Source organism: Puma concolor, chromosome B2 (genome assembly GCF_028749965.1).
Source record: "Puma concolor isolate L17-30 chromosome B2, mPumCon1.1.hap2, whole genome shotgun sequence".
NCBI lineage: Eukaryota > Metazoa > Chordata > Mammalia > Carnivora > Felidae > Puma > Puma concolor.
The window spans coordinates 346,692-418,780 of record NC_141671.1 but is presented as its reverse complement, the minus strand read 5'-3'; the positions used below and the strand labels follow the sequence as shown (position 1 = coordinate 418,780).

General features: G+C 39.8%; 4 protein-coding genes across 4 annotated transcripts; 3 read left to right on the top strand and 1 right to left on the bottom strand.

The window, feature by feature from the left end:
* The first annotated feature begins 13,869 nt into the window (after positions 1-13,869).
* LOC147580535 (olfactory receptor 12D1-like) lies at positions 13,870-15,061 on the top strand. The gene has a single exon (XM_086705906.1). The coding sequence runs from the start codon at positions 13,870-13,872 to the stop codon at positions 14,818-14,820; it is 951 nt and encodes a 316-aa protein (XP_086562032.1). The 3' UTR covers positions 14,821-15,061.
* A 12,605-nt stretch (positions 15,062-27,666) lies between these two features.
* LOC147580534 (olfactory receptor 12D1-like) lies at positions 27,667-28,666 on the top strand. Its single transcript, XM_086705905.1, has one exon. It carries the CDS (start codon positions 27,688-27,690, stop codon positions 28,639-28,641), a length of 954 nt encoding a protein of 317 aa, XP_086562031.1. The 5' UTR covers positions 27,667-27,687; the 3' UTR covers positions 28,642-28,666.
* Positions 28,667-45,754: 17,088 nt separating this feature from the next.
* Positions 45,755-46,708, top strand: LOC147580533 (olfactory receptor 12D2-like). Its single transcript, XM_086705981.1, has one exon. It carries the CDS (start codon positions 45,755-45,757, stop codon positions 46,706-46,708), a length of 954 nt encoding a protein of 317 aa, XP_086562107.1.
* Positions 46,709-65,587: 18,879 nt separating this feature from the next.
* LOC147580532 (olfactory receptor 12D1-like) lies at positions 65,588-66,562 on the bottom strand. The gene has a single exon (XM_086705980.1). It carries the CDS (start codon positions 66,539-66,541, stop codon positions 65,588-65,590), a length of 954 nt encoding a protein of 317 aa, XP_086562106.1. The 5' UTR covers positions 66,542-66,562.
* Between the last annotated feature and the right edge of the window lie 5,527 nt (positions 66,563-72,089).

The following is a 72,089-nucleotide window of genomic DNA, read 5'->3' as shown; positions in this document are numbered from 1 at the left end:
CCTAAAGACACCTACAGATTGAAAATAAGGGGATTGAGAACCATCTATCATGCTAATGTTCAACAAAAGAAACCTGGAGTGGCCATACTTACATAAGACAATCTAGACTTCATTTTTTTAATTTTTTTTCATTTTTTAATGTTTTTTAATCTAGACATTAAAATAAAGACTGTATCAAGAGATGCAGAAGAGCATTATATCATAATCAAGGGGTCTATAGACCAAGAAGACCTAACAATTATAAACATTTATGTGCCAAATGTGAGAGCACAAAAATATATAAATCAACTACACACATAAAGAAACTCATCGATAGTAATACCATAATAGTAGGAGACTTCAACACCCCACTCACAACAAGGGACACATCATCTAATCAAAAAATCAACAAGGAAACAATGGCTTTGAATGACACACTGGACCAGATGGACTTCACAGATATATTCAGAACATTTCATCCTAAAGCAGCAGAATATACATTCTTCTCCAGTGCACATGGAACGTTCTCCAGAATAGACCATATACTGGGACACAAATCAGCCCTAAGTAAGTACAAAAAGATCGGGATCATACCATGCATATTTTCAGACCACAATGCTATGAAACTCGAAATGAACCACAAAAAAATTTGGAAAGGTAGGAAATACTTGGAGACTGAAGAACATCCTACTAAAGAATGAATGGGCTAACCAAGCAGTTAAAGAGGAAATGAAAAAGTACATGGAAGTCAATGAAATTGACACCACCACAACCCAAAACCTCTGGGACAGAGCAAAGGCCATCATAAGAGGGAAGTATATAGCAATCCAGGCCTTCCTAAAGAAGGAAGAAAGATCTCAGATACACAACCTAACCTTACGCCTTAAGGAGCTGGAAAAAGAACAGCAAATAAAACCCAAAACCAGCAGAAGACAGGAAATAATAAAGATTAGAGCAGAAATTAATGCTATTGAAACCAAAAAACAAACAAACAAACAAACAAACAAACAAACAAAAAACAGTAGAACAGATCAAAGAAACCAGAAGCTGGTTCTTTGAAAGAATTAACAAAATTGATAAACCACTAGCCAGTTTGATCAAGAAGAAAAAGGAAAGGACCCAAATAAGTAAAATCAAGAATGAAAGAGGAGAAATCACAAACAACACAACAGAAATAAAAACAATAATAAGAGAATATTATGAGCAATTATATGCCAAAAACATGGGCAATCTGGAAGAAATGGACAAATTCCTAGAAATGTATACACTACCAAAACTGAAACGGGAAGAAATAGAAAATTTGAACAGACCCATAACCAGTAAGGAAATCGAATTAGTGATCAAAAATCTCTCAAAAAACAAGAGTCCAGGGCCAGACAGCTTTCCGGGGGAATTCTACCAAACATTTAAGGAAGAGTTAACACCTATTCTCTTGAAGGTGTTCCGAAAAATAGAAATGGAAGAAAAACATCCAAACTCTTTCTATGAAACCAGCATTACCTTGATTCCAAAACCAGACAGAGACCCCACTAAAAAGGAGAACTATAGACCAATTTCCCTGATGAACATGGATGCAAAAATCCTCAACAAGATATTAGCCAACCGGATCCAACAATACATTAAAAAAATTATTCACCATGACCAAGTGGGATTTATACCTGGGATGCAGGGCTGCTTCAATATCCACAAAACAATTAACAGGATTCATCACATCAATAAAAGAAAGGACAAGAACCCTATGATCCTCTCAATAGATGCAGAGGAAGCATTTGACAAAATACAACATCCTTTCTTGATAAAAGCCCTCAAGAAAGTAGGGATAAAAGGATCATACCTCGAGATCGTAAAAGCCATATATGAATGACCCAACACTAATATCATCCTCAATGGGGAAAAACTGAGAGCTTTCCCCCTAAGGTCAGGGACAAGACAGGGATGTCCACTCTCGCCACTGTTACTCAACATAGTATTGGAAGTCTTAGCCTCTGCAATCAGACAACACAAAGAAATGAAAGGCATCCAAACTAGCCAGGAGGAGGTAAAATTTTCATAGTAGCTATCAAGACAGTATGGTACTGGCACAAGAACAGACACTCAGATCAATGGAATAGAATAGAGAACCCAGAAATGGACTCACAAACGTATAGCCAACTAATCTTTGACAAAGCAGGAAAGAATATCCAATGGAATAAAGACAATCTCTTCAGCAAGTGGTGCTGGGAAAACTGGACAGTGACATGCAGAAGAATGAACCTGGACCACTTTCTTACACCATACACAAAAATAAACTCAAAATGGATGAAAGACCTAAATGTAAGACAGGAAGCCATCAAAATCCTCAAGGAAAAAGCAGGCAAAAACCTCTTTGATCATGGCCTCAGCAATTTCTTACTCAACACGTCTCCGGAGGCAAGGGAAACAAAAGCAAAAATGAACTACTGGGACCTCATCAAAATAAAAAGCTTCTGCACAGTGAAGGAAACAATCAGCAAAACTAAAAGGCAACCAACAGAATGGGAGAAGATATTTGCAAATGACATATCAGATAAAGGGTTAGTATCCAAAGTCTGTAAAGAACTTACCAAACTCAACACCAAAAAAACAAATAATCCAGTGAAGAAATGGGCAAAAGACATGAATAGACACTTCTCCAAGGAATACATCCAGATGGCCAACTGACACAGGAAAAAATGCTCTACGTCACTCATCATCAGGGAAATACAAATCAAAACCACAATGAGATACCACCACACACCTGTCAGAATGGCTAACATTAACAACTCAGGCAACAACAGATGTTGGTGAGGATGCGGAGAAACAGGATCTCTTTTGCATTGTTGTTGGCAACGCAAGCTGGTGCGGCCACTCTGGAAAACAGTATGGAGGTTCCTCAAAAAACTAAAAATAGAACTACCCTACGGCCCAGCAATTGCACTACTAGGCATTTATCCACGGGAAACAGGTGTGCTGTTTCAAAGGGACACATGCACCCCCATGTTCATAGCAGCACTATCAACAATAGCCAAAGTATGGAAAGAGCCCAAATGTCCATAGATGGATGAATGAATAAAGAAGATGTGGTATATATGTATACACAATGAAGTATTAGCAGTCAAAAAGAATGAAATCCTGCCATTTGCAACTGTGTGGATAGAACTGGAGGGTATTATGCTAAGTGAAATTAGTCAGTCAGAGAAAGACAGATATCATATGACTTCGCTCATATGAGGACTTTAAGAGACAAAACATATGAACATAAGGGAAGGGAAATGAAAATAATATAAAAACAGGGAGGGGGACAAAACATAAGAGACTCATACATATGGAGTACAAACTGAGGATTAATGGACGGGTTATGGGAGGGGGGTTGGCTAAATGGGTAAGGGGCATTAAGGAATCTACTCCTGAAATCATTGTTGTACTATATGGTAATTAATTTGGATGTAATTTTAAAAAATAATAATAATAACATAAAAGCAAAAAAAAGAATTAATTTAATTCTATTTCATGTCAGGAGAAGGGAGGAGGCAGAAAGGAAAATGAAAGACAATTTTTTCCTTGATTTCTCTAATGTATATGGGTAGTATATGTGAAATACAGAAAGAAACATACACAAGTAAATTCCGGAATAAAATACATAAATGAATTCTGGAATGGCTTTGGAAAAAATAAAAATTAAAAAATTAATTAATCTTTGAAAAGCAGGAAAGAACATCCAATGGGGAAAACACAGTAACTTCGAAAAATGCTTTTTAGAAAATTGGACGGCTATACACAAGAGAAGGAAAGTAGGCCACATTCTTACACCATACACAAAAATAAATTCAAAAGGCACTAAAGACATAAATATGAGGCCTGAAACCATAAAGGTCCTAGAACAGAGGACAAGCAGTAATTATTCTGACATCAGCTGTAGCAGTTTCTTACTAGATATGTCTTCTGAGGCAAGGGAAATAAGAGAAAATATAAACTATTGGGACACCATCAAAATAAAAAGCTTCTGCACAGTAAAGAAAAAAATCAACAAAACTAAAAGGCAACCTATGTAATGGAAGAAGAGATTTGAAAATGACATATCTGATAAAGGAATTGTGTCCAAAATATATAAAGAACTTATAAAACTCAACACCTAGGGGTGCCTGTATAGCTCAGTTAGTTAAGTGCCAACTTCGACTCAGGTCATGATCTCGTGGTTCATGAGTTCAAGCCCCATGTCAGGCTTTGTGTTGACAGTTCAGAGCCTGGAGCCTGCTCGGATCCTGTGTCTCCTCTCCCTTCCCCTCCCCTGCTCTTGCTCTGTCTCTCTCTCTCAAAAATAAAAATAAACATTAAAAAATTTATAAAACTCAACACCCAAAACACATATAAAACAACCTAAAAATGGGCAGCAAATATGAACATACATTTCTCTAAAGACATCCAGATGGCCAATAAACACATGAAAAGATGGTCAACACTACTCAAAATCAAGGAATACAAATCAAAACTACGATGAGATATGACTTCACACCTGTCAGAATGGCTAAAATTAATGACACAGGAAACAACAGATGTTGGCCAGGTTGCAGACAAAGAGAACCCTTTTGCACTGTTGGTGGAGATGCAAACTGGTGCAGCCACTCTGGAAAACAGTATGGAGGTTCCTCAAATAGTTAAAAATACAACTACCCTATTTTCCAGTAATCACACTATTTTTATCCAGAGGTTTTTTTTTTTTCTTTTTTTTTTTTTTTTTTTAACGTTTATTTATTTTTTTGGGACAGAGAGAGACAGAGCATGAACGGGGGAGGGGCAGAGAGAGAGGGAGACACAGAATCGGAAACAGGCTCCAGGCTCTGAGCCATCAGCCCAGAGCCCGACGCGGGGCTCGAACTCACGGACCGTGAGATCGTGACCTGGCTGAAGTCGGACGCTTAACCGACTGCGCCACCCAGGCGCCCCTATCCAGAGGTTTTTAAAAGCACTAATTCAAAGAAATACAGGCACACCTATACTTATAGCCAACATTATTTACAATAGCCAAATTATGGAAACAGCATCTTTCTGTAGTGGGTAGGCTTTTGTCTATTACACACCCTTTCACTACAATTTCACCTTTCAAGATTCCTGGCTTTACCCGAGTATCTCCATTTTAACTCATTACATGTGATGACCTTAGCTTTGTCTTCTATAAACAAAGTTGCCTAGAACATTGAAATCACTTGGGAAGTGATCAAAGGTCCTCATTTTTATATTTTATTTTTTAAATATAATTTATTGTCAAATTGGCTTACATACAACACCCAGTTCTCATCCCAACAAGTGCCCTCCTCAATGCCCATCACCCACTTTTCCTTCTCTCCCACACCCCATCAACCCTCAGTTTGTTCTCTGTATTTAAGAATCTCTTATGGTTTGCCTCCCTCCTTTTCTGTTTGTAACTATTTTTCCCCCTTCCCATCCCCCATAGTCTTCTGTTAACTTTCTTAAGATCCACATATGAGTGAAAACATATGATATCTTTCTCTGACTGATTTATTTCACTTAGCATAATACCCTCCAGTTCCATCTACATTGCTGCAAATGGCATGATTTTATTCTTTCTCATTGCCAAGTAGATTCCATTGTATATATAAACCACATCTTCTTTTTTTTTCAATATATGAAATTTATTGTCAAATTGGTTTCCATACAACACCCAGTGCTCATCCCAAAAGGTGCCCTCCTCAATACCCATCACCCACCCTCCCCTCCCTCCCACCCCCATCAACCCTCAGTTTGTTCTCAGTTTTTAAGAGTCTCTTATGCTTTGGCTCTCTCCCACTCTAACCTCTTTTTTTTTTCCTTCCCCTCCTCCATGGGTTTCTGTTAAGTTTCTCAGGATCCACATAAGAGTGAAAACATATGGTATCTGTCTTTCTCTGTATGGCTTATTTTACTTAGCATCACACTCTCCAGTTCCATCCACGTTGCTACAAAGGGCCATATTTCGTTCTCATTGCCATGTAGTACTCCATTGTGTATATAAACCACAATTTCTTTATCCATTCATCAGTTGATGGACATTTATGCTCTTTCCATAATTTGGCTATTGTTGAGAGTGCTGCTATAAACATTGGGGTACAAGTGCCCCTATGCATCAGTACTCCTGTATCCCGTGGGTAAATTCCTAGCAGTGCTATTGCTGGGTCATAGGGTAGGTCTATTTTTAATTTTCTGAGGAACCTCCACACTGCTTTCCAGAGTGGCTGCACCAATTTGCATTCCCACCAACAGTGCAAGAGGGTTCCCATTTCTCCACATCCTCACCAGCATCTATAGTCTCCTGATTTGTTCATTTTGGCCACTCTGACTGGCGTGAGGTGATATCTGAGTGTGGACAAACCACATCTTCTTTATCCATTCATCAGTTGATGGACATTTAGACTCTTTCCATAATTTGGCTATTGTTGAAAGCACTGCTATAAACATTGGGGTACATGTGTTCCTATGAATCAGCACCCCTGTATCACTTGGGTAAATTCCTAGCAGTGCTATTGCTGGGTTATAGGGTAGTTCTATTTTTAATTTTTTGAGGAATCTCCACACTGTTTTCCAGACTCAAGACATTTTTTAAAAGAACATTCTATAAGATAAGAAGACCTAAAATAAAACAATATTAATTAATATATAGTTTGTTCAACGGGGGGAAAGTGGAAGAATAGGTCATGTATAGGAGGGAACTATGAATTTTTGGAGCTGGTATCACATTTGTGAAGAAAGGATCACTAGTGTGTCTGCAGAGACACAAAGTAGAGCCAGGTCTGGCTGATACTCTCACAGCATGTAAACAGTCTATAGTTCCATGTTGAATAACAGTGGTGAGAGTGGACATCCCTGCTGTGTATCCAACCTTAGGGGTACAGCTCACAGTTTTTCCACATTGAGGATGATATTAGCTGTGGGTCTTTTGTATATGGCCTTTATGATCTTGAGTTAAGTTCTTCTATCCCTACTTACTGGAGGTTTTTATCAAGAAAGAATGCTGTATTTTCTCAAATGTTTTTCTTGCATCTATTGAGAACCATATGGTTCTTATTCTCTCTTTTCTCATTGTGGTGCACCACAGTGATTGATTTGCTAATATTGTACAAGCCCTGCATCCCAGGAATAAATCCCACTTGATTGTGGTGAATAATTCTTTTAATGTACTCTTGAATTCAATTAGCTGTATAGAGTTCAGAACTTTTGTGTCGATGTTCAAAAGGGATATTGCTCTGTGGTTCTCCTTTTTAGTGGGGTCTTTGTCTGCTTTTGGAATCAAGGTATTTCTGGCCTCATAGAATTAGTTTGGAAGTTTTCCTTCCATTTCTATTTTTTGGAACAGTTTCAAAACTATAGGTATTAATTCTTCTTTAAATGTCTGGTAGAATTCCCCAGGGAGGCCATTTGGCCCTGGACTCTTGTTTGTTTGGAGATTTTTGATTACTAATTCAATTTCTTTACCAACTATGAATCTGTTCAAATTTTCTATTTTTTCCTGTTTAAGTTTCAGTAGTTTATATGTTTCTATGAATTTATCCATCTCTTCCAGATTTCCCAAATTGTTGACATTAATTGCTCATAATATTCTCTTACAATTTTTTTGTATTTCTGTGGTGTTGGGTGTGATCTATCCTCTTTCATTCATGATTTCATCTATTTGGGTTCTTTCTATTTTCTTTTGAGAAGACTGGCTAGGGGGTTATCAGTTTTGTTAATTCTTTCAAAAAATTCCTAGTTTTGTTTATCTCTTCTACTATTATTTTGATTTCCATGTCATTTATTTCAGCTTTAATGTTTATTATTTCCCTCCTTCTGCTGGTTTTTGCCCTTTATTTGTTGTTCTTTTTCCAGTTTCTTTAGATGTAAGGTTAGGTTGTACATTTCAGACTTTTGTTCCTTCTTGAGGAAGATCTGAATTGCTATATACTTCCTTCTTATAACTGCTTTTGCTGCAGCCCAGAGGTTGAGGACTATGGCATTTTCATTTTCATTGGTTTCCATGTATTTTTTTTTATTTCTTCTTCAAATTCCTGGTTAACCCATACATCATTTAATAGGATGTTCTTTAACCTCAATGTATTGGTTATATTTCCAAGTGTTTTTTTTCATGCGGTTGACTTTGAGTTTCATAAGGTCTAAATATGCATGGGATGATCTCAGTCCTTTTGCACTCATTGAGGCCTGATTTGTGACCCAGTATGTGATCTGTTCTATAGAAAGTTCCATGGGCACTTCAAAAGAATGTGTACCTTACTGCTTTAGGATGAAATGTTCTGATATATCTGTTAAGTCCATCTGGTCCAATGTGTCATTCAAAGTCATTGCTTCTTTGTTGATTTTATGCTTAGATGATCTGTCCATTGCTACAAGTAGGGTGTTAAAATTCCTTACTATTATTGTATTATCATCAATGAGTTTCTGTAAATTTGGTCTTAACTGATTTATGTAATTAGATTCCTTCAAGTTGGGGACATAAATATTTACCACTGTTAGATCTTCTTGTTGGATAGTCCTAGCCTCAGCAATCAGAAACAAAAAAATAAATAAATAAAAGGCATCCAAATTGGCAAGGAAGAAGTCAAGCTTTTGCTCTTTGCAGACAACATGATCTCTATGTGGAAAACTCAAAAGATTGCACCAAAAAATTCCTAGAACTGATACATGAATTCAGCAAAGTTGCAGGATATAAAATCAACATACAGAAACTGTTGCATTTCTATACACCAATAATGAACCAGCAGAAAGAGAAATCAAGGAATCAATTCCATTCACAATTACACCAAAAACTATGAGATACCTAGGAATAAACCTAACTAAAAAGGTAAAAGAGTTGTACTCTGAAAACTACAGAATACATATGAAAGAAATTGAAGAAGACACAATGAAATAGAAAAACATTCTATGTGGGGCGCCTGGGTGGCTCAGTCGCTAAAGCATCCAACTTCGGCTCAGGTCATGATCTCATGGTTTTCAAGTTCAAACCCCGTGTCGGGCTCTGTGCTGACAACTCAGAGCCTGGAGCCCACCATGGATTCTGTGTCTCCCTTTCTCTCTGATCCTCCCCTGCTCATGTTCTGTCTCTCTCTCCATTTCAAAAATAAATATTCAAAAATTTTTTTAAAAAAAGAAAAACATTCCATGCTCATAGATTTGAAGAACAATTGTTAAAATGTTGATACTACCCAAAGCAATCTACACATGAAATCCAATCCCTATCAAAGTAACACCAGAATTCTTGACAGAGCTAGAACAAACAATCCTAAAATTTGTATGGAACCACAAAAGACCCTGAAGAGCCAAAGCAATCTTGAAAAAGAAAACCAAAGCTGGAAACATCACTATCCCAGACTTCAAGATGTATTATAAAGCTGTAATCATCAAAACAGTATGTTACTGGCACAAAAACGGACACTCAGATAGATGAAACAGAATAGAAAACCCAGAAATGGACCTACAAACGTATGGCAAACCAATCTTTGACAAAGAAGGAAAGAATATCCAATGGAATAAAGACCATCTCCTCAGCAAATGGTGCTGGGAAAACTGGACAGTGACATACAGAATAAACCTGGACCACTTTCTTACATTTTGTTAACTCAAAATGGGTGAAATACCTAAATGTGAGACAGAAAGCATCAAAATCATAGAGAAGGAAACAGGCGGGAACCTCTCTGACCTCAGTTGTAGCAACTTCTTACTAGATACATCCACAGAGTTAAGGAAAACAAAAGCAAAAATGAACTACTGGGTCTCATCAAGATAAAAAGCAAAGAAAACAACAAAACTAAAAGGCAGCTGATGGAATGGGAGAAGATATTTGCAAATGACATATCAGATAAAGGGCTGGTATCCAAAATCTATAAAGATCTTATCAAACTCAACACCCAAAGAACACATAATCCAGTTAAACTGTGCAGAAGACATAAACACACACTTCTCCAAAGAAGACATCCATATGGCTAACACATGAAAATATGTTCAACATCATTCATCATCAGGGAAACACAAATCAAAACTACAATGAGATATCATTTCATGCCAGTCAGAATGGCTAACATTAACAACACAGGAAACAACAGGTGTTGGTGAGAATATTGAGAAAGGGGAACACTTTTGCACTGTTGGTAGAAATGTAAACTGGTGCAGCCATTCTGGGAAACAGTATGGATGTTCCTGAAAAAGTTAAAAATAGAACTAGCCTACGACTCAACAATTGCACTATTAGGTGTTTATACAAAGGATACAAAGATGCTGATTTGAAGGGGCACATGCACCCCAATGTTTATAGCAGCACTATCAACAATAATCAAATTATGGAAAGAGCAAAAATGTCCACTGACTGATGAATGGATAAAGAAGATGTGGTATATATACAATGGAATATTACTCAGCAATAAAAATTAATGAAACTTTGCCATTTATAAAGACATAGATAGGACTAGAGTGTATAACGCTAAGCAAAATAAGTCAGTCAGAGAAAGAAAAATACCATATGATTTCACTCATATGTGGATTTTAAGAAACAAACAGATGAGCATAGGGAAAAGGAAGGCAAAATAAGATAATAACAGTAAATAAAATCTTAAAAGACTCTTAAATACAGAGGACAAAGTGAGGGTTGAAGAAGGGGAGGTGGGGGATAGGCTGGATGGGGGATGGGTACTAGGAGGGCATTTGTTGGGATGAGAAATGGAGGTTGTATACAAGTGATGAATCACTAAATTCTACTACACTATATGTAAACTACCTTGAATTTAAATAAAGTCTTGGAAGAAAAAAACAAAAGACTATAGTTCTAAACAGCAAATGTAAAACTCTAATAAACAAATGAGTTACATGATGTGTGGGGCTCAAAGCAAAATAAAAATACAGAATTCTGGGGCACCTGGGTGGCTCAGTTAGTTGAGTGTCCGACTTTGGCTCAGGTCATGATCTCATGGCTTGTGAGTTCAAGCCCCGCATCAAGCTCTGTGCTGACAGCTCAGAGCCTGGAGCCTGCTTCAGATTCTGTGTCTCCCTCTCTCTCTGCCCACACTCGCTCACTCGCTCTCTCTCTCTCTCTCAAAAATAGATAAAAATTTAAAAAATTCAGAGCTCCTCGTTCAAAGTTACTGAGACTTTCAAGATGGTGAAACAGAGCATCAAATCAGGCACAGAGCCCATGGTGGCTGCAGCATGTCTATGAAGCTTCCATACAATCAAAGAATGTTCAAGACTATTTTATTTTGACTTGAAAATAATTTATAAACAAGACCTCAGAGAGACAACACATAAAGAGGAAAATCGTTCCTCGTTACTTCATCAAAATGCCGGATTTCTTGACATCTGTAGAAACTTCAGATAAAGTTGATGTGGGTGGTATTTTGAAAGAAATTAGACCACACTGCAGTTAGCTGAAGAACTGGAGTCTTGGTTTAAATCTCAGCTTCACAATTGATTGTAACACAGGCACATTTAACGGCAGTGAAATTTGCTGACAGTAGACCCTGCGCATTCTCTCCACACACAAGCATCAACATGTGAAACAATGGATGAGTTCATTACCTTCATCGTGGCGGTCATACGACAATGCAGGGAAGCCAAATCATCACATGCACACTTGACACATATACAGATATACTTGTCGATGATTCCTCAACAACATGGGGAAACAGCAAAATTACTTAAATCATTTGAGCCCCCATTTTCTTATAACGAGAGATGATTTTACTACTTCTCTTGCTGGGTGTTTGGAAGAAAAAAAATGAGCTAACACCTGTAAGGAACTCAGAATAAGAACTAATACAATAAGCGCACAATAAAAGTTATTTCCCTTCTATTTATAGCATATATGTGAACAAGGAATTTAAATGTGATAAATCTACAATGAATTCCTGCAAAGCAACAATAATGGATCTCAACACAAAGATGGACAGGGTACGTGGTGTTTATAATTGTTATAAGAAAATTTGCAAAAATGGCATTGCATATATTCTTTGGATGAGGCTCACAGAATATTTTCACCTAAAGGATTCAGAAAGAAGTAGGGATATACATGGGAGAGACCAGCCTCATTCCTTAGAGAGATATGTGCCTTTTGGTATCCCGATTTTAAAGAAACTAATTTAGTGCTAATACCAACAGTGAAGAATTGGGTTTAGAATAAACAGAAGCAATCACATTTTTCCTCATTCCTCTCTTTGTTTTCCATAGAATCAGAGTAATGAATACATAGAATTTTAAAGGTTATCATCATTCTATATGGATCAATGGAACATAACCGGCCCCCATTCCTTAATATAATTTGCCAGATTTCTTTCATTTTATACAAAGTTTTTCCAGGGAAGTGCCCCTGATGACAAAGGAAGAAAAGGTAATTGAACTAAGAACACAGAGGAGGCCCCTGACAATTGTGCTGTCCATGACTCTGCAAATAAGGAAGAAACATAGAAAAGAACATTTTAGGCTGGGGAGGGGGAGGGGGAGGGGGAACAATGGAACTCAAGATAGTAACACCCAAGAGGAATTGTCTTGAATTGCAAGTATGGGAAAATATCCTGTTTATTCTCACAGCGATCATGCTCACACCCAGGGGACACTCTCTCCGTGTTTATATGCCTAAGGTCTGTGGCTCCTGAGAGGCAAGAAGAATGTCAGAAGGAGACAAAGACGTTTCTGAACATGAAGAGCTCATGCTGCAATCCCCATATGAACAGTCACTTCAATATCTTCTGCCATTTTCAGCTGTTGGGAGTATAAACCTGAAAAGCTGGGCAGGCTGTGAATCCAACACTCAGGTAAGAGAATGCCTTAGGACTCAGGCTGAGAGGACCCCATATTTTCTGTATGTTTTTTTATATGCAACTAAGTGCCCAGATCTAGAGCTGGTTTCCTATTTTATGATGGATTCCTGATTGCATTTGTGGATTGTGAAGGCTCTTTATACACTTTTATTGCCATATCTCATTCGCACCTCAGGAGGCCTGGTTCTCTAAATATTCTCCAGAGTAAATATGTAATCTCTCAGCATTAAAATTGCAGTGAAATAAATGACTGAGTAAAGACAAGTCTGATTAGAAATTGTCTTTAATGTTAGAAAAAGGTTTCTTCCCCAAATGAATTTTTGATCCAATTTTGTTTGGTGAGTCAGAGAACCCAAAATGATATTTGCCATACCATTTGTATCTTACACAGAAGAGGTAGGATTAACAGTGTGAAAACATACTGTCAAAGAAAGCTAGTCTGACCTGCATGAAGCCAGCTTTTTACGGAGGTACAGCACAGATCAGGTATGTTCTCTAAATTCCTTCAACTCTACAGCGTAGAATCCCCCAGGCTATGGAGAGGTACTGCCTCATCAACCCACTCCTTTATTCCTCACATCAAATCTTTCTATTCTCCTCTCAGGGATTTCCCAAACTTAGAAAAAAAAAATCCCCTTTTGTAGGAGGCACCCCCATGTCTGCATCTCCATTCAGATTTCCTTCCATTATTTTCATTCTCTCCTTGTCTATTTTCCATAATTAAAAACCCTTCAGGGGCTTTCTTACAAGGTCTAGAGGTAGCAGTCTGGATGCCCATTAAAGTTTTATCAGAAGGTAGATGTGCACAGCCAGAGAAGATGGTAGGTTGGCTACATGCTCTGAGTCTCTGGGAGAAAGACACATATTAATGACAATCAAATAAAGGGAAAAAATGGTGGACCAATGGCCCATAACCAACAGTTCACCATAATATCTAATAGTCTAATGAGGCAAATCCTATAAAAGGAATGATGTTGAAACTGTGTAAAACAATAATGTTCAACCTCAAGGTACCATTGTGTAGACAGGAAAATCCTCAACTACAAAGTCTCTGATTCTCAACAGAGGTACGCTCCATAGAGTAATTCATCCTTTCTCTTAAGCGATGCTGAATCAAACCTCAGTCACTGCATTTCTCCTCCTGGGAGTCACAGACATCCAAGCACTGCAGCCTTATCTCTTCGTGGTTTTCCTTGCAATTTACATGGTCAGTGTGGTTGGCAATGGAGCAGTCCTCCTGGTTGTCGTCTCTGATCCAAGACTCCATTTACCCATGTATTTCTTCCTGGGAAATCTGTCATGTTTAGATATCTGCTACTCCACAGTGACACTGCCAAAGATGCTGGAGAACTTCTTCTCTACACACAAGACAATTTCCTTCTTGGGATGCATAAGCCAGCTTCACTTCTTCCACTTCCTGGGCAGCACGGAGGCCATGCTGTTGGCCGTGATGGCCTTTGACCGCTTTGTGGCCATCTGCAGGCCACTGCATTACTCTGTCATCATGAATTACCAGCTCTGTACCCAGATGGCTGTCACGGTCTGGACCATTGGTTTTTTCCACGCCCTGTTGCACTCCATGATGACCTCTCGCTTGAACTTCTGTGCTTCTCATCAGATCCATCACTTCTTCTGTGATGTCAAGCCTTTGCTGGAGTTGGCCTGCGGGAACACGGAGCTCAACCAGTGGCTTCTCAACACGGTTACCGGGACCATTGCCTTGGGCCCCTTCTTCCTAACACTTCTCTCCTACTTCACCATAATCATCTCTCTTTTCTCCAAGACCCACTCCTGTAGTGCACTCCACAAAGCACTGTCCACGTGTGCCTCTCACTTCATGGTGGTCATTGTTTTCTATGCTCCTGTTGTCTTTACTTACATATCTCTTGCCTCAGGCAGCTCCATGCAGGACCAGGTCGCTGCCATCATGTACACTGTGGTCACTCCTATGCTGAACCCACTGGTCTATACACTGAGGAACAAGGACGTGAAGGCTGCCTTGAGTAGGGTCTTCAGAAGGAGGGACGACCTGAGCAAATTCAGAGCACACTTCTAAGAAAGGAATCAACAGGAGATGATAAAGTTGGTGTGTGAGGTTAGACTGCTTCTCAGATCATGTACAATATGTGTAATAGGTGGAGCTGTCCAAAGATAAATGAGAAATTCCAGCCTGATTGTGTTAAATTAAGCATTCCTAGGTACCATAATGGAAACATGAACCCATGGGACACCAGCCATAGAATCCTAATGTTCAATTTGTGTTCAGGATATGAGTTCATAAAAATGATTTTTAATGTATTTTTATGGATTCTCTAATGACATCAGGGATAGAAATATGCCTATATACTCATATATTAGGTACATGAATACTACTTATGGCTCTTTGTGTGGCCCATCTACTTAACATATTTTATGTGAGTAAAAAAAAAAAATTCTTATATTATTACATTTTGAGGATGAATTTTGAGCCACATTTACTGAATAGGATAAGAAATGGTAATTCTCAGGGGCACCTGGGTGGCTCAGTCGGTTAAGCCTCCGACTTCGGATCTGGTCATGATCTCACAGTTTGTGAGTTCAAGCCCTGCGTCGGGCTCTGTGCTAACAGCTCAGAGCCTGGAGCCTGCTGCGGATTCTGTGTGTGTGTGTGTGTGTGTGTGTGTGTGTGTGTGTGTGTGTGTGTCTTTCTTCCCCTCCCTTGCTCACACCTTGTCTTTCTCTCTCTCAAAAATAAATAAACATTAAAAAAATTTTTTTAAAGAAATGGTAATTCACAAATGAGTTAAAGGAATTTTTAGTCAGTATGTATCTCCCTAAGCAGGAGGCAAGTAAGTGATTAAAACAAATGATTTAAGCACTAATAAACATGGACAAATTAGCCAATGTTTATCTAATGAGTTTTGGAAACCTTATCTCTAGAGATGTCTTAAAGTCAACTGGAAAAACTGTAATTGAATACTGTTATATATTACCGAAAGTGGAGACGGACTGGAAAAAAAATCTCAAAATCCCTCCCTAGCTAATCAGTATATTATTTTCCCCTCAATCTTTGGACACAAGAAATGATGAGTTTCAAAAACCTACCTGTTTTTCTATTTTCTTTTCCTATTTCTATGCTTTCTTCATAGATTATAAATGATACCATACATTGTAACACTGGGGAAAAGTTCAGAATTCATCAAAATGTTGTCTGTTTTCCCTACTTGTCACCAAACCCATACATAGTGAAAGATACTATGTCATAATTGTATGAACTGAGGCATTTCTGGAGCTAGTGTCAGGAGGCACTATATTCCCTACTTTCTAAGTCTTGGGAGTGGTTACTGGGCCTGAAGGATGGTGGGGGCAGCATTTTTGACTAGAGATGCAGATAAAGACTGTGACAGGCCTTTATGAGCTCAGGGACTGACTGTTCAAATTCTCTGCATCCACTTTTGTGAGCACAAACAATGTGGTTTGATCTCATCCACTGTTTTTGGTCCCCCAATTCTACTTTTGTTTATAAAAAAAAAATAAAATGTGTCTGTGGAGAAGGCATCTTCTACCCTGAACTGTCTCAGCCCCTCATTTCTGTTGATCAGAATTGTTTACAAAATCCAAGCTCCACGCAGGCCGTGAACCAGAGAAGAACATGTCATTATCTGGTTGGCTACTGCTGCCTAACACACTAGCATCCCCAAACACAGAAGCTGAAGACACCTATACCAGGAAGTTACATTCTTCTGAGGCTCAGGAATTGGGAAGAACAGAGCAGGGCAGGGCTGGTTCTCCTCGATCATGTTTGTGCCGTGGCTGAGCTGATGTGAGCATCCTCGCGTGGAAGAGCTGAGAGCTGGCAAAGTCTCTGTCTGGGTCTCCCTTGGTCCACTCTTTCCAAGTGGCTATTCTGTGCTTTTGCAGCATGGAGGCCTCGGGCTTGACACTCTATGTGGGGGCCAACAGACCAGGACAAAGGCTGCCAGTCATCTCTCCAACAAACCCAAGAACCAGTATTGACATCACCTCTGTCACCTTGGACAAAATAGACACAGGCCAACCAAACTGCAGAAAGAGGAAATCCCCACCTTTAACTGGAAAGAATATCAAAAAATTTTGTGGACATCCTTAATCCACCATAGTCCCAACTCTGTCTACTAATAATTAACATTGTCCCCACATACTTTCTCTCCCTCCAAATGATCTTAAAATCTCTTCCCATTACAACATCAGTCAGAATCTACATCTTTTCACCTACATTGGGTCAAGGTATAGATGGGGCTTTTTGGGTACAGTTCCTCAAGTATGTTTGCTTTTGATCTAAAGAACTTCACACTAAAGGGTCAAATTATCTGCCCTAGGTAGAGACAGACATAGATTTAGGTATATTATAGGATATTTTTCAGTTGTGCAAAAAAGAGGAAGTGCTGGCATTTGTGACAATGTGGACAGACCTTCAGGGTATAAGGCCAAATGAAATAAGTCAGTCAGAGAAAGAGAAATACCATATCTTTCACTTATATGTGGAATCTGAAAGCACAAAATAAAGAAAAACAAACAAACAGACATACACATAAACAAAGAGAACAAACTGGTGTTTGCCAGAGGGCAGGGAGGTGGGTGGATGGGTGCAATAGGAGAAGGGGATTAAGGGATACAAACTCCCAATTACAGAGAAAATAAGTCACAGAGATTTAAAGTACAGTAGAAGGAATACAGTCAACAATATTATAATAACTTCATATGGTGACATATAGTAACTGCAATAATCGTGGTATGAAATTCCATAATGCATATATATGTTGAATCACAGTGTGATTTCACAGCGTGAAAGGTATGAGGTCCATAAAAGTGAATTGGGGGAGAAAAAAAAAGGCAGTTCCTCAGAGGTGGGGGAACCCATTCCGGGGAGAGACAAAGGGGAGAGAAAGTGAGAGGGGTTGAAAAAGTGTTGCATTGAGGTCATACCAGAAGAAAACCTCTCTGGATACACACTGGGGAGTGAGAAGTAATGAGTGTCCCAGTTTTTTGTTTGTTGGTTTGTTTGTTTGTTTGTTTGTTTTACAGTATGTGGAGCTCAAATTCTGAAATTTTGGAAGTGGGTGACTTTCTCAGGAGAGGAATTGTGGTGTGTGCTCCTGGGGAGAAGGGAGTGGGCCCGGAGCGCATAGTGTGGTGTAGCAATCTCTGGGGTGAACCAGAAGAGAACAGTCCCCTTCCTGGAGTGCTTGGGAAGAGGGTATATTGCCTCATCAGGGAAAAAGACCCTGCAAGTGCCAGTAAAAAGTCTTTCATCAGCAGGGGACAGAGACTCACCCAGAAGGAATATAACCTTTTCTGCACCTAGCGGTGCTACACCACAGATTCCGTGCAATGCACAGGTGTAGGACAGTTTTTCAGGGACAAAGGACTTCACATAGCATGGAGAGTCTGTACTCCAAGGTAGAGAAGCGGGTCCATGCAGTGCAAGGTCCTTTAAAACTTCAAATTGTGAATCCCAGCTTTGCACCAAAGAACGCACGAAAGCTCTGGTGTAGGGTGAGCTATTGGCCCTCGTTATTATGTGAACGCTGGCTGAACAGCAGGGGTCGACATCCCCAATCCAAGGAAGAGAGATTGGGTTGGGGCCATTTTCCCCCAAACACCAAAATGGTGGGACTTCCCAGTGGAGGCAGGACCTGCTTAGACAAAACCCCATCCCTTTGTGCCTGGCAACTGTTTATTCACTGGGGCAGGACTGACTGAGCCATCAGGCCTCTCCTTCAGACCAACACGGCCACACCCCACATGCACCAAGTAAACTAAAAAGACAATGCATCAAAATGACACCTGCAGTTCTGCCGGAGACAGAACCATGCTTACATTTTGTTCTTTTTTTTTTTTCAATTCTTCTTTTTTACTTCTGTAATCAGCCTCATAATTGCTTGTGTTTTTTTTTTTCAATTTCTTTTCTACTTTTTGGGGACCTCAGGCTTCATTACTCTTTTCTATTTCTTTCTTCTCTCTCTCTCTCTCTTTTTTTTCTTTTCATTGTCTTTGAAATCAACCTTATAGTTGTTGTTGTTTTTTTTTTTTTTTTTGATTCTCTGGGGGTTTTCTTGTTGCCTTTCTTATTCTCTTTTTTAGGGGACCCGCATTTGTTCCCTTTATCCAGGTCCACCTAGTTAAAGCTCCAAACACTCCCCACAGCAAGCAAGGAGGAACTCTGCAGAGAACTGACCAGTGGGAAAGAGCAGCCAAAATGCAACAGCAGAAGGCATACAGCATACACCAGAAACACTCTCTGAAGTGCGAGGCCCTAGACAGCATATGACCCCTTTTTACTATTGCACTACTCTCAGGTGCAGGAAACATAACAAAGCTTTTAAAACACATGAGACAGAAACTTAGCCAAAAGGACAAGAGGGAGGAATTCTCCCCAAAAGAAAGGTCAAGAGTAAATCACAGTCATTAACTTGCTCAAAACAGATATAAGCAATAGATCTGAACAAGAATTTAAAACACTCAATATGACTACTAGCTGGTCTTGAGTAAAGCATAAAAGACACCAGAGAAACACTTGCTGCAGAGACCAAAGACCTAAGACTAGTCAGGATGAAATAAAAAATGCTATAACTAACAGGCAATACTGACTGGATACAGTCACCATGAGGACTGAAAGAGCAGAGTAGACACAGGTGATACAGAATATAAAATTATGGAAAACAATGAAACTGAAATGAAGAGGAAAGGAAACTATTAGATCATGAGGGAAGACTTAGAGAACTTAGTGATTTCATGAAATAAAACAATATCCATATCTTACAGGTCTCATTAGAAGAGCAGAAAAAGGGGACAGAAAATTTATTTGAACAAATTATAGCTGAGAAGGGAGTGGCAGGAAATATTCAATGTGCTGAATAAGAAAAATATGCAGCCAAGAATTCTTTATCCAGCAAGGCTGTCATTCAAAATAGGAGAGAGTTTCCCAGACAAAAAAGATAATAATAATGATGATGATGATGATGATGATGATAAGGGAGTTTGTGACCACTAAAACAGCCCTAAAAGAATTTTTAAAAGGTCTTTCTGGGTGGAAAAAAAGAAGAGAAAAAAAAAAAAAGACCAAAACAACAAAGACTACAACAGACAGAAAACATCACCAGAAACACCAACTCTACAGGTAACACAGTGGCACTAAATTCATATCTTTCTATAATCAATCTGCATGTAAATGGACTAAATACTCCAATTAAAGACATAGAATGGATTAAAAAAAAACAAGATGCATCTATATGCTGTCTACAAGAGACTCACTTTATAACTAAGGACATCTGCACATTGAAAGTGAGGGGATGGAGAATCATCCATCATGCTAATGGACATCAAAGGAAAGCTGGAATAGTCATACCTATATCAGACAAACCTGACTTTATTTTTTTAATGTTTCTATATTTATTTTGAGGGAGAGAGAGCACAAGCAGAGGGGTGGGGCAGAGAGACGGGGGAGACACAATCTGAAACAGGCTCCAGGCTTTGAGCTGTCAGCACAGAGCCCAGTGGGGGGTTCAAACCCACGGACTGTAAGATCATGACCTCAGCTGAAGTCAGATGCCCAATCAACTGGGCCACCCAGGAGCCTAAAACAAACAAGATTTTAAAACAACTGTAACAAGAGATGAAGAAGGGCATTAGATCATAATTAAGGGCACTATCCAGCAAGAAGATCTGACAATTATAAATATTTATGTCTCCAACTTGGTACACCTAAATATATAAATCAATTAATCACAAACATAAAGAAACTCATTGATAATAATACAAAAAAAGTAGGGACCTTAATACAACACTTACATCAATGGACAGAATATCTAAGCAGATAACCAACAAAGAAACAATGCCTTTGAATGATCTATTGAGCCAGATGGACTTAACATATATATTCAGAACATTTCATCCTAAAGCAGCAGAATACAATTTTTCTCAAGGGCACATGGATAGATCACATACTGGGTCACAAATCAGCCCTCAACAGGTATAAAAAGATCAAGATCATACATGCATTTTTTAAGAACACAGTGCTATGAAACTTGAGATCAACCACAAGTAAAAAATTGGAAACAAGCCTTCAAATACATGGAGGTTAAACAACATCCCACTAAAGAATGAATAGGTTACTTAGGAAATTAAAGAAGAAATTTAAAAAATACGTGGTAGCATATGAAAATGAAAACACAACAGCCCAAATTCTTGGGATACATCAAAGGCAGTCCTAAGAGGAAAGTATACTGCAATTCAGGCCCATATCAAGAAGCAACAAAGGTTCCAAACACACAACCTAACATTAAATCTAAAGGAGCTAGAAAAGGAGCAGCAAATAAAGCCTAAAGCCAGCAGGAAAAGGGAACAATAAAGATTAGAGCATAAATGAATGATACACAACAAATAAAAGAAATAGTAGAACAGATCAATGAAACTAAGTGCAGGTTCTTTAAAAGAATTTTTAAAAATTGATAAACCCCTAGCAACACTTATCAAAAAGAAAAAAGGGAGAGAATCCAAATAGATAAAATCATGAATAAAAGAGGAGAGATCACAACCAACACCACAGAAATACAAGAAATTAGAATAATATGAAAATTTAGATGCCAACAAACTAGGCAGTCTGGAAGAAATGGAAAAAAAATTCTAGAAAATGATGCAACACCAAAACTCAAACAGGAAGTAATAGAAAACTTTACCATAACAAGTAAAGAAATTGAACTGGTTATTAAAAATCTCCCAACAAACAAGAGTCCTGGGCCAGATGGCTTCCTGGGGTATTATTACCAGACAGTTAAAGAATAGTTCATACCTATTCTGCTCAAACTGTTACAAATATAGAAATGGAAGGAAAGCTTCCAAACTCATTCTATGAGGCCAGCATTACCTTGATTCAAAAATCAGATGAAGACCCGACTAAAAAAGAGAATTATAGGCCAATACCCCTGATGAAACTGGATGCAAAAATTTTCAAGATACTAGCAAATCAATTCCAACAGACCATCAAAAGAATTATTCATCATAATCAAGAAGGGTTTATTCCTGGTAAGCAGGGATGGTTCAATATTTGCAAATCTACACCACATTAATAAAAGCAAGGAGAAGAATCATACGATCTTTTCAATAGATGCAGAAAAAGCATTTGACAAATACAGCATCTTTCTTGATAAAAAAAAAAAAAAAAAAAAAACCCTCAAGAAAGTGGAGATACAAGGAACATACCTCAACAACATAAAAGGCAATATAGGAAAGACCTAGATCTAATATCATCCTCATAGGGGAAAAGTTCTCCAGATGAGAAACATGACAGGTATGTTCACTCTCACCATTGTTGTTCAACAATGTACTGGAAATCCTAACCTCAGCAATCAGGCAACAAAAAGAAATAAAAGGCATCCAAATCAGCAATGAAGAAGTCAACTTTCACTCTTTGCAAATGACGTGATACTCTACTTGGAAAACCCTAAAGACTCCACCAAAAAACTGCTAGAACTGATACGTTAATTCAGCAAGATCACAGGATATAAAATCAATGTACATAAACTGGTTGTATTTCTAAACACCAATGATGAAGCAGAAAGAGAAAGTAAGAAATTGATCCCACTGGCAATTGCACAAAACCCATGAGATGCAGAGGAATAACCTAACCAAAGAGGTACAAGATGTGTATGCTGAAAACTATGGAAGCTTATGAAAAATTGAAAACACAAATAAGTGGGAAACATTCCTTGTTCATAGATTGGAAGAACAAATATTGTTAAAATGTCAATACTACCCAAAGCAAGCTACACAGTCAATGAAATCCCTATCAATATAACACTAGCATTCTTCACAGAATTAGAACAATCTTAAAATTTGTATCAAACCAGAAAAGACCCCAAATAGCCAAAGAAATGTTAAAAAAAGAAACCAAAGCTGGAAGCTTCACAATTCCAGACTTCAAGCTATGTTACAAAACAGTAATCATCAAAAAAGTTTGGTATTGGCACAAGAACAGACACATAGATCAATGGAACAGAATAGAGAACCCAGAAATGGACCAACAAGTATGTGATCAACTTTTCTTGACAAAACAGGAAAGAATATCCAATGGAAAAAAAGACAGTCTCTACAACAAATGGTGTTAGGAAAACTAGACGTCATAGACAGAAGAATGAAACTGGACCACTTTCTTACATCATAATCAAAAGTATTTCAGAAATCCTAAAAAACCTAAAAGTGAGTCAGGAAACCACCAAAATCCTAGAGGGGAAAATATAAAGGAACTCTTTGGCATCAGCCACAACAGCTTCCTACTCGACATGTCTCCAGAGGTTGGGATCTCAGCAAGATAAAAGTCTTCTTCACAGAAAAGGAAACAATCAATAAAACTGAAAGGTAAACGATGAAATGGGAGAAGACATTTGCAAATGACCTATCAGATAAAGGGCAAGTATCCAAAAATCTATAAACAACTTACCAAACTCAACACCGCCCCAAAAAAGAAATAATCCAGTGAAGAAATGGGCAAAAGACATGAACAGACACGTTTCGAAAGACATCCAGATGACTAACAGACACATGAAAAGATGCTCAACATCATCATCAGAGAAATACAAATCGAAACCACAATGAGATACCACCTCACACCTGTCAGAATGGCTAAAATTAACAACTCAGGAAATGACAGATGTTGGCAAGGATGCCGAGAAAGGGGGAACACTTATGCATGTTAGTGGAAACGAAAAATGGTGAAGCCACTCTGGAAGAGAGTATGGGGGTTCCTCAAAAAATTAGAAATAGAACTACCCAGCAATTACACTGCTAGGTATTAACCCAAAGGATACAAAAATGCTGATTCAAAGGGGCCCGTGCACCCCAACATTTACAGCACCACTACTGACAATAGCCAAATTATGGAAAGAACCCAAATGTCCATCGATTTTGAATGGATATAGAAGATGTGGTTTATATATACAATAGAATACTACTCGATGATCAAAAAGAATGAAACTTTGCCATTTGCAACAATGTGGATGAAACTGGAGTATATTATGCTAAGCAAATCAGAGAAATACATATACCATATCACCTGACTTATATGTGGAATTTAAGAAACAAAACAGATGAGCATAGGGGAAGGAAAGGAAAAATAAGGAGGAATGCGTGGGTGGCTCAGTTGATTGGGCATCCTACTTCAGCTCAGGTCATGATCTCATAGCTCCTGAGTTCAAGCCCCACATCAGAGTCTCTGCTGTCAGCACAGTCACTGCTTTGGACCCTCTGTCTCCTTCACTCTCTCTCACTCTCTCTCTCTCTCTCTCTCTCTCCATCTCTCTGCTCCTCCCCAGCTCATTCTCTCTCTCTCTCAAATAAATAATTAAGCTTTAAAAAAAGAGAGAGGGAAACAATTCATAAGAGACTCTTATATACAGAAAACAAACTGAAGGTTGTTGGAAGGGAGGTTTGTAAGGGGGTTGGCTATAAAGGGTGGTGGGCATTAAGGAGGACACTTGTTGGGATGAGCACTGGATGTTGTATGTAAGTGATGAATCACTAGGTTCTACTCCTCAAACCAATACCACATTGTATGTTAACTAACTTGAATTTAAATGAATACATTAAAATACCAAAAAAAAAAAAAACTTACTGAGAATTTCAAGATGATAAAAAAGCTTTAAATGAGGTGCACAGCCCTGTGTGGGGGCTCCAGTCACATGCACATGAAGCTGACCATATAACAAAAGAATATTGAAGACAATTTCATTTTGACTCGAGAAGAAAAATGACTTATAAACAAGACCTCAGAGAGACAAAACATAAACAGAAAATGTACTGGTCATGACTTCATCAAAATATCAGATTTCTAGACATCTGTGGGAACTGTAGATACAATTGAGGTGGGTGGTATTCTGAAAGGATGGAGACCACACTGCAGTTAGCTGTAGAACCGGACCCTTCGTTTGAACACGAGTCGCACAATTTATTGTAAAGCAGGAACATTTAATGGCAGTGAAATAAGCTGACAGTACACTCTGAGCATTTTCTCCACACACAGGTGTCAACAATGTGAGACAATGGAAGCATTCATAAACTGCATGGTGGTGGTCATTCCAATACATATATGGAAGTAAAATCACACTGTACACTTGAAACATATACAACTGTACTTGTCAATGATTCCTCAGTAACACTGAGGGGGAAACAGAAAAATTACATAAATCCTTTGAGCTCCTGTTATATTGTAAAGTAAATGTGATATCAGTACATCCCTCACTGAATGTTTGGAAAAATTAAATGAACATTTCATGTAAGAAACTCAAAACAATAGCTTCTACAATTAGAACATAATAAATGTTATTTCCGTTCTATTTTTAACATATGCTTGAATGAGGAATATTTTTAAGTTTTTTTTTTTTTTTTATATTGAGAGACAGAGAAAGAATGTGAGCACAGGAAAGGGAGAGAACGAGGAGAGAGCAAGAAGCCAAAGCAGGCTTCCTGTGTGGGCCCAGAACCCAATGTCAGGCTCCATCTCACAAACCATGAGTAAGCGACCTGAGCCAAAATCAACAGTCAGCTGGTTATCTGAATGGCCCAAGCACGCCCTGAAAGAGGAATTTTTATCATGATTAATATACAATGCATTCGTGCAAAGCAACAATAATGGATCTCAACACAAATATGGACAGGGTACATGGTGTTTATAACTGTTATGAGAAAGTTTGCATGCATGTCAGATTGCATATATTCCTGGGATGAGGCTCACAGAATATTCTCACCTAAAGGTTGCAGCAACAAGAGAGGATACACAAGGAGAGACCAGCCTCATTCCTTAGAGAAAGATGTGAGCCTTGGGATGTCTATTTTAAACAAATTTAACGCTATTACCAGCAATGAAGAATCTAATTTGGAATAAATAAAAGCAATCCTACTTCTCCTTGTTCCTCTGTCTTGTTTTCCACAGGACCATAGTAAAAACTATGTGGAATGTTAAAGATTATCATCATCTGTACAGGTCAATGGAACATAACTGGCCTCCATTACTTACCAAACATTACCAAATTTCTTTCATTTTCTCACAAAGTTTTTCAGGGAAGTACCCATGATGAAAAAGGAAGAAAATGTAATTGCACTAAGAAAACAGAGGAGGCCCCTGACAATTGTGCTGTCCACAATTCTGCAATTAAGGAGGAAAAATAAAAAAGAAAAATTTAGGTCAGTGGGGAAAACAAAACAAAACAAACAAACAAAAAAAGATGGAACTTACGATAGCAACACCCAAGAGGAATTGTCTTGAATTGCAAGTATGGGAAAATATCCTGTTTATTCTCACAGCGATCATGCTCACACCCAGGGGACACTCTCTCCGTGTTTATATGTCTAAGGTCTGTGGCTCCTGAGAGGCAGGAAGAATTTCAGAAGGAGACAAAGACGTTTCTGAACATGAAGAGCTCATGCTGCAATCCCAATATGAACAGTCACTTCAAATATCTTCCTGCCATTTTCAGCTGTTGGGAGTGTAAACCTGCAAAGCTGGGCAGGCTGTGAATCCGACAATCAGGTAAGAGAATGCCTTAGGACTCGGGCTGAGAGGACCCCATATTTTCTGCATGCTTGTTTATATGCAACTAAGTGCCCAGATCTAGAGCTGGTTTCCTATTTTATGATGGATTCCCCATTGCATTTGTGGATTGTGAAGGCTCTTCATACACTTTTATTGCCATATCTCATTCGCACCTCAGGAGGCCTGTTTCTCTAAATATTCTCCAGAGTAAATATGTAATCTCTCAGCATTAAAATTGCAGTGAAATAAATGACTGAGTAAGGACAAGTCTGATTAGAAATTGTCTTTAATGTTAGAAAAAGCTTTCTTCCCCAAATGAATTTTTGATCCAATTTTGTTTGGTGAGTCAGAGAACCCAAAATGATATTTGCCATACCATTTGTATCTTACACAGGAGAGGTAGGATTAACAGTGTGCAAAACATACTGTCAAAGAAAGCTACTCTGACCTACATGAAGCCAGCCTTTTACAGAGGTACAGCACAGATCGGGTATGTTCTCTAAATTTCCTCCAGCTCTATGGACTCGAAACCCTTTCAGGCTATGTAGAAATACTGCCTGATCAACCCACTCCTTTATTCCTCTCACATTAAATCTTTCTATTCTCCTCTCAGGGATTTCCCAAACTTAGAAAGATGTGCCTTTTTAAAAATGTTTACTTATTTTTGAGACAGAACAGGAGGGAGACAGAGTATGAGGGACAGAGAGAGAGGGAGACACAGAATCTGAAGCAGGCTCCAGGCTTTGAGCTGTCAGCACAGAGCCCCACATGGGACTTGAACTCACAAGCCATGAGATCATGACCTGAGCCAAAGTCGGATCCCAACCAACTGAGCCACCCAGGCGCCCAAGATTTGCCTTTTTACAAGAGGCAATCCCACACCTGGATTTTAATTCAGACCTCCTTGCATTGGTGTCATTCTTCCCTTGTCTATTTTTCTTAATTAAAAATCGTTCAGGTGCTTTCTTACAATATCTGGATATAGCAGTCTGGGCAAGTAGTTAATGAGAGTTCATTAGAACCCCCATTAGAGTTCATTAAGGAGATGAGAGGACACTTGTATCAGAAGGTAGATGTGCAGACCCAGAGAAGATGGTAGGTTGGCTATGTGCTCAGAGTCTCTGGGAGAAAGAAACATCTTAATGATAATCAAATGAGGGGGAAAAATGGTGGACCAATGGCCCATAACCAACAGTTCACCATAATATCTAATAGTCTAATGAGGCAAATCCTATAAAAGGTCTGATGTGGGAACTGTGTAAAACAACAATGCCCTCCCTCAAAGTACCCATTGTGTAGACAGGAAAATCCTCAACTACAAAGTCTCTGATTCTCAACAGAGGTACGCTCCATAGAGTAATTCATCCTTTCTCTTAAGCGATGCTGAATCAAACCTCAGTCACTGCATTTCTCCTCCTGGGAGTCACAGACATCCAAGCACTGCAGCCTTATCTCTTCGTGGTTTTCCTTGCAATTTACATGGTCAGTGTGGTTGGCAATGGAGCAGTCCTCCTGGTTGTCGTCTCTGATCCAAGACTCCATTTACCCATGTATTTCTTCCTGGGAAATCTGTCGTGTCTAGATATCTGCTACTCCACGGTGACACTGCCAAAGATGCTGGAGAACTTCTTCTCTACACACAAGACAATTTCCTTCTTGGGATGCATAAGCCAGCTTCACTTCTTCCACTTCCTGGGCAGCACGGAGGCCATGCTGTTGGCCGTGATGGCCTTTGACCGCTTTGTGGCCATCTGCAGGCCACTGCATTACTCTGTCATCATGAATTACCAGCTCTGTACCCGGATGGCTGTCACGGTCTGGACCATTGGTTTTTTCCATGCCCTGTTGCACTCCATGATGACCTCTCGCTTGAACTTCTGTGCTTCTCATCAGATCCATCACTTCTTCTGTGATGTCAAGCCTTTGCTGGAGTTGGCCTGCGGGAACACGGAGCTCAACCAGTGGCTTCTCAACACGGTTACCGGGACCATTGCCATGGGCCCCTTCTTCCTAACACTTCTCTCCTACTTCTCCATAATCATCTCTCTTTTCTCCAAGACCCACTCCTGTAGTGTGCTCCGCAAAGCACTGTCCACGTGTGCCTCTCACTTCATGGTGGTCATTCTTCTCTATGTTCCTGTTATCTTCACTTACATATCTCCTACCTCAGGCAGCTCCATGGACCAGGACCAGGTCGCTGCCATCATGTACACTGTGGTCACTCCTATGCTGAACCCACTGATCTATACACTGAGGAACAAGGACGTGAAGGCTGCCTTGAGTAGTATCTTCACAAGGAGGGGCGACCTGAACATATCTAGAGCACACTTCTAAGACAGGAAGCAATAGGAGATGATGAAGTTGGTGTGTGAGGTTAGACTGCTTCTCAGATCATGTACAATACGTATAACAGGTCGAGCTGTCCAAAAAAAAGATAAATGGGAAGTCCAGCCTGATTGTGTTAACCAAAGCATTCCTAGGTAACATAATGGAAACATGAGCCCATCGGACACCAACCATGGAATCCTAATGTTCAATTTGTGTTTGGAATATCAGTTAATGAAACTTTTTTTTTTTTTATGTATTCTTATGGATTCTCTAAAGAAGTCAGGAATAGAAATATGCCTATATTAACTGTATGTCAGTACACAAATACTACCCAGGGATGTTTATCTTTTTTTCTTTTTAAGTTTTTATTTATACATGAGAGAGAGACAGAGAGAGAGAGAGACACAGAGCTTGAGAATGGGAGAGGCAATGAGGCGGAGACAGAATCTGAAGCATGCTACAGGCTCTGAGTTGTCAGCACAGAGCCTGATGCGGGGCTTGAACATAGGAACAGTGGGATCATGACCTGAGGGGAAGTCAGAGTCTTAATGGATTGAACCACCCAGGTGCCCCAGGGCTATTTATCTTTGTGGTCCTTCTCAGTTAATGTATTTAAATGTGAGCAATAAAATTCTTATGCTGTTATATTTTGAGGAGTTGAATTTAACCACTGATAATAAGAAATGGTAATTTACAAATGAGTTAAGAGGAAGTTTCAACCAGTACATCATGACTTCTTTTTTCCCTAACCTAGAGACAAGTAATTCATTAAAACAAATGATTTAAGCACTAAATGACAGGGAGAAAATAGACAATTGTTTATCTAAAGTGTTGTGGATCCTCTATCTCCAGAGATTTTTTAAAGTCAACTAGATAAAAGGGGCTCCTGGGTGGCTCAGTTGGTTAAGCATCCGACTTCAGCCCAGGTCACGATCTCGCGGTCCGTGAATTCGAGCCCCACGTCAGGCTCTGGGCTGACAGCTCAGAGCCTGGAGCCTGCTTCACATTCTGTGTCTCCCTCTCTCTCTACCCCTCCCCCGTTCATGCTCTGTCTCTCTATGTCCCCAAAAAATACATAAACGTTAAAAAAAAAAAAACTTTAAAGTCAACTAGATAAACTGTACAGGATGGCTATTAAACATTGTTGAAAGTGGGGACAGAATGAAATTAAAATTTCTGAATCCCTCACTAGCTAATCAGTTGGTAATTTTTCCCTCAGTGTTTGCTCATGGAAAATATTGAGTTTCAAAACACTTCCTATTTTTTTTTTTTGGTTTTACTATTTCTATGACAATTTCCAGTGACTGTCATGATGCAATATGACATAATACTGATGAAATGTGCAGAATTTATCAAAATGTTGTCTTGTTTTCCTTACTTGTCACCAAACCCAAATGTAACAAAAACAACTAAGTCATAATTGCTGAGACATTTCTGGAGCTAATGTCCGGAGGCACTGTGTTCCTTATTTTCTAAATCCCAGGGGTGGTTTCTGTGCATGAGGGATGGTGGGAGAAGCATTTATGACTATTTATAGATGCAGGTGAAGACTGTGACAGGCCTTGATGAGTTCAGGGACTGACTGTTCAAATTCTCTGCATCCACTTCTGTGAACACAAACACTGTGGTTTGATCTCATCCACTGTTTTTGGTCCCCCAATTCTACTTTTGTTTATAAAAAAAAAAATAAAATGTGTCTGTGGAGAAGACATTTCTACCCTGAACTGTCTCAGCCCCTCATTTCTGTTGATCAGAATTGTTTACAAAATCCAAGCTCCACGCAGGCCGTGAACCAGAGAAGAACACGTCATTATCTGGTTGGCTACTGCTGCCTAACACACTAGCATCCCCAAACACAGAAGCTGAAGACACCTATACCAGGAAGTTGCATTCTTCTGAGGCTCAGGAATTGGCGAGAACACAGCAGGGCAGGGCTGGTTCTCCTTGATCATGCTTGTGCCGTGGCTGAGCTGACGTGAGCATCCTCACATGGAAGAGCTGAGAGCTGGCAAAGTCTCTCTCTGGGTCTCCCTTGGTCCGCTCTCTCCATGTGGCTGTTCTGTGTTTTTGCAGCATGGAGGCCTCAGGCTTGACACTCTACGTGGGGGCCAACAGACCAGGACAAAGGCTGCCAGTCATCTCTCCAACAAACCCAAGAACCAGGATTGACATCACCTCTACTATTCCCTCTGGACAAAATGGTCACAGGCCTAACAAACTTTATAGAGAAGAAATCCCTACCTTTCATGGGAAAGAACATCAAAAAAATTTTGTGGACATCTTTAATCCACTCTAGTCCAACTCTAATAATTAACATTGTCCCCACATACAAATCACACTTACTCTCCCTCCAAATAATACTAAAATCTCATCCCGTTGCAGTATTAGTCAGAGTCTATGTCTTTTCACCTACATTGGGTCAAGGTACAAATGAGGCTTGTTGGGTCCAGTTTCTCAAGCTTGGTTCCTTTTTATCTCAAGAACTTCAAACTGATGCGTCCAGTTATCTGCCCTAGGTAGACACAGACATACATTTGGGTGTGTTATGGAATGTTTTTCAGTCGTGAGAAAAAAAGGAAATCTCACCATTTGTGAGAATAAAGACGGACCTTGAAGCTCCTTGCTAAATGAAATAAGTCAGGCAGAGAAAGACAAATACCATATATTTCACGTATACGTGGAATCTAAAAACGGAAAACAAAGAACTGAAACACAAACTGAAAGAGACTCATAGCCACGGAGAACAAACTGGTGGTTGCCAGAGGGCAGGAAGGTGGGTGGATGGGTGCAATAGAAGAAGGGGATTAAGGGGGCGCCTGGGTGGCGCAGTCGGTTAAGCGTCCGACTTCAGCCAGGTCACGATCTCGCGGTCCGTGAGTTCGAGCCCCGCGTCAGGCTCTGGGCTGATGGCTCGGAGCCTGCAGCCTGTTTCCGATTCTGTGTCTCCCTCTCTCTCTGCCCCTCCCCCGTTCATGCTCTGTCTATCTCTGTCCCAAAAATAAATAAAAAACGTTGAAAAAAAATTAAAAAAAAAAAAAAAAAAGAAGAAGGGGATTAACGATACAAACTTCCAGTATAAAACAAATAAATCTGGCACAAAAACAGACACATAGACCAATGGAATAGAATAGAAACCCCAGAACTAGACCCACAAACGTATGGCCAACTCATCTTTGACAAAGCAGGAAAGAACATCCAATGGAAAAAAGACAGTCTCTTTAACAAATGGTGTTGGGAGAACTGGACAGCAACATGCAGAAGGTTGAAACTAGACCACTTTCTCACACCATTCACAAAAATAAACTCAAAATGGATAAAGGACCTGAATGTGAGACAGGAAACCATCAAAACCTTAGAGGAGAAAGCAGGAAAAGACCTCTCTGACCTCAGCCGTAGCAATCTCTTCCTCGACACATCCCCAAAGTCAAGGGAATTAAAAGCAAAAGTGAATTACTGGGACCTTATGAAGATCAAAAGCTTCTGCACAGCAAAGGAAACAACCAACAAAACTAAAAGGCAACCAACGGAATGGGAAAAGATCTTTGCAAATGACATATCGGACAAAGGGCTAGTATCCAAAATCTATAAAGAGCTCACCAAACTCCACACCCGAAAAGCAAATAACCCAGTGAAGAAATGGGCAGAAAACATGAATAGACACTTCTCTAAAGAAGACATCCGGATGGCCAACAGGCACATGAAAAGATGTTCAGCGTCGCTCCTTATCAGGGAAATACAAATCAAAACCACACTCAGGTATCACCTCACGCCAGTCAGAGTGGCCAAAATGAACAAATCAGGAGACTATAGATGCTGGAGAGGATGTGGAGAAACGGGAACCCTCTTGCACTATTGGTGGGAATGCAAACTGGTGCAGCCGCTCTGGAAAACAGTGTGGAGGTTCCTCAGAAAATTAAAAATAGACCTACCCTATGACCCAGCAATAGCACCGCTAGGAATTTATCCAAGGGACACAGGAGTACTGATGCATAGGGGCACTTGTACCCCAATGTTCATAGCAGCACTCTCAACAATAGCCAAATTATGGAAAGAGCCTAAATGTCCATCAACTGATGAATGGATAAAGAAATTGTGGTTTATATACACAATGGAATACTACGTGGCAATGAGAAAAAATGAAATATGGCCTTTTGTAGCAACGTGGATGGAACTGGAGAGTGTGATGCTAAGTGAAATAAGCCATACAGAGAAAGACAGATACCATATGGTTTCACTCTTATGTGGATCCTGAGAGACTTAACAGGAACCCATGGGGGAGGGGAAGGAAAAAAAAAAAAAAGAGGTTAGAGTGGAGAGAGCCAAAGCATAAGAGACTGTTGAGAACTGAGAACAAACTAAGGGTTGATGGGGGGTGGGAGGGAGGAGAAGGTGGGTGATGGGTATTGAGGAGGGCACCTTTTGGGATGAGCACTGGGTGTTGTATGGAAACCAATTTGACAATAAATTTCATATATAAATAAAAAAAATAAATAAATAAAAATAAAACAAATAAATCACAGAGGTTAAAAGTACAGCAGAGGGAATATAGTCAATCATATTTAATAATGTTGTATAGTGTCTATACTAACTGTGGTAAACATTCCAAAATGTATATAAATGTTGAATCACAGCGTGAATCCACAGCATGAAATGAATGAGGTATGTGGAAGTGAATTGTGAGGGAGAAAAACAGCAGTGCTTTGGAAAGGAGGGAACCCATTCCATGGAGAGACAAAAGGGAGAGAAAGAGAGAGGGGTTGAGAAAGTGCAGCAGTGAGTTCACACCAGAGCAAAACCTCTCCAGACCACACACTGGGGAGCGACAAATACTGAGTGTCCCAGTTCTTTTTTGCAAACAGCTGTGGAGCTCAAATTCTGAGGTTTTTAAAGTGGGTGACTCTCAGGAGCTGAGCTGTGGTACGTGCTCCTGGGAGAGGGGAGCTGGCCCCGGAGTGCACAGTGTGGTGTAGGGGTCACCAAAGAGCACTGGGAGAGAACAGTCCCCCTCCTGGAGTTCCTGAGAAGAGGGTATGTTGCCTCCCCATGGACAAAAGACCCTGAAAGTGCTACTAAAATGTCTTTCATCAGCAGGGGACAGAGGCACATGCAGAGGGAACATAAACTTTTCTGTGTTTAGTGGTACTACACCATAGATCCCCTGCACTGTGCAGGCGTGGAACAGTTGCAGGGACAAAGGACTTCGTGCAGTGAGGAGAATCTCTATTCCAGTGGAGAGAAACGGGTCTGTGCAGTGCAAGGTCCTTTAAAACTTGAAATAATGAATCCCAGCTCCACGCCAAAGAAACAACATAGGGGAATTGTGGTGCAGGGTGAACTGAAGGCTCTCACTATTCTGTGAAGGCTTTCTGAAGGCTCTCTGGTCTAGTACCGGAGATTGGTGTGGCACCATTTTCCCCACAAAAACAAAAGGGTGGAACTTCAGAGTGCAGCACAGTAACCCCATGGAGGTAGGACCCACCTACCCAACACCACCCGTCTCCTTTCCAGGTGCCTGCTAACTGCTTATTTACTGTGGCAGGACTGAGTCTGAGCCAACACTGCCAGCCTCTATCCAGAACGGCATGGGCAGGACCCCACATGTACCAAGTGCACTACAAATAGTGAGTCAAAATGACACCTGCAGTTATGGTGGAGATATGACCATCCTTAGCTTTTTTTCTTTCTTATTTTTTACATTTGTAATCATGCTCATAATTTCTTGTTTGTTTGTTTTTTATTTGCTTTTCTATATTTTGTACAATGAGCCTTATTCTTTTCTATTTCTTTCTTTTTTCTTGACTTCTTTTGTTTTTTACTTTTGTTTTCTTTGGAATCAGCCTTATAATTTTCTGATCATCAGTTCGTTGTTTTCTTTAGGTTTTTCGTTGTGTGTGTGTGTGTGTGTGTGTGTGTGTGTGTGTGTGTGTGTTCCCTTTCTTGTTTTCTTTTTTTAGGGGATGAAGGTTTCTTTATTTTTCCCTTTTTCCAGACTTATTATGAAAACCAAAGCAAAGCACATCTAGTTAAAGTTCCAAATGCTCCCCACTGCAAGCAAGGAAGATCTCTGCATAAGGCTGACCAATGGGAAGGAGCAGCCAAAACACAACAGCAGAGAGCACACAGCATACACCAAGAACACTTCCTAAAGGACAGGTCCTGGACAGTGTATGATCCTTTTTAATATAATAGTACTCTAGGGGAGAAAACATAACAAGCTTTTAAAACATGCAAGACAAAAACATGGCCAAAATGACAAGACAGAAGTATTCATCCCAAAACACAGGTCAAAAATAAATCACAGCAAGGGACTTGCTCAAAAGAGATATAAATAATATATCTGAACAGAAATTTAGAAGAACAGTCATAAGACCACTAACTCAGCTTTAAAAAAGCATAGAAAACACCAGAGAATCCTTTGCTGCAGATCAAAGACCTAGGAATAATCAGGATGAATTTTTAAAATGCTATCACAGTATAGAGGTCCCTCAAAAAACTACAACTAGCGCTTCATAGTTTCACTTCTAGAGGAAACTGGATTTTTTTTTTTTTAATTTTTTTTTTCGACGTTTATTTATTTTTGGGACAGAGAGAGACAGAGCATGAACGGGTGAGGGGCAGAGAGAGAGGGAGACACAGAATCGGAAACAGGCTCCAGGCTCTGAGCCATCAGCCCAGAGCCCGACGCGGGGCTCGAACTCACAGACCGCGAGATCGTGACCTGGCTGAAGTCGGACGCTTAACCGACTGCGCCACCCAGGCGCCCCTAGAGGAAACTGGATTTAATTTCAATTGTATTTCATTCTATTTGCAAGTCCATCTATTCATTTTTTTCCTTTTTCTTCATGAATACAGAAAAAGAAAAAAATTATTTTCTGTTTGAACAAAAAAGATTTTTGTTTTTTTCTCCTATATTTTTCACTTTTTTGTAAACTTTGAAAATTTTATTTTACTTCCATCATTTCATTTTATTCTTTCTTGTATACACTTTTTTTTTAATTTTCAAACACTTTCCTTATTTTTTTTCTATCCTTTTTTTTCTCTATTCATCAAGCTTCTTTCAACAATGTGAACAAAACATATCTAAGATCTAGAATCCTTTATTTGTTTTTTGTGCTGTTATTAATTTTTATTTTCTTTTTTTTTACTTTTAAATTCCTTTTCTTCCTTGAAAATGATAAAAATGAAGGAATTCACCCCAAAAGAAAGAAAAGGAAGCAATGACAGAAAGGGACTTAGTCAACAAAGATACAAGCCAGATGTCTGAACCAGAACTTAGAATCCAATCGTATGAATACTAGCTGGGGTTGAAAATACAAAAGAATCCCTTTCTGCAGAAATGAAAGAAATAAAACGTAGTCAGAATGAAATAAAAAATGTTGTAATTGAGCTGCAATCTCAAATGTATGCCACAGCAGAAAGGATGACTGAGGCAGAGGAGTGAATCAAATGACAGAGAAGACAAACTTATGGAGAAAAATGAAGCAGAAAAAAAAGAGGGACACTAAGGCAAAAGAGCACAATATAAAATTAGAGAACTCAGTGACTCATTAAAAAAGGAATAACATCCAAATCATAGGGGTCCCAGGAGATGAAGAGAGAGAAAAGGGCATAGAAGGTTTATGTCAACAAAACAGAGTAGAAAACTCTCCTAACCTGGGGAAAGACACAGACATCAAAATCCAGGAAGCACAGAGAACTCCCATTAGATTCAACAAAAAACGACCATCAACAAAGCATATTATACTGAAATTCACAAAATACTCAGCCTAGGAAAGAATTGTAAAAGCAGCAAGGGAAAAAAAAAGTCCTTAAACTATAGGAGAAGACAGATCAGGTTTGCAGCAGACCTATTCCCATGAACTTGGCAAGCCAAAAAGGAGTGGCAGGATATATCCACTGTGCTAAATCAGAAAACTATGCAGCCAAGAATTCTTTATCCAGCAAGGTTATCATTCAAAATAGAAGGAGAGGTAAAAAGTTTCCCAGACAAATAAAAATTACATGAGTTTGTGACCACTAAACCAGCCCTGCAAGAAATTTTAAGGGGGGCTTTATGAGGCGACAAAAGATGAAAAAATAAAAATAAAAAAGATCAAAAGCAACAAAGACTGTAAAGGACCAGAGAACACCGCCAGAAGTTCCAATCTACAGGCAACATAATGGCAATAAATTCACACCTTTCAGGACTCACTCTAAATATCAATGGACTAAACGCTCCAATCAAAAGACACAGGATAACAGAATGGATAAGAAAACAAGACCCATCTATATGCTGTTTACAACAGACCCATTTTAGATCTAAAGGCACCTACGGATTGAAAGTAAGGGATGGAGAACCATCTATCATGCTAATCGTCTCCAAAAGAAAGCCAGAGTAGCCATACTTTTGTCAGAAAATCTAGATTTTAAAATAAACACTGTAACAAGAGATGAGGAAGGGCATTATATCATAATTAAGGGGTCTATCCAATAAGAAGATCTAACAATTGTAAAAATTTATGCTCCAAAAGTGGCAGTGGCCAAATATATAAATCAATTAATCACAAACATAAAGAAACTCATCAATAGTAATACCATAATAGGAGGGTATTTCAACACCCCACTTACAACAATGGACAGATCATCTAAACAGAAAATCAACAAGGAAATAATAGCTTTGAATGACACACTGGACCACATGGACTTCACAGATATATTCAGAACATTTCATCCTAAAGCAGAATATTCTTCTCCAGTGCACATGGAACATTCTCCAAAACAGGTCACATACTGGGACACAAAATAGTCCTCAAGAAGTACCAAAGATCGAGATCATACTGTGCATATTTTCAGACCACAACGCTATGAAACTCGAAATCAAACATAAGAAAAAATTTGGAAAGAAAACAAATACTTGGAGACTAAACAACATCCTAAGGAATGAATGACTAACCAGGAAGTTAAAGAGGAAATTAAAAAGTACATGGAAGCCAAAGGAAATGATAACACCACAGCCTAAAACCTTTGGGATGCAGCAAAGATGGTCATAAGAGGGAAGTATATACCAATCGAGGCCATCCTAAAGAAGAAAGAAAGGTCACAGATATACAACCTAACCATACACCTCAAACACCTGGGAAAAAAAACAGCAAATAAAACCCCAAACCAGAAGAAGACATGAAATAATAAAGATTAAAGCAGAAATCAATACTATTAAAAAAAAAAACAGTAGAAGGGATCAATCAAACCAGGAGCTGGTTCTTTCAAAGAATTAACAAAAATTGATAAACCTCTAGCCAGATTGATCAAAAAGAAAAAGGGAAGGACCCAAATAAATAAAACCAAGAAGGAAAGAAGAGAGATTACAACCAACACTGCAAAAACACAAACAATAATAGGAGAATATTATGAGAAATTATACACCAAAAAAATTAGCAATCTGGAAAAAATGGACAAATTCCTAGACACATAAACTACCAAAACTGAAACAAAAAGAAATAGAAAAGTGGAACAGACCCATACCAGTAAAGGAATCTATTCAGTAATCAAAAATCTCCCAACAAACAAGAGTCCAGGGCCAGATAGCTTTCCAGGGGAATTCTACCAAACATTTAAAGAGTTAACACACCTATTCTTTTGGGGCTGTTTCAAAAAATAGACATGGAAGGAAACTCATTCTATGAGGCCAGCATTACCTTGATTCCAAAGCCGGACAGAGACCCCACTAAAACGGAGAACTACAGACCAATTTCCCTGATGAACATGGAGGCAAGAATCCTTAACAAGTTACTAGCGAACTAGATCCAACAATACATTAAAAGAATTATTCACAATGACCAAGTGGGATTTATGCCTGGGATGCAGGGCTGGTTCAATATCTGCAAAACAATCAATGTGATACATCACATTAATAAAAGAAAGGACAAGAACCATATGATCCTCTCAATAGATGCAGAGAAAGCATTGGACAAAATACAGCATCTTTTCTTGATAAAAACCCTCAAGAAAGTACGGTTAGAAGGATCATACCTCAAGATCATAAAGCCATATATGAAAGACCCACCACTAATATCTTCATCAAAAACTGAGAGCTTTCCCCCTAAGGTCAGGAACACGACAGGGATGTCCACTGTCACCACTGTTATTCAACATAGTATTGGAAATCCTAGCCTCAGCAGTCAGACAACACAAAGGAATAAAAGGCATCCAAATAGGCAAGGAGGAATTCAGACTTGCACTCTTCGCAGACGACATGATACTCTACGGAAAACCCAAAAGATCCCACTAAAAAAAAAAAAAACTGTAGAATGGATCCATGAATTCAGCAAAGTCATAGGATATAAAATCAATGCACAGAAATCAGTTGCATTCCTACACACCACAATGAAGCAACAGAAAGAGAAATCAAGGAATTGACCCCATTGACAATTGAACCAAAAACCATAAAATACCTAGGAATAACTCTAACCAAAGAGGTGAAAAATCTATAAACTGAAACCTATAGAAAGCTTTGAAATAAATTGAAGACACCAAAAAATGGAAAAATATCCCATGCTCCTGGATTGTAGAACAAATTTTGTTAAAATGTCAATGCTACCGAAAATAATCTATGTACTCAATGCAATACCTATCAAAATAACACCAGCATTCTTCACAGAGCTAGAAAAAACAATCCTAAAATTTGTATCAAACTAGAAAAGCCCCTGAATAGCCAAAGCAATCTTGAAAAAGAAAACAAAAGCAGTAGGCATCACAATCCTGGACGTCAAGATGTATTAGAAAGCTGCAATCAAGACAGTATGGTATTGGCAAAAAAACAGACACTCAGATCAATGGAGCAGAATAGAGAACCCAGAAATGGACCCACAAACATATGGCCAACTAATTTTGTCAAAGAAAGAAAGAATATCCAATGGAATAAAGACAGTCTCTTCAGCAAGTGGTGCTGGGAAAACTTGACAGTGACAAGCAGAAAAATGAACCTGGACCACTTTCGTACACCAGACACAAAAATAAATTCCAAATAGATGAAACGCCTAAATGTAAGACAGGAAGACATCAAAATCCAAGAAAAGAAAGCAGGCAAAAACCTCTTTGACCTTGGCTGCAGCAACTTCTTACTCAACACATCTCCAGAGGCAAGGGAAACAAAAGCAAAAATGAACTATTGGGACCTCATCAAATAAAAAGGTCTGCACAGCAAAGGAAACAATCAGCAAAACCTAAAGGCAACCAACAGAATGGGAGAAGATATTTGCAAATGACATATCAGATAAAGGGTTAGTATCCAAAATATATAAAGAACTTATCAAACTCAACTCCCAAAAAACAAATAACCCAGTTAAGAAAATGGCAGAAGACATAAATAGACACTTCTTCAAAGAAGACATCCAGATGACTAACAGACCCATGAAAAAATATTCAACATCACTCATCATAAAGGGAAATACAAACTAAACCCACAATGAGATACCACCTCACACCAGTCAGAATGACTGAAATTAACAACTCAAGCAACAACAGATGTTGGCAAGGATGTGGAGAAAGAGGATCCCTTTTGCACTGCTGGTAAGAATGCAGACTGGTGCATCCGCTCTGGAAAACAGTATGGAGGTTCCTCAAAAAATTAAAAATAGAACTATCCAATGACCCACCAATTGTATTACTAGGTATTTATCAATGGGATATAGGTGTGCTGTTTCAAAGGAGCACATTCACCCCAAGGTTTTTGTCAGCTGTATAGACAATAGCCAATGTGTGGAAAGAGCACAAAGCCCATCAACAGATGAATGGATAAAGAAGATGTGGTATATATACACAATGGAGTATTACTAGGCAATGAAAAAGAATGAAATCTTGCTATTTGCAGCTATGTGGATGGAACTACAGGGTATTATGCTAAATGAAATTAGTCACTCAGAGAAACACAAATATCATATTAATTCAGTCATATGAGGAATTTAAGATACAAAACAGAGGAACATAAGGGATGGGAAGCAAAAATAATATAAAAAGAGGGTGGGAGGCAAAACATAAGAGACTCTTACATATAGAGAACAAACAGGGTTGTTGGAGGAGTTGTGGGGGCAGGGGCAGGCTACATGGTTAAGGGGCATTAAGGAAGACATTTGTTGGGAGGAGCACTGGGTGTTATAAACAGAGGATGAATCACTGGAATCTACTCCTGAAATCATTGTCACACTATATGCTACTACATTGGATGTAAATTTAATTAATTAATTAAAATATATATAGCTGCAATTGTAATAATGGTACTGTCAAATTGCCTTCCATAAATATTGGAGGGCAATTCCTACCAGAAATATATGAATGCCTTTGTCATTGTCTTGCCAATATGTCAACCTTTGACATTTGTCAAGCTGATAGCTGAAAAATAGTATTTAATTTTATTTTTAATTTACATTTCCCTTAGTAGGAAGTTTTAAAAATTTTCATGTTTAAGACACATTTGTATTTTTATTTTTTGTGAATTGTTTACTCATAAATTACGTTGATTCTTTTTTTTTTTTTTTTTTTTTTTTCTTTTTTTTTTTCTTTTCTTTTTTTTTTTTTTTTTTTTTTAAATTTTTTTTTTTTTTTTCAACGTTTATTCATTTTTGGGACAGAGAGAGACAGAGCATGAACGGGGGAGGGGCAGAGAGAGAGGGAGACACAGAATCGGAAACAGGCTCCAGGCTCTGAGCCATCAGCCCAGAGCCGGACGCGGGGCTCGAACTCACGGACCGCGAGATCGTGACCTGGCTGAAGCCGGACGCCTAACCGACTGCGCCACCCAGGCGCCCCTAAATTACGTTGATTCTTAAAAAACAAACAAAAAACTACAACTAGAACAACCCTATCACCCAGCAAATGCAACACTAGGTATTTATCCTAAGGATACAAAAATGCTACTTCAATGGGGTAATTGCACCCCAATTTTTATAGCAGCACTACCAACAATAGCTAAATTATGGCAAGAACCCAAAAGTCCATCGAATGTCGAATGAATAAAGAAGATGTGGTATATATATGCAAAGGAATATTACTTGGCGATCCAAAAGAATGAAATCTTGACATTTGCAACAAGGTGGATGGAATTAGAGGGTATTATACTAAGCAAACTAAGTCAGAGAAAGACGAACATCATATGATTTCACTCATAAGTGGGTTTTCAGGGTAAAATGGTGACCATATGGGAAGGAAAAAAAATAGAGATACACACGACAAGAGACTCTTAATGATAGAGAACAAACTGAGGGTTGGTGGAGGGGACGTTTGTGGAGGTATGAGCTAATTGGGCAAGGGGCATTAAGGACGGCACTTGTTAGGCTGAGCACTGGGTGTTGTACAGGTGATGAATCACTAAATTCTACTCCTGAAATCATTATTACACTGTATGTTAACTAACTTCTATTTAAATAAATATAAAATAAAAATCAGAGAGGGAGGCAAACCATAAAAGACTCTTAACTACAGTAACAAACTGAGGAGGTGGGTAGGGGATGGGCTAAATGGGGGATGGGAATTAAGGAGATTACTTGTTGGGATGAGCACCGTGTATTATATGTAAGTGATGTATCACTGGGTTCTACTTATGAAACCAATACTACACTGTATGTTAACAAACTTGAATTTAAATGAATACATTAAAATATATTTTAAAAAAAACAAAGTTACTGAGAATTTCAAGATGATAAGAAAAAAGCTTTAAATGTGTGGGGACTGCAGTCACATGCCCATGAAGCTGACCATATAATAAAAGAATATTGAGGACAATTTTGTTTTGACTTGAGGAGGAAAATGACTTATAAACAAGACCTCAGAGAGACAAAACATAAAGAGAAAATGTGCTAGGCATGACTTCATCAAAATATCAGATTTCTAGATCTGTGGGAACTGTAGATAAAATTGAGGTGGGCAGTATTTTGAACGAATGGACCACACTGCAGTTAGCTGCAGAACTGGACTCTTAGTTTGAACACCAGTTGCACAATTTATTACAAAGCAGGGACATTCAATGGCAGGGAAATAAGTTGACAGTACACTCTGAGCATTCTCTCCACACTCAAGTGTCAACAATGCGAGACAATGGAAACATTCATGATATTCATGGTGGTGGTCATCCCACCACATATATGAAAGTCAAATCACACTGTACACTTGAAACATATACAACTATACTTGTCAATGACTCCTCAGTAACATTGGGAGGAAACAGCAAAATTACTTAAATCATTTGAGCTCCCCTTTTCTTATAACTAGGAATGATTTTAGTACTTCTCATGCTGTGTGATTGGAAGAAAAAAATGAGCTAATGCCTGTAAGAAACTCAGAAAAACGAGCACAAAGTAAGTGTTTTTTCCATTCTATTTATAGCATATACTTGAACAAGGAAAATTATTTTTAAGTTTATTTGTTTTTTTGAAAGAGAGAGAAAGAACATGAGCATGGGGAGGGCAGAGAGAGAGGAGAGAGAGAGAATCGAGAGTGGGCTTTGATTTGTTACTGTAGAGCTCAAAGCAGTGCTCCATCTCACAAACTATGAGTTAGGGACCTCAGTCAAATTCAGGAGACAATTGCTTTCACAAATACACACAGGCATTCTTTGAACAAGGAATTTTTAACGTGTGAGACATACGATAAATTCCTTCAAAGCAACAATAATGGATCTCAACACAAAGACGGGCAGGGTACAGGGTGTTTAGAACTGTTATAAGAAAGTTTGCATGGGGGCGCCTGGGTGGCGCAGTCGGTTAAGCGTCCGACTTCAGCCAGGTCACGATCTCGCGGTCCGTGAGTTCGAGCCCCGCGTCAGGCTCTGGGCTGATGGCTCAGAGCCTGGAGCCTGTTTCCGATTCTGTGTCTCCCTCTCTCTCTGCCACTCCCCCGTTCATGCTCTGTCTCTCTCTGTCCCAAAAATAAAAATAAAAAAAACGTTTAAAAAAAAAAAAGAAAGTTTGCATGGATGTCAGACTGCATATATTCCTGGGATGAGGCTCACAGAATATTCTCACCTAAAAGTTGCAGCAACAAGAGAGGATAAACAAGGAGAGACCAGCCTCATTCCTTAGAGAAAGATGTGAGCCTTGGGATGTCTATTTCAAACAAACAAATTTAACGTTATTACCAACAATGAAGAATCTAATTTGGAATAAATAAAAGCAATCCTACTTCTCCTTGTTCCTCTGTCTTGTTTTCCACAGGACCATAGTAACAATTATGTGGAATGTTAAAGATTATCATCATCTATACAGGTCAATGGAACTGGCCTCCATTCCTTACCAAACATTGCCAAATTTTTTTCAATTTTTCACAGTTGTTTTTTTAATTTTTTTAATGTTTATTTATTTTTGAGACAGAGAGAGACAGAGCATGAACAGGAGAGGGTCAGAGAGAGAGGGAGACACAGAATCCCAAGCAGACTCCAGGCTCCAAGCTGTCAGCACAGAGCCCGAGGCGGGGCTCCAACTCACGGACCGCAAGATCATGACCTGAGCTGAAGTCGGATGCTTAACCGACGGAGCCACCCAGGTGCCCCTCTCACAAAGTTTTTCAGGGAAGCACCCATGATGACAAAGGAAGAAAAGGTAGTTGAACTAAGAAAACATAGAAGGCCCCTGACAATCCTGCTGTCCAGGACTCTGCAAATAACGAAGAAACATAGAAAAGAAAAACATGGAGCAGTGGGGGCAAAAAAAAAAAAAAAAAAAAAAAAAAAAGATGGAACTCAAGATAGCAACACCCAAGAGGAATTGTCTTGAATTGCAAGTATGGGAAAATATCCTGTTTATTCTCACAGCGATCATGCTCACACCCAGGGGACACTCTCTCCGTGTTTATATGCCTAAGGTCTGTGGCTCCTGAGAGGCAGGAAGAATGTCAGAAGGAGACAAAGACATTTCTGAACATGAAGAGCTCATGCTGCAATCCCAATATGAACAGTCACTTCAAATATCTTCCTGCCATTTACAGCTGTTGGGAGTGTAAACCTGCAAAGCTGGGTAGGCTGTGAATCCGACAATCAGGTAAGAGAATGCCTTAGGACTCGGGCTGAGAGGACCCCAGATTTTCTGCATGCTTGTTTATATGCAAGTAAGCGCCCAGATCTAGAGCTGGTTTCCTATTTTATGATGGATTCCCCATTGCATTTGTGGATTGTGAAGTCTCTTCATATACTTTTATTGCCATATCTCATTCTCAACTCAGCAAGCCTTGTTCTCTAAATATTCTCCAGAGTAAATATCTAATCTCTCAGCATTAAAATTGCAGTGAAATAAATGACTGAGTAAGGACAAGTCTGATTAGAAATTGTCTTTAATGTTAGAAATAGGTTTCTTCCCCAAATGAATTTTTGATCCAATTTTGTTTGGTGAGTCAGAGAACCCAAAATGATATTTGCCATAACATTTGTATCTTACATAGGAAAGGTAAGATTAACAGGGTGCAAAACATACTGTCAAAGAAAGCTACTCTGACCTGTATGGAGCCAGCCTTTTACGGAGGTACAGCACAGATCGGGTATGTTCTCTAAATTCCTTCAACTCTATGGCCTAGAATCCTCCAAGCTATGGAGAAGTACTGCCTCATTAACCCACTCCTTTATTCCTCTCACGTCAAATCTTTCTATTCTCCTCTCAGGGATTTCCCAAGCTTAGAAAAAAAAAATTCCCCTTGTTGTAGGAGGCACCCCATGTCTGCATCTCCATTCAGATTTCCTTCCATTGTTTTCATTCTCTCCTTGTCTATATTCCTTAGTTAAAACCCTTCAGGGGCTTTCTTACAAGGTCTGGAGGTAGCAGTCTGAACACCGATTAAAGTTTTCTCAGAAGGTAGAAGTGCACAGCCAAAGAAGATGGTAGGTTGGCTACATGCTCTGAGTCTCTGGGAGAAAGAAACATATTAATGACAATCAAATGAGGGGAAAAAATGGTGGACCAATGACCCATAACCAACAGTTCACCATAATATCTAATAGTCTAATGAGGCAAATCCTATAAAAGGCCTGATGTGGGAACTGTGTAAAACAACAATGCCCTCCCTCAAAGTACCCATTGTGTAGACAGGAAAATCCTCAACTACAAAGTCTCTGATTCTCAACAGAGGTACGCTCCATAGAGTAATTCATCCTTTCTCTTAAGCGATGCTGAATCAAACCTCAGTCACTGCATTTCTCCTCCTGGGAGTCACAGACATCCAAGCACTGCAGCCTTATCTCTTCGTGGTTTTCCTTGCAATTTACATGGTCAGTGTGTTTGGCAATGGAGCAGTCCTCCTGGTTGTCGTCTCTGATCCAAGACTCCATTTACCCATGTATTTCTTCCTGGGAAATCTGTCGTGTCTAGATATCTGCTACTCCACGGTGACACTGCCAAAGATGCTGGAGAACTTCTTCTCTACACACAAGACAATTTCCTTCTTGGGATGCATAAGCCAGCTTCACTTCTTCCACTTCCTGGGCAGCACGGAGGCCATGCTGTTGGCCGTGATGGCCTTTGACCGCTTTGTGGCCATCTGCAGGCCACTGCATTACTCTGTCATCATGAATTACCAGCTCTGTACCCGGATGGCTGTCACGGTCTGGACCATTGGTTTTTTCCATGCCCTGTTGCACTCCATGATGACCTCTCGCTTGAACTTCTGTGCTTCTCATCAGATCCATCACTTCTTCTGTGATGTCAAGCCTTTGCTGGAGTTGGCCTGCGGGAACACGGAGCTCAACCAGTGGCTTCTCAACACGGTTACCGGGACCACTGCCATGGGCCCCTTCTTCCTAACACTTCTCTCCTACTTCTCCATAATCATCTCTCTTTTCTCCAAGACCCACTCTTGTAGTGCGCTCCGCAAAGCACTGTCCACGTGTGCCTCTCACTTCATGGTGGTCATTCTTTTCTATGCTCCTGTTATCTTCATTTACATCCGCCCAGTCTCAGGCAGCTCCATGGTCCAGGACCAGGTCGCTGCCATCATGTACACTGTGGTCACTCCTATGCTGAACCCACTGATCTATACACTGAGGAACAAGGACGTGAAGGCTGCCTTGGGTAGTGTGTTCACAAGGAGGGGTGACCTGAACACATCTAGAGCACACTTCTAAGACAGGAAGCAATAGGCAATGATGAAGTTGGTGTGTGAGGTTAGACTGCTTCTCAGATCATGTACACTATGTATAACAGGTCGAGCTGTCCAAAGAAAAAATAATGGGAAAATCTAGCCTGATTATGTTAAATAAAGCATGCCTAGGTAGCGTAATGGAAACATGAAACCATGGGACACCAGCCATAGAATCCTCATGTTCAATTTGTTTTCAGGATGTCACTTCTAAAACTGATTTATGTATTCTTAAGAATTCCCTAATAAAACCAAGGATAGAAATACTTCTATATTACCCATATATTGGGTACATGACTACTACTTAGAGCTGTTTATCTGTGTAGTTCTTCTAAGTTAATGTATTTTAACGTGAGGAATAAAATTCTTATCCTGTTGTATTTTGAGGTATTGAATTTGAACCACAGTTAATAGGATGAGCAATGGTAATTTACAAAAGAATTAAAGGAATTTTTAATCAGTATGTATCTCTCTAAGCAGGAGGCAAGTAAGTGGTTAAAACAAATGATTTAAGCACTGATAAACATGGATAAATTAGCCAATGGTTTTTCTAATGAGTTTTGGAACCTCTATCTCCAGTGGTGTTTTTAAATCAACTGGACAAATTATAAAGGAACGGTCTTAAATATTTCTGAGTGTGGGAACAGACTAGAAAAAGAAACTCAATCCCTCTCTAGGTAATTAGTATTTTATTTTTACCACAATCTTAGTCACAACAAAGGATGAGTTTCAAAACCCTACCTATTTTTCTATTTTCTTTTCCTATTTCTATGATTTTTTTCACAGATTATAAATAATGCCATATGATGTAATACTGGGGAAACGTTCAGAATTCATCAAAATGTTGTGTTTTCCTTACTTGTCACCAAGCCAATACATAGCAAAAGACACTAAGTCATAATTGCTGAGGCATTTCTGGAGCTAATGTTGGGAGGCACTATGTTCCCTACTTTCTAAGTCCTGGGAGCGGCCACTGGGCCTGAGGGATGGTGGGAGAAGCATTTATGACCCTATAGAGATGCAGATAAAGACTGTGACTGGCCTTTATGAGCTCAGGGACTGACAGTTCAAATTCTCTGCATCCACTTTTGTGAACACAAACACTGTGGTTTGATCTCATCCAGTGTTTTTGGTCCCCCAATTCTACTTTTGTTTATTAAAAAAAATAAAATGTGTCTGTGGAGAAGACATTTCTACCCTGAACTGTCTCAGCCCCTCATTTCTGTTGATCAGAATTGTTTACAAAATCCAAGCTCCACGCAGGCCGTGAACCAGAGAAGAACACGTCATTATCTGGTTGGCTACTGCTGCCTAACACACTAGCATCCCCAAACACAGAAGCTGAAGACACCTATACCAGGAAGTTGCATTCTTCTGAGGCTCAGGAATTGGCAAGAACACAGCAGGGAAGGGCTGGTTCTCCTCGATCATGTTTGTGCCGTGGCTGAGCTGACGTGACCATCCTCACGTGGAAGAGCTGAGAGCTGGCAAAGTCTCTGTCTGGGTCTCCCTTGGTCCGCTCTCTCCAAGTGGCTGTTCTGTGCTTTTGCAGCATGGAGGCCTCAGGCTTGACACTCTACGTGGGGGCCAACAGACCAGGACAAAAGCTGCCAGTCATCTCTCGAACAAACCCAAGAACCAGTATTGACATCACCTCTACTATTCTCTCTTGGACAAAATAGTCACAGGCCTAACAAATCAGGAAGAGGAAATCCCCACCTTTAACTGGAAAAAACAAGAAAGATTTTGCAGATATTCTTAATCCACCATAGTCCCAACTCTGACTTCTAATAATTAACATTGTCCCCACATACTTACCCTCCCTCCAAATAATCCTAAAATCTCTTCCCATTACAACACCAGTCAGAATCTGTCTTTTCACCTACATTGGGTCAAGGTATAGATGGGGCTTTTTGGGTACAGTTCCTCAAGTATGTTTGCTTTTGATCTAAAGAACTTCACACTAAAGGGTCAAATTATCTGCCCTAGGTAGAGACAGACATAGATTTAGGTATATTATAGAATATTTTTCAGTTGTGCAAAAAAGAGGAAGTGCTGGCATTTGTGACAATGTGGACAGACCTTCAGGGTATAAGGCCAAATGAAATAAGTCAGTCAGAGAAAGAGAAATACCATATCTTTCACTTATATGTGGAATCTGAAAGCACAAAATAAAGAAAAACAAACAAACAGACATACACATAAACAAAGAGAACAAACTGGTGTTTGCCAGAGGGCAGGGAGGTGGGTGGATGGGTGCAATAGGAGAAGGGGATTAAGGGATACAAACTCCCAATTATAGAGGAAATAAATCACAGAGATTTAAAGTACAGCAGAGAATATTGTCAATATTCTAAAGTACAGTCAAGAATATTATAATAACTTCATATGGTGACATAAAATAACTGCACTAATCATGATAGGAAATTCCATAATGCATATTTATGTTGAATCACAGTGTAATTCCACAGCGTGAAAGGTATGAGGTGCATGGAAATAAACTGAGGGAGAAAAAACAGCAGTGCTTTGGAGGGGAGGGAACCCATTCTGTGGAGAGACAAAGGGGAGAGAAAGTGAGAGGGGTTGAGAAAGTGTTGCATTTAATGCATACTAGAAGAAAACCTCTCTGGATACACACTGGGGAGTGAGAAATACTGGGTGTCCCAGTTCTTTTTTTTTTTTTTTTTTTTTTTTTTTGCAGTATGTGGATTTCAAATTCTGAGATTTTGGAAGTGGGTGACTTTCTCAGGAGCGGAGCTGTGGCGTCTGCTCCTGGGGAGAAGGAAACTGGCTCATAGTGCATAGCGTGGTGTAGCAATCTCTGGGATGAACCGGAAAAGAGTAGTCCTCTTCCTGGAGTGCTTGGAAAGAGGGTATATTGCCTCACCAAGGACAAAAGGCTCTGCAAGTGCCAGTAAGAGGTCTTTCATCAGAAGGGGACAGAGGCTCACCTTGGAGGAAAATAACCTTTGCTGCATTTAGCAGTGCTACCCCCAAATATTCCATGCCATGCACAGGTGTGGGACAGTTTTTCAGGGACAAAGGAATTCATATAGTGTGGACAGTCTCTACTCCAAGGTAGAGAAGTGTGTCCGTGCAGTGCAAGGTCCTTTAAAACTTCAAATATTGAATCCCAGCTGTACAGGTAACACAATGGCATGAAATTCATATCTTTCTATAATCACTCTGCATGTAAATGGACTAAATACTCCAATTAAAGACACAGGGTTGAATGTATGAAAAAACAAAAACAACATGCATCTATATGCTGCCTACAAGAGACTCACTTTAGCCCTAAGGACATCTGCAGATTGAAAGTGAGGGGATGGAGAACCATCCATCATGCTAAGGACAACAAAAGAAATTTGGAGTAGCCATGTCTGTATCAGAAAAAACAGACCTTATTTTTTTTAATGTTTCTATATTAATTTTTGAGAGAGAGGGAGCACAAGCAGAGGGGTGGGACAGAAAGAGACACACACAGAAATTGAAGCAGGCTCCAGGCTTTGAGCTGTCAGCACAAAGCCCAATGTGAGGTTCAAACCCACGGACTGTAAGATCATGACCCCAGCTGAAGTCAGATGCCCAATCAACTGGGCCACCCAGGAGCCTAAAACAAACAAGATTTTAAAACAACTGTAACATGAGATGAAGGGCATTAGATCACAATTAAGGGGACTATCCAGCAAGAAGATCTGACAATTATAAATATTTATGTCTCCAACTTGGTACACCTAAATATATAAAACAATTAATCACAAACATAAAGAAACTCATTGATAATAATACAAAAAAGTAGGGACCTTAATACCACACTTAAATCAATGGACAGAATATCTAAGCAGATAACCAACAAAGAAACAATGCCTTTGAATGACCTATTGAGCATGCATATATATATATGTCATATATTGACATATATATTCAGAACATTTCATCCTAAAGCAGCAGAATACAATTCTTCTCAAGGGCACATGGATAGATCACATACTGGGTCACAAATCAGCCCTCAATAGGTACAAAAAGATCAAGATCATACTGTGCATTTTTTAAGAATACAGTACTATCAATCTTGAGATCAACCACAAGTAAAAAATTGGAAACAAGCCCTTAAATACATGGAGGTTAAACAACATCCCACTAAAGAATGAATAGGTTACTTGGGAAATTAAAGAAGAAATTAAAAAAATACATGGTAGCAAATGAAAATGAAAACACAACAGTCCAAACCCTTGGGATACCTCAAAGGCAGTCCTAAGAGGAAAGTATATTGCAATTCAGGCCTATATCAAGAAGCAAGAAAGGCCCCAAATACACAACCTAACATTACATCTAAAGGAGCTAGAAAAGGAGCAGCAAGTCTAGAGTCAGCAGAAAAAGGGAAACAATGAAGATTTGAGCAGAAATAAGTGATATACATCAAACAAAAAGAAATATAACAGATAAATGAAACTAAATGTTGCTTCATTAAAAGGACAAAATTGATAAACCCCTAGTCAACTTTTCAAAAAGAAAAAAAAGAACACAAATAGATAAAATCACGAATAAAAGAGGAGAGATCACAACCAGCACAGCAGAACAAGCAATCATAAGAGAACACTATGAAAATTTAGATGCCAATAAACTACGCAGTCTGGAAGAAATGGACAAATTTCTAGAAACTCATACAACACCAAAACTCAAACAGGAAAAAATAGAAAATTTGAAGGGACCCATAATCAGTAAATAAATTGAACTGGTTATCAAAAATCACCCAACAAACAAGAGTCCTGGGCCAGATGGCTTCCCAGGGTATTTCTACAAGACACTTAAAAAAGAGTTCACACCCATGGTGGAACAGCATGGAAGGTTTTTGGTTTTGTTTTTGTTTTTTGGCATCTCTCATCCCTAACATGCAGCCAGATCAACACTAAACCATCTTCCACACCTAGAAAACTGATATGAGGATTCACACACAATCTGCACAACCTGAACCACAGATCTTGGCCGGTATGCAGCACAGAGAGGTGAACTGGGGGAGAGAGAAGCCATAGAGGGCAAGGAGCTGTTTTTGCTTGTGGAGAGAGGACACAGACTAGGGGGAGAATACAGGAAAAGCACCCCCCACCCAAAGCAACTGGAGAGAAAGTGGAAAAGTGGAAACAACTGCAGGGAATGACCTAAAAAGGGAGAAAGGAGAAAGTAGAGGGTTTAAATTCCAGTAAGACTCTATAAACAGGGGGAGCGCAGAGACTGAAACTCCACAGCTTGATACCTGGCAGTACTCTGGTGGGAAGGGCAAATCGCCAGGAGGAGGGTGGAGTCCAGGGGTTTTCAGGTCACATGGGGAGAGGCAGTTCCCCTGCTGGGAGGACACTGGGTAGAGGCTGTGCAGTCACCCCACAGGAAAAGGTCCCAGCAGACCCCAGAGAACATCCACATTCGCTTGTGCTGGAACAAGGTTGTTAAGGGTGAATCCTGGTGCCAGATTTGTATTGTGATTTATTATAAACCCTGAAACACTACTGCTACACAATGACGTGAACTTTTTCTGGGGCAGGCTGACACCCAGTCACAATCTCCGGGCATTAGCAGCAGCATGGTCCTGTGAACATTCCTGGGGGCAGGCCACACATGGCCATTGCTCGGTGAAACCCTCTTCTACAGGATTTAAGTGGGTAAAAGCCTCAGTCACTCAGAAGTGAGGGGTTGGGAATCACAGCCACATCTGAGATAAAACTCAGGAGGGAGATGCCTTGTGTCAGCCTTATGGTTTGATCACGAATAGTGCAGAAGCAGGGAGAGACAGAAGCCTGAGACAAAGGAGGGGTGCTTGACTGCTGGTCAGGGAGAGCACAGAGTTCTGATACTAGAGACTGGATAGCTGGGTGACGCCATTTCACCCCTCCCGTGCACGTGCATACATGCCTACAAGCACCACAAAATTCCACCCCAGTAAGCTAAACAATGCCATCTAGTGGAGAATGGAGCCTTTACACTAAGCCCCACCCAACTGGGCCAACTGCGCTCTTGAGGAACAAAACAAGTCAACCCACCTGCAGTTTTATTCAGACTATGAACCTCTTCATAGTTTGACTTCTAGGGGAAACCAGAGGTAATTTCAATAATATTTCATTCTCTTCACAGGTCCATCTATATATTTTTTTCTTTTTCTTTTCTCATTCTTGAATACAGAATGAGAAAAAATTATTTTTATTTTCCATTTTAATAAAAAAGATTTTTCTATAATTTTTCTACTATAGTTTTTACATTATTGTAATTTTTAAAAATTCTATCTACTATCATTTCATTTTATTCTATTTTATTGCATTCATTTTTCAAATTTTCAAAAGTTTTCTTTTTCTCTTTTTTCTTTTCTATCTGTCCCTTTTTTCTCTAATCTATCAAGTTTCTTTCGACAACCAGACCAAACACACCTAGGATCCATCCTTTGATTTTTTTGTGTTTTTAATTTCTTTTTTTTTTACTGTTTTCTTTCCCTGTCTTTCTTGAAAATGATAAAACAAAGGAATTCACCCCAAAAGAAAGAACAAGAGAAAATGACAACCAATGACGTAATCAAAAAAGATACAAGCAAGATGTCTGAACCAGAATTTAGAATCACAATAGTAAGAATACTAGCTAGGGTTGAAAATGTATTAGAATCCCTTTCTGCAGAGATAAAAGTAAAAGCTAGTCAGAATGAAATAAAAAATGCTATAACTAGCTGCATTTTCAAGTGGGTGCCACAGCGGCAAGGATGGATGAAACAGGAGCGAATCAATGAGAGAGAAGACAAACTTATGGAGAATAATGAAGCAGGAAAAAAAGAGGCACACTAAGGCAAAAGAGCACAATATAAAATTAGAGAACTCAGTGACTCATTAAAAAAGGAATAATATCTGAATCACAGGGGTCCCAGGAGATGAAGAGAGAGAAAAGGGTGTAGAAGGTTTATGTGAACAAATCATAGTAGAAAACTTTGCTAACCTGGGGAAAGAACAGACCTCAAAATCCAGGAAGCACAGAGGACTCCCATTAGATTCAACAAAAACCAACCATCAACAAGGCATATCATAGTCAAATTCACAAAATACTAAGGCTAGCAAAAAATCATGAAGCATAAAGGGAAAAGGAGTCCTTAAACTACAAGTGAAGACAGATTAGGTTTGCAGCAGACCTATCCACAGACTCTAAGCATGCCAGAAAGAAGTGGTAGGATATATTCAATGTACTGAATCAGAAAAATGTACAACCAAGAATTCTTTATCCAGGCAGGCTGTCATTCAAAATACAAGAAGAGATTTTTAAAAAAAGTTTCTCAAACAAATAAAAATTAAAGGAGTTCATGACCACTAATCCAGCCCTGCAAGAAATTTTAAGGGTGACTCTATAAGGGGAGAAAAGATGAAAAATAAAAATAAAAAGAGGGGCGCCTGGGTGGCTCAGTTGGTTGGACATCCAACTTCAGCTCAGGTCATGATCTCACAGTCCATGAGTTCAAGCCCACGTTGGGCTCTCTGCTGACAGTTCAGAGTCTGGAGCCTGCTTCAGATTCTGTGTCTCCCTCTCTCTCTGCCCCTCCCCTGCTCATGCTCTGTGTCTGTCTCAAAAATAAATAAAACCATTTAAAAATTTTTTAATAAAAAATAAATAAAAAGACCAAAAGCAACAAAGAATATAAAGGACCAGAGAAGACCACCAAAAACTCAAAACCTACAGGTAACATAATGGCAATAAATTCATATCGTTCAGGACTCACTCTAAACAACAGTGGACTGAACACTCCAAGCAAAAGACATAGGATAACAGAATTGATAAGAAAATAAGACCCATCTTTATGCTGTTTATAAAATACCCATTTTAGACCTAAAGACACTTACAGATTGAAAGTAAGGGGATGGAGAACCATCTTTCATGATAATGATTTCCAAAACAAAGCCAGAGTAGCCATACTTTTGTCAAAGAATCTAGATTTTAAAAGAAAGGCTATAACAAGAGATGAGGAAGGGCATTATATCATAATTAAGGGGTCTATCCACCAAGAAGATCTAACAATTGTAAACATTTATGCTCCAAACATGAGACACCAAAACATATAAATCACATAATCAAAACCATAAACTCACTGACAATAATACCATAACAGTAGGGGTCTCAACACCCCACTTATAGCACTGGACAGATCATCTAAACAACAAGGAAATAATGGGTTTGAATGACACACTGGGCCAGATGGACTTCACAGATATATTCAGAATATTTCATCCTAAAGCAGAATACACATTCTTCTCGAGTGCACATGAAACATTCTCCACAATAGATCACATACTGGGACACAAATAAGCCCTCAACAAGTACTAAAAGGTCGAGATCATACCATGCATATTTTCAGACCAAAACACCATTAAACTCGAAATCAAACCACAAGAAAAAATTTAGAAAGATAAAATACTTGGAGACTAAAGAACATCCTACTAAAGAATGAATGACTAACCAAGAAGTTAAAGAGGAAATTAAAAAGTACATGGAAGTCAATGGAAATGACTTCCCAAAGGAAATGACAGCCCAAAACCTAGGGGACACAACAAAGTTGGTCATAAGAGGTAAACATATAGCAATCTGGGCCTTCCTATAGAAGGAAGAAAGATTTCAAATACACAACCTAACCTTACATCTTAAAAGCTGGAAAAAGAACAGCAAATAAAACGCCAAACCAGTAGAAGACAGGAAATTATAAAGATTAGAGCAGAAATCAATGCTATTTAAAAAAACAACAAACGGTAGAATGGATCAATGAAACCAGAAGTTGGTTCTTTGAAAGAATTAACAAAATTGATAAACCTCTAGCCAGTTTGACCAAAAAGAAAAAGGGAAGGACCCAAATAAATAAAATCAAGAAGGAAAGAAGAGAGATTGCAACCAACACTGCAGAAACACAAACAATAATAGGAGAATATTATGAGAAATTATACACCAAAAAAATTAGCAATCTGGAAGAAAGGGACAAATTCCTGGAAACATATAAACTACCAAAACTGAAACAAAAAGAAATAGAAAAGTGGAACAGACCCATACCAGTAAAGGAATCTATTCAGTAATCAAAAATCTCCCAACAAACAAGAGTCCAGGGCCAGATAGCTTTCCAGGGGAATTCTACCAAACATTTAAAGAAAAGTTAACACCTATTATTTTGGAGCTGTTTCAAAAAACAGACATGGAAGGAAACTCATTTTACGAGGCCAGAATTACCTTGATTCCAAAGCCGGACAGAGACCCCACTAAAAAAGGAGAACTACAGACCAATTACCCTGATGGATGCAAGAATCCTTAAGTTACTAGCCAACTGGATCCAACAATACATTAAAAGAATTATTCACAATGACCAAGTGGGATTTATGCCTGGGATGCAGGGCTGGTTCAATATCCACAAAATAATCAACGTGATACATCACATTAATAAAAGAAAGGACAAGAACCACATGATCCTCTCAATAGATGCAGAGAAAGCATTGGACAAAATACAGCATCTTTTCTTGATAAAAACCCTCAAGAAAGTACGGTTAGAAGGGTATCTCAAGATCATAAAGCCATATATGAAAGACCCACCACTAATATCTTCATCAAACTGAGAGCTTTCCCTGTAAGGTCAGGAACACGACAGGGATGCCCACTCTCATCACTGTTATTCAACATAGTATTGGAAATCCTAGCCTCAGCAGTCAGACAACACAAAGGAATAAAAGGCATCCAAATAGGCAAGGAGGAATTCAGACTTGCACTCTTCGCAGATGACATGATACTCTATGGAAAACCCAAAAGATCCCACTAAAAAAAAACCTGCTAGAGTGGATCCATGAATTCAGCAAAGTCATAGGATATAAAATCAATGCACAGAAATCAGTTGCATTCCTACACACCACAATGAAGCAACAGAAAGAGAAATCAAGGAATTGACCCCATTGACAATTGAACCAAAAACCATAAAATACCTAGGAATAAATCTAACCAAAGAGGTGAAAAATCTATAAACCGAAAACTATAGAAAGCTTTGAAATAAATTGAAAACACCAAAAAATGGAAAAATATTCCATGCTCCTCAATTGGAAGAACAAATTTTGTTTAATGTCACTACTACCCAAAGCAATCTATATATTCAAAGCAATCACTGTCAAAATAACACCAGCATTCTTCACAGAGCTAGAACAAACAATCCTAAAAGTTGTATGGAACCACAAAAGACCCCAAATAGCCAAAGTATTCATGAAAAAGAAAACAAAAGCTGAAGGCATCACAATCCCAGATACCAAGACATATTACAAAGCTGTAATCATCAAGACAGTATGGTATTGACACAAAAACAGACACTCAGATCAATGGAATAGAACAGAGAACCCAGAGATGGACCCACAAATGTTTGGCCAACTAATCTTTGACAAAGCAGGAAGAATAGCCAATAGAATAAAGACAGTCTCTTCAGCAAGTGGTGCTGGGAAAACTGGACAGTGACACACAGAAGAATGAACCCGGACCGCTTTCTTACACCATACACAAAAATAAACTCAAAATGGATGAAACACCTAAAGAAAGCCTTCAAAATCCTAGAGGAGAAAGCAGACAAAAACCTCTGACCTCAGCTGCACCAACTTCTCATTCAACACGTCTCTGAGGGAAAGGAAAGCAAAAGCAAAAATGAACTATTGGGACCTCATAAAAATAAAAAACTTCTTCACAGCGAAGGAAACAATCAGCAAAAGTAAAAGGCAACCAACAGAATGGGAGGACATATTTGCAAATGACATATCAGATAAACGGTTAGTATCCAAAATATATAAAGAACTTATCAAACTCAACATGCCTCAAAAGAACAAATAATGCAGTGAAGAAATGGGCAAAAGACATGAATAGACACTTCTCTAAAGACATCCAGATGGCTAACAGACACATAAGAAAATGCTCAACATCACTCATCATCAGGGAAATACAAATCAAAACCACACTGAGATACCACCTTACACCTGTCAGAATGGCTAACATTAACAACTCAGGCAACAACAGATATTGGCAAGGATGTGGAGAGAGAAGATCTCTTTTGCACTGCTGGTGGGAATGCAGACTAGTGCATCCGCTCTGGAAAACAGTATGGAGGTTCCTCAAAAAATTAAAAATAGAACTACCCTATGATGTAGCAATTGCACTATTAGGTATTTATCCAAGGGATACAGGTGTGATGTTTCAAAGGAGCACATGCACCCCAGTGTATATAGCACCACCATCAACAATGGCCAAAGTATGGAAAGAGCCAAAATGTCCTCTGATAGATGAATGGATAAAGAAGATGTGGTAGAGGAGGGAAGATGGCGGCGTAGGAGGACGCTGGGCTCACCGCGCGTCCTGCTGATCACTCAGATTCCACCTACACCTGCCTAAATAACCCAGAAAACCGCCAGAGGATTAGCAGAATAGAGTCGCTGGAGCCAAGCGCAGACGAGAGGCCCATGGAAGAGGGTAGGAAGGGCGGCGAGGCGGTGCGCACTCCACGGACTGGCGGGAGGGAGCCGGGGCGGAGGGGCGGCTCGCCGGCCAAGCAGAGCCCCCGAGTCTGGCTTGCAAAAAGCGGAGGGGCCTGACGGACTGTGTTCCGACAGCAAGCGCGACTTAGCGTCTGGGAGGTCATAAGTTAACAGCTCTGCTCAGAAAGCGGGAAGGCTGGAGGACAAAGGGAAGGAGAGCTGCTGAGCCCCCGGACGACAGAGCTCAGTTTGGTGGGGAACAAAGGCGCTCACCAGCGCCATCTCCCCCGCCCATCCCCCAGCCAAAATCCCAAAGAGAACCAGTTCCTGCCAGGGAACTTGCTCGCTCCGCGCAAACACCCAACTCTGCGCTGCTGCGGAGCCAAACCCCCGGCAGCGGATCTGACTCCCTCCTGCTGCCACAGGGTCCCTCCTGAAGTGGATCACCTAAGGAGAAGCAAGCTAAGCCTGCCCCTCCTGCCCCCGTGCACCTTGCCTACCCACCCCAGCTAAGACGCCAGATCCCCAGCATCACAAGCCTGGCAGTGTGCAAGTAGCCCAGACGGGCCACCCCACCCCACAGTGAATCCCGCCCCTAGGAGAGGGGAAGAGAAGGCACACACCAGTCTGACTGTGGCCCCAGCGGTCGGCTGGGGGCAGACATCAGGTCTGACTGCGGCTCCGCCCACCAACTCCAGTTATACACCACAGCACAGGGGAAGTGCCCTGCAGGTCCTCACCACGCCAGGGACTATCCAAAATGACCAAGCGGAAGAATTCCCCTCAGAAGAATCTCCAGGAAATAACAACAGCTAATGAGCTGATCAAAAAGGATTTAAATAATATAACAGAAAGTGAATTTAGAATAATAGTCATAAAATTAATCGCTGGGCTTGAAAACAGTATAGCTGACAGCAGAGAATCTCTTGCTACAGAGATCAAGGGACTAAGGAACAGTCACAAGGAGCTGAAAAACGCTTTAAACGAAATGCATAACAAAATGGAAACCACCACGGCTCGGATTGAAGAGGCAGAGGAGAGAATAGGTGAACTAGAGGATAAAGTTATGGAAAAAGAGGAAGCTGAGAAAAAGATAAAAAAATCCAGGAATATGAGGGGAAAATTAGAGAACTAAGTGATACACTAAAAAGAAATAATCTACGCATAATTGGTATCCCAGAGGAGGAAGAGAGAGGGAAAGGTGCTGAAGGAGTACTTGAAGAAATAATAGCTGAGAACTTCCCTGAACTGGGGAAGGAAAAAGGCATTGAAATCCAAGAGGCACAGAGAACTCCCTTCAGACGTAACTTGAATCGATCTTCTGCACGACATATCATAGTGAAACTGGCAAAATACAAGGATAAAGAGAAAATTCTGAAAGCAGCAAGGGGTAAACGTGCCCTCACATATAAAGGGAGACCTATAAGACTCGTGACTGATCTCTCTTTTGAAACTTGGCAGGCCAGAAAGAATTGGCACGAGATTTTCAGTGTGCTAGACAGAAAAAATATGCAGCCGAGAATCCTTTATCCAGCAAGTCTGTCATTTAGAATAGAAGGAGAGATAAAGGTCTTCCCAAACAAACAAAAACTGAAGGAATTTGTCACCACTAAACCAGCCCTACAAGAGATCCTAAGGGGGACCCTGTGAGACAAAGTACCAGAGACATCACTACAAGCATAAAACATACAGACATCACACTGACTCTAAACCCATATCTTTCTATAATAACACTGAATGTAAATGGATTAAATGTGCCAACCAAAAGACATAGGGTATCGGAATGGATAAAAAAACAAGACCCATCTATTTGCTGTCTACAAGAGACTCATTTTAGACCTGAGGACACCTTTAGATTGAGAGTGAGGGGATGGAGAACTATTTATCATGCTACTGGAAGCCAAAAGAAAGCTGGAGTAGCCATACTTCTATCAGACAAACTAGACTTTAAGTTAAAGGCTGTAACAAGAGATGAAGAAGGGCATTATATAATATTACAGGGTCTATCCATCAGGAAGAGCTAACAATTATAAATGTCTATGCGCCGAATACCGGAGCGCCCAAATATATAAAACAATTACTCGTAAACATAAGCAACCTTATTGATAAGAATGTGGTAATTGCAGGGGACTTTAACACCCCACTTACAGAAATGGATAGATCATCTAGACACACGGTCAATAAAGAAACAAGGGCCCTGAATGAGACATTGGATCAGATGGACTTGACAGATATATTTAGAACTCTGCATCCCAAAGCAACAGAATAGACTTTCTTCTCGAGTGCACATGGAACATTCTCCAAGATAGATCATATACTGGGTCACAAAACAGCCCTTCATAAGTTTACAAGAATTGAAATCATACCATGCATACTTTCAGACCACAATGCTATGAAGCTTGAAATCAACCACAGAAAAAAGTCTGGAAAACCTCCAAAAGCATGGAGGTTAAAGAACACCCTACTAACGAATGAGTGGGTCAACCAGGCGATTAGAGAAGAAATTAAAAAATATATGGAAACAAACGAAAATGAAAATACAACAATCCAAACGCTTTGGGATGCAGCGAAGGCAGTCCTGAGAGGAAAATACATTGCAATCCAGGCCTATCTCAAGAAACAAGAAAAATCCCAAATACAAAATCTAACAGCACACCTAAAGGAAATAGAAGCAGAACAGCAAAGGCAGCCTAAACCCAGCAGAAGAAGAGAAATAATAAAGATCAGAGCAGAAATAAACAATATAGAATCTAAAAAAACTGTAGAGCAGATAAACAAAACCAAGAGTTGGTTTTTTGAAAAAATAAAAAAAAAAAAATGAGGGACCCACTCGTATGCCCATTGCAGATCCCCTTAAGTTGGCCATCCTGGCAGTGGCGTCCACAGGTGTCAATTAGCAAGCACACCACCAATGTGTACCTGTTAATACCCACCCACACCTGGCAGGGACCAAACACTGCCCACATAGGAAAAAAGGCCACTGCAGATAACGGAACTGAAGGGGAAAGCAGAAAAGAACACGTCAGAGACCCTCCCTGAAGTGCCAGGTCCCGGGCAAAGAGGACACAGCACTGCAGGGCATTTCAAGACCTTTTCTTTTAAGGCCATTATCGTCAAGAACAAGAGACATAACTGCCTTCTCTAACACACAGAGACAGACACAGGTAGAGTTAGAAAAAATGAGGCGCGAGAGAAATATGTCTCAAATGAAGTAACAGGACCAAACCACAGCAAGAGAACAAACCGAGGGTTATGGAGGGTGGTGGGTGGGGGCGGGCCAAAAGGGTGATAGGTATTAGGAGGGCACTTGTTAGGATGAGCACTGGGTGTCATATGTAAGTGATGAATTACCGGCTTCTACTTCTGAAGCCAAGACTACACTGTTGTTAACTAGAATATAAATTAACAAAAACAAACACACTGACAGTGCCATTATGACACACTATGATCAGAATCTCCTCAATGTCATTTAATACACAAGCCATGTTCAATTTTTCCAATTATCTTTCAGTAAATTCTTAGACTTAGGATTTGAGAAAGGTTCTTACAATGTATCTTGTTTTATGTTTCTTATTCCTTTATTTCATAGCACCCCCCCCCCCTTTTTATCATGTCATTGACCTACTGGAGAAATCTGATTATCTGTCCTATACGTGTTCCACATTCTAAATTAGACTTACTGCTTATTTATAGTCTTAACTTCTATTCCTATATTCTATATAGACTCGTTTTGATTGGTCTCCACCTGTTGAGAGTGATACATTCAGCTAGGAATGGCTGGGGCACTCTCCTGGGCCCTCATTGACATTTCCCTGTTGGGAGTCAATGTTGTGGCTAGACCACCTGTTATGATTGTTATTATAATTGCAAGACAGACTCCAGCAACAACCATCAGGGAGCTTTGAAAAGGCAAGATTTATCACTCAGTCCTGTGGGTACACAGTACTGCTGAGGCCACACAGGGCTTGGGGAAAGGGAGAGAGCACAGGGGCCTGGGGCTCTGCCTGTGTTGGGATCAGGGGAGGAGTGTCTAGGGTATTGGGCATTTACTCTTCTTTGCTGAATTTAAAACATAAGAGCAGTAATTAAAGCACAGGAAGGGAAAAGCAGGGTCACTCAAGTGACCAGCTGTCTGTGTCACCAGGGTTCTCTCAAAGGGGAACTGCATGGGTCACTCAAGTGATCAGCTATTTGTGTCACCAGGGCTCTTTCAAAGGGGAACTGCATGGGTGGGGCGCTCTGCTCCTTATGTAGTTATGTATTTGGCGATATGTTTATTCCAGGTGGCTAACTTTGAAATGGATGTCTCAGCAACAAAAAGCTTAATGTCAGGCACCTACCTTACAATAAAAAAACCTGTTAGCACTTAAACTACAAAACTGATACTGAGATAGAAGCTTGATTAGATCTTTGATAACTTTGAGGCAGAATATCTCCAAGTTGCTGTTTTATTTCTGTTATAGCATCTCATGAGACAGTGCTTGTCCTACTTTTAGTGATGCTATTTATATTATTGACCAGTGGGGTCAGGTGGTGTCAGTCTGTTCCATGTATTATTCAATTTCCAATCATCTTTAACCATATTATATTAGTTTATTTGTTATATTATAATTTTATTTTTTAATGTTTTTATTTATTTTTGAGAGAGACAGAGAGAGAGTGAGCAAACAGGGGAGGGGCAGAGAGAGAGGGAGACACAGAATCTGAAGCAGGCTCCAGGCTCCAAGCTGTCAGCACAGAGCCCGATGCAGGGTTTGAACTGCAAACTGCAAGATCATGACCTGAGCCGAAGTTGGATGCTCAACCGAATGTTACCCGGGCTCCCCTCATGTAATAATTTTACAATCCATTCATGATGTATGCCTAAAATTATTTAATTCTTTAAGCATAATTCCCTTTGGAAAATTATGATTAATTAACACATAGTGTTATATTAGTTTCAGGTGTACAGTATAACGATTGAACAATTCTATAAATGACTCAGTGCTCATCAGGATAAGTATACTCTTTTTTTTTTTAATTTTATTTTGGGAGGATAAGTGTACTCTTAATCATTTTCACCAATTTCCACCATCTCCTACCCACGTCCCCTCTGTCAACTACCAGCTCATTTTCTGTACCTAAGAGTCTGTTTTTTTGTCTTTTCTTCTCTTTGTTTGTTCATTTGTTTGGTTTCTTAAATTATACAACTAAAAGAAATAATATGGTATTTGTCTTTATCTGACTTATTTCATTTAGCATTATATCCTCCAGGTCCATTCACATAGTCACAAATGGCAGGATTTCCTTTTTTTCTCACGACTGAAAAATATTCCATAACATACCCAAATGTATGTCTGTGTCTACCTAGGGCAGATAACTGGACGCATCAGTTTGAAGTTCTTGAGGTAAAAAAGGAACCAAGCTTGAGAAACTGGACCCAACAAGCCTCATCTGCACCTTGACCCAATGTAGGTGAAAAGACATAGACTCTGACTAATACTGCAACAGGATGAGATTTTAGTATTATTTGGAGGGAGAGTAAGTGTGATTTGTATGTGGGGACAATGTTAATTATTAGAGTTGGACTAGAGTGGATTAAAGATGTCCACAAAATTTTTTTGATGTTCTTTCCCATGAAAGGTAGGGATTTCTTCTCTATAAAGTTTGTTAGGCCTGTGACCATTTTGTCCAAGAGAGAATAGTAGAGGTGATGTCAATCCTGGTTCTTGGGTTTGTTGGAGAGATGACTGGCAGCTTTTGCCGTGGTCTGTTGGCCCCCACGTAGAGTGTCAAGCCTGAGGCCTCCATGCTGCAAAAGCACAGAACAGCCACATGGAGAGAGTGGACCAAGGGAGACCCAGAGAGAGACTTTGCCAGCTCTCAGCTCTTCCACGTGAGGATGCTCACGTCAGCTCAGCCACGGCACAAGCATGATCGAGGAGAACCAGCCCTTCCCTGCTGTGTTCTCGCCAATTCCTGAGCCTCAGAAGAATGCAACTTCCTGGTATAGGTGTCTTCAGCTTCTGTGTTTGGGGATGCTAGTGTGTTAGGCAGCAGTAGCCAACCAGATAATGACGTGTTCTTCTCTGGTTCACGGCCTGCGTGGAGCTTGGATTTTGTAAACAATTTTGATCAACAGAAATGAGGGGCTGAGACAGTTCAGGGTAGAAATGTCTTCTCCACAGACACATTTTATTTTTTTTTATAAACAAAAGTAGAATTGGGGGACCAAAAACAGTGGATGAGATCAAACCACAGTGTTTGTGTTCACAGAAGTAGATGCAGAGAATTTGAACAGTCAGTCCCTGAGCTCATCAAGGCCTGTCACAGTCTTCACCTGCATCTATAAATAGTCATAAATGTTTCTCCCACCATCCCTCATGCACAGAAACCACCCCTGGGATTTAGAAAATAGGGAACACAGTGCCTCCCGACATTAGCTCCAGAAATATCTCAGCAATTATGACTTAGTTGCTTTCGTTACATATGGGTTTGGTGACAAGTAAGGAAAACAAGACAACATTTTGATAAATTCTGCACATTTCATCAGTATTATGTCATATTGCATCATGACAGTCACTGGAAATTATCATAGAAATAGTAAAACCAAACAAAAAATAGGAAGTATTTTGAAACTCAACATTTTCCATGACCAAACACTGAGGGAAAAATTACCTATTAATTAGCTAGAGAGGGACTCTGAGATTTTAATTTCATTCTGTCCCCACTTTCAACAAGATTTAACAGGACTCTTTTACCATTCATCTGGTTGACTTTAAAAAAATCTCTGGAGATAGAGGATCCACAGCACTTAGATAAACCATTGGCTATTTTATCCCTGTCAATTAGGGCTTAAATCATTTGTTTCAATCATTTATTTGCCTCCAGCTTAGGGAAAAAAGAAATCAAACGTAACGGTTAAAAATTCCTCTTAACTCATTCTCATTTATGAATTACCATTTCTTATCCTATTAAATGTTCAAATTCAATTCCTCAAAATATAACAGCATAAGAATTTTATTGCTCACCTTAACATACATTAACTTAGAAGAAGCACACAGATAAACAGCCCTAAGTAGTATTCATGTACCCAATATGTGAGTGATATAGGCATATTTCTATCCCTGATGTCATTAGAGAATCCATAAGAATACATAAAAAATCAGTTTTATGAAGTGATATCCTGAACAAAAACCGAACATTAGGATTCTATGGCTGATGTCCCATGGTTTCAGGTTTCCATTTTGCTACCTAAGAATGCATTATTTAACACAATCTGGGCTTTCTCATTTATCTTTTCTTCAGACTACACCTGTTATACATATTGTACATGATCTCAGAAGCAGTCTAACCTCACACACCAACTTCATCATCGCCTATTGCTTCCTGTCTTAGAAGTGTGCTCTAGATGTGTTCAGGTCACCCCTCCTTGTGAACACACTACCCAAGGCAGCCTTCACGTCCTTGTTCCTCAGTGTATAGATCAGTGGGTTCAGCATAGGAGTGACCACAGTGTACATGATGGCAGCGACCTGATCCTGGTCCATGGAGCTGCCTGAGGTAGGAGATATGTAAGTGAAGATAACAGGAGCATAGAGAAGAATGACCACCATGAAGTGAGAGGCACACGTGGACAGTGCTTTGCGGAGCACACTACAAGAGTGGGTCTTGGAGAAAAGAGAGATGATTATGGAGAAGTAGGAGAGAAGTGTTAGGAAGAAGGGGCCCATGGCAATGGTCCCGGTAACCGTGTTGAGAAGCCACTGGTTGAGCTCCGTGTTCCCGCAGGCCAACTCCAGCAAAGGCTTGACATCACAGAAGAAGTGATGGATCTGATGAGAAGCACAGAAGTTCAAGCGAGAGGTCATCATGGAGTGCAACAGGGCATGGAAAAAACCAATGGTCCAGACCGTGACAGCCATCCGGGTACAGAGCTGGTAATTCATGATGACAGAGTAATGCAGTGGCCTGCAGATGGCCACAAAGCGGTCAAAGGCCATCACGGCCAACAGCATGGCCTCCGTGCTGCCCAGGAAGTGGAAGAAGTGAAGCTGGCTTATGCATCCCAAGAAGGAAATTGTCTTGTGTGTAGAGAAGAAGTTCTCCAGCATCTTTGGCAGTGTCACCGTGGAGTAGCAGATATCTAGACACGACAGATTTCCCAGGAAGAAATACATGGGTAAATGGAGTCTTGGATCAGAGACGACAACCAGGAGGACTGCTCCATTGCCAACCACACTGACCATGTAAATTGCAAGGAAAACCACGAAGAGATAAGGCTGCAGTGCTTGGATGTCTGTGACTCCCAGGAGGAGAAATGCAGTGACTGAGGTTTGATTCAGCATCGCTTAAGAGAAAGGATGAATTACTCTATGGAGCGTACCTCTGTTGAGAATCAGAGACTTTGTAGTTGAGGATTTTCCTGTCTACACAATGGGTACTTTGAGGGAGGGCATTGTTGTTTTACACAGTTCCCACATCAGACCTTTTATAGGATTTGCCTCATTAGACTATTAGATATTATGGTGAACTGTTGGTTATGGGCCATTGGTCCACCATTTTTCCCCCTCATTTGATTATCATTAATATGTTTCTTTCTCCCAGAGACTCTGAGCACATAGCCAACCTACCATCTTCTCTGGGTCTGCACATCTACCTTCTGATACAAGTGTCCTCTCATCTCCTTAATGAACTCTAATGGGGGTTCTAATGAACTCTAATTAACTACTTGCCCAGATTGCTATATCCAGACCTTGTAAGAAAGCACCTGAGGGATTTTTAATTAAGAAAAATAGACAAGGAAAGAATGACACCAATGCAAGGAGGTCTGAATCAATATCCAGATGTGGGATTGCCTCTTGTAAAAAGGCAAATCTTGGAGCACCTGAGTGGCTCAGTTGGTTGGGATCCGACTTTGGCTCAGGTCATGATCTCATGGCTTGTGAGTTCAAGTCCCATGTGGGGCTGTGTTCTACCGCTCAGAGCCTGGAGCCTGCTTCAGATTCTGTGTCTCCCTCTCTCTCTACCCCTCCCCTACTCTCACTGTGTCTCTCTGTGTCTCAAAAATAAATACACATGAAAAAATTTTTTAAAAAGGCACATCTTTCTAAGTTTGGGGGAAATCCCTAGAGGAGCATAGAAAGATTTGATGTGAGAGGAATTGGAGTGGGTTAATGAGGGACTTCTCCATAGCCTTTGGGATTCTAGGCCATAGAGATGGAGGAATTTAGAGAATATACCTAATCTGTGCTGGGCCTCTGTGAAAGGCTGGCTCCATGCAGGTCAGAGTAGTTTGCTTTGATGACCATGTGTGTTCTGCACAGTATTAATCCTACCTCTCCTGTGTAAGATACAAATGGTATGGCAAATATCATTTTGAGTTCTCTGACTCATCAAACTAAATTGTATCAAAAATCCATTTAGGGAAGAGACCTGTGTCTAATATTTAAGGCAAATTTCCAATCATACTTGTTCTTATTCAGTGATTTATTTCACTGCAATTTTAATAGTGAGAGATTGCATATTTACCTGGAGAAAAATTAGGAAACCAGGCATGCTGAATTCAGAATGTATATGGCAATAAAAGTGTATGAAGAGCCTTCACAATCCACAAATGCAATCAGGAATCCATCATAAAATAGGAAACCAGCTCTAGATCTGGGCGCTTACTTGCATATAAACAAGCATGCAGAAAATCTGGGGTCCTCTCAGCCCGAGTCCTAAGGCATTCTCTTACCTGATTGTCAGATTCACAGCCTGCCCAGCTTTGCAGGTTTACACTCCCAACAGCTGAGAATGGCAGGAAGATATTTGAAGTGACTGTTCATATTGGGATTGCAGCATGAGCTCTTCATGTTCAGAAACGTCTTTGTCTCCTTCTGACATTCTTCCTGCCTCTCAGGAGCCACAGACCTTAGGCATATAAACACGGAGAGAGTGTCCCCTGGGTGTGAGCAGGACCGCTGTGAGAATAAACAGGGTATTTTCCCATACTTGCCATTCAAGACAATTCCTCTTGGGTGTTGCTATCTTGAGTTCCATCTTTTTTTTTTTTTTTTGCCCCCACTGCTCCAAGTTTTTCGTTTCTATGTTTCTTCCATATTTGCAGAGTCGTGGACAGCAGGATTGTCAGGGGCCTTCTATGTTTTCTTAGTTCAATTACCTTTTCTTCCCTTGTCATCATGGGAACTTCCCTGAAAAACTTTGTGAGAGGGGCGCCTGGGTGGCTCTGTCGGTTAAGCATCTGACTTCGGCTCAGGTCGTGATCTCACGGTAGGTGAGTTCGAGCCCCACATCGGGCTCTGTGCTGACAGCCTGGAGCCTGGAGCCTGTTTTGGACTTTGTGTTTCTCTCTCTCTCTGACCCTTCCCTGTTCATGCTCTGTCTCTCTCTGTCTGAAAAGTAAATAAACATTAAAAAAAAAAAAAAAAAAACTGTGAAAAACTGAAAAAAAAAAAAAAAAAAACTGGCAATGTTTGGTAAGGAATGGAGGCCAGTTGTGTTCCATTGACCTGTACAGATGATGATAATCTTTAACATTCCACATAGTTTTTACTATGGTCCTGTGGAAAACAAGACAGAGGAACAAGGAGAAGTAGGATTGCTTTTATTTATTCCAAATTAGATTCTTCATTGCTGGTAATAGCGTTAAATTTGTTTAAAATAGACATCCCAAGGCTCACATCTTTCTCTAAGGAATGAGGCTGGTCTCTCCTTGTGTATCCTCTCTTGTTGCTGCAACCTTTAGGTGAGAATATTCTGTGAGCCTCATCCCAGGAATATATGCAATCTGACATGCATGCAAACTTTCTCATAACAGTTATAAACACCATGTACCCTGTCCATCTTTGTGTTGAGATCCATTATTGTTGCTTTGCACGAATGCATTGTATATTAATCACGATAAAAATTCCTCTTTCAGGGCGTGCCTGGGTGGGCCCTTCAGATAAGCAGCCGGCTCTTGATTTTGGCTGAGGTAGCTTACTTATGGTTTGTGGATGGAGCCTGGCAATGGGCTCCGGACCCACACAGGAAGCCTGCTTTGGATTCTCACTCTCTCCTCTCTCTCTCCCCTTCCTGTACCCACTTTCTTTCCTCTCTTTCAAAATAAACAAATAAGCTTCAGAAAAATATTCCTTGTTCAAGCATATGCTAAACATATTATAGAAATAAAAATAATCTCATTGTAGAAACTATTTTTCTGAGTTCCTTATGTGCAAATACTCATTTATTTCTTCCAAATATCCAGGGAGGGATGAACTAACATCATATTTACTTTACAAGATAATGGCAGCTAAAAGGATTTAAGTAATTTGGCTGTTTCCCCCAGTGTTATTGAGGAATAATTGACAAGTATATTTGTATATGTTTCATATTTTAAATTTTAATTATTTTATTTTTAAATTTACATCCAATTTCACTAGCATATGGTACAACAATGATTTCAGGAGTAGATAACAGTGATTCATCCCCTATGTATAACACTCAGTACTCATTCCAACAAGTGTCGTCCTTAATACCTCTTATTCATTTAGCCCATCCCCCCCACTCACAACCCCTCCAGCCACCCTCATTTTGTCCTCTGTATTTAAGAGTCTCTTATGTTTTGTCCCCCTTTCTGTTTTTATATTATTTTTGCTTCCCTTCCCATATGTTCATCGGTTTTGTATCTCAAATTCCTCATATGAGTGAAGTCATATGATATTTGTCTTCCTTTGACTAATTTTGCTTAGCATAATTCCCTTTAGTTCCATCCACATTTTTGCAAATGGCAAGATTTCATTCTTTTTTATTGCTGAATAATACTCCATTGTATATATATACCACATCTTCTTTTTTTTTTTTCCAGACCAGCAAACTCCTGAATTTTATTTTTTTTTTATTTTATTTTTTTTTATTTTTTATTTTTTATTTATATATGAAATTTATTGTCAAATTGGTTTCCATACAACACCCAGTGCTCATCCCAAAAGGTGCCCTCCTCAGTACCCATCACCCACCCTCTCCTCCCTCCCACCCCCCATCAACCCTTAGTTTGTTCTCAGTTCTCAACAGTCTCTTATGCTTTGGCTCTCTCCCACTCTAACCTCTGTTTTTTTTTTTTTTGTTCCCCTCCCCCATGGGTTTCTCTTAAGTTTCTCAGGATCCACATAAGAGTGAAACCATATGGTATCTGTCTTTCTCTGTATGGCTTATTTCACTTAGCATCACACTCTCCAGTTCCATCCACGTTGCTACAAAAGGCCATATTTCATTTTTTCTCATTGCCACGTAGTACTCCATTGTGTATATAAACCACAATTTCTTTATCCATTCATCAGTTGATGGACATTTAGGCTCTTTCCATAATTTGGCTATTGTTGAGAGTGCTGCTATGAACATTGGGGTACAAGTGCCCCTATGCATCAGTACTCCTGTGTCCCTTGGATAAATTCCCAGCAGTGCTATTGCTGGGTCATAGGGTAGGTCTATTTTTAATTTTCTGAGGAACCTCCACACTGCTTTCCAGAGCGGCTGCACCAATTTGCATTCCCACCAACAGTGCAAGAGGGTTCCCGTTTCTCCACATCCTCTCCAGCATCTATAGTCTCCTGATTTGTTCATTTTGGCCACTCTGACTGGCGTGAGGTGATATCTGAGTGTGGTTTTGATTTGTATTTCCCTGATGAGGAGCGACGCTGAACATCTTTTCATGTGCCTGTTGGCCATCCGGATGTCTTCTTTAGAGAAGTGTCTATTCATGTTTTCTGCCCATTTCTTCACTGGGTTATTTGCTTTTCGGGTGTGGAGTTTGGTGAGCTCTTTATAGATTTTGGATACTAGCCCTTTGTCCGATATGTCATTTGCAAATATCTTTTCCCATTCCGTTGGTTGCCTTTTAGTTTTGTTGGTTGTTTCCTTTGCTGTGCAGAAGCTTTTTATCTTCATAAGGTCCCAGTAATTCACTTTTGCTTTTAATTCCCTTGCCTTTGGGGACGTGTCGAGTAAGAGATTGCTACGGCTGAGGTCAGAGAGGTCTTTTCCTGCTTTCTCCTCTAAGGTTTTGATGGTTTCCTTTCTCACATTCAGGTCCTTTATCCATTTTGAGTTTATTTTTGTGAATGGTGTGAGAAAGTGGTCTAGTTTCAACCTTCTGCATGTTGCTGTCCAGTTCTCCCAGCACCATTTGTTAAAGAGACTGTCTTTTTTCCATTGGATGTTCTTTCCTGCTTTGTCAAAGATGAGTTGGCCATACGTTTGTGGGTCTAGTTCTGGGGTTTCTATTCTATTCCATTGGTCTATGTGTCTGTTTTTGTGCCAATACCATGCTGTCTTGATGATGACAGCTTGGTAGTAGAGGCTAAAGTCTGGGATTGTGATGCCTCCTGCTTTGGTCTTCTTCTTCAAAATTACTTTGGCTATTCGGGGCCTTTTGTGGTTCCATATGAATTTTAGGATTGCTTGTTCTAGTTTCGAGAAGAATGCTGGTGCAATTTTGATTGGGATTGCATTGAATGTGTAGATAGCTTTGGGTAGTATTGACATTTTGACAATATTTATTCTTCCAATCCATGAGCAGGGAATGTCTTTCCATTTCTTTAAATCTTCTTCAATTACCTTCATAAGCTTTTTATAGTTTTCAGCATACAGATCCTTTACATCTTTGGTTAGATTTATTCCTAGGTATTTTATGCTTCTTGGTGCAATTGTGAATGGGATCAGTTTCTTTATTTGTCTTTCTGTTGCTTCATTGTTAGTGTATAAGAATGCAACTGATTTCTGTACATTGATTTTGTATCCTGCAACTTTGCTGAATTCATGGATCAGTTCTAGCAGACTTTTGGTGGAGTCTATCGGACTTTCCATGTATAATATCATGTCATCTGCAAAGAGCGAAAGCTTGACTTCATCTTT

What these genes read in the sequence shown, in the direction of transcription:
- LOC147580535 (XM_086705906.1), top strand. Translation starts at nt 13,870, where the DNA reads ATGCTGAATCAAACCTCAGTCACTGCATTTCTCCTCCTGGGAGTCACA.
- LOC147580534 (XM_086705905.1), top strand. Translation starts at nt 27,688, where the DNA reads ATGCTGAATCAAACCTCAGTCACTGCATTTCTCCTCCTGGGAGTCACA.
- LOC147580533 (XM_086705981.1), top strand. Translation starts at nt 45,755, where the DNA reads ATGCTGAATCAAACCTCAGTCACTGCATTTCTCCTCCTGGGAGTCACA.
- LOC147580532 (XM_086705980.1), bottom strand. Translation starts at nt 66,541, where the DNA reads ATGCTGAATCAAACCTCAGTCACTGCATTTCTCCTCCTGGGAGTCACA.